The sequence below is a fragment of the Sapajus apella genome, unplaced genomic scaffold (genome assembly GCF_009761245.1).
Source record: "Sapajus apella isolate SASKATOON/1434 unplaced genomic scaffold, GSC_monkey_1.0 scaffold3, whole genome shotgun sequence".
Lineage (NCBI taxonomy): Eukaryota > Metazoa > Chordata > Mammalia > Primates > Cebidae > Sapajus > Sapajus apella.
In genome coordinates this window covers 14,724,505-14,782,302 of record NW_022436943.1, presented here as the reverse complement: position 1 = coordinate 14,782,302, position 57,798 = coordinate 14,724,505, and the positions used below count along the sequence as shown (strand labels likewise).

Below are 57,798 nucleotides of genomic sequence, written 5' to 3'. Positions count from 1 at the left end.
CTCTTGCCTCAGCCTCCTGAGTAGCTGGGATTACAGGCATGTGCCACCATGCCCAGCTAATTTTTTGTAGTTTTTAGTAGAGACGGGGTTTCACCATGTTGACTAGGATGGTCTCGATCTCTTGACCTCGTGATCCACCCGCCTCGGCCTCCCAAAGTGCTGGGATTACAGGCTTGAGCCACCGCACCCGGCCTTAATAAGTATTTTTTTAAGGAGCCAATTTAAACTATGTAAATATCCCGTTACTCATCAAACTTTTATATACTAGTTTTAGCACACATTGATGTTTCTTGGCTGAATTTTTACTACAATGATTGCCAATTTGTAATTTTTGTATTCCCATCTTTTCTGCAGTCATCAGTTGACATTTTGTTGCAAGTAAAATGTTTCTCCTCCACCTATGTATTTATTGAGATCAGTATGAGCTCATAGGTTGATATCTTATTCAACCGATTATAGTCTTTTTTTTTTTTTTTTTTTGAGACAGACTCTAGCTCTGTCACCCAGGCTGGAATGCAGTGGCTCAATCTCTGTTCACTGCAACCTCTGCCTCCCAGGCTCAAGCAATTCACCTGCCTCAGCCTTCTGAGTAGCTGGGATTACAGTCATATACCACTGTGCCTGCTAATTTTTGTATTTTTAGTAGAGACAGGGTTTCACCATATTGGCCAGGTTGGTCTCAAACTCCTGACCTCAAGTGGTCCACCCACCTCAGCCTCCCAAACTGCTGGGATTACAGAGGTGAGCCACCGTGCCCGGCCTCAGATTATATTCTTTTATTATCATAATTTATTTTGATTTTCACATTACCCAGATTTGGCCAGTGAGTGCTTCTTCACCTGCCACACTATTTTGATCCATCCCTACCCTACTTTGACCACTTCTTTACTTTCTGGGACAGCAAAGCATTCTAGGCTCATTTTGGACCTATGCTTTGCTAATCTTAGAATCAGTCATTTCTCCTCAGAGCTCCACAGATTTCTTTTAGGTGACAAATGATACTTAGAGACCAAGATCTGGGACCAGGCATGGTGGCTCACGCCTGTACTCCCAGCACTTTTTGGTAGGCCAAGGCAGGTGGATCACTTGAGGCCAGGAGTTCAAGACCAGCCTGGCCAACATAGCAAAATCCTAAAAATATGAAAATTAGCCAGGTGTGGTAGTGCACACCTGTGATCCCAGTTATTTGGGAGGCTGAGGCACGAGAGTCACTTGAACCTGGAAGGTGGAGGTTGCAGTGTGCTGAGATCATGCCACTGCACTCCAGCCTATGTGAGAGAATAAGACTCTGTCTAAAGAAAAGAAGAAAAGAAAAAGCAAGATCTGGGAAGCTGATGTTTGTGTGTCTTTTCAGTGAGCATGACTAGGAAATACATGCATATATGTACATACTATTTGTCTGTCCACCTATCTATCAATATTCACACAGCACACCAACTGTATTTATTTCTATATGTGCAAACCATGAGTTCATGCCCATATCTCTAATTCCGGTTGAATACCATGGGTTTTATTTTACTTTTCTGCCTTTCCATGTTTTTGTCATTTTTTCATGTCTCCCTTATTTGAAATATATGTACTTATTGGGTTCATCTTCCTGTATGTAACCAGTCTTCCTTTACTGTTGCCATCACTTCCCCTACCTCCACACAATGCTGGTGTCCTGGGCTGCATCATCTTCATGTGCTGCCCCATGCACCCCCAGACACCCCCATAGGCGCTCATGGGGGTGCATGGGGCAGCACATGAAGATGTGGGGCATCCCACGTGGGCTCCCATCATCCACCTGGGCTCCTGCCATCTTCATGTGCTGCCACCTGAATAGGTGGTTTCCACACCCTGTTCAGGCTCTGGTTTTTCCTGGGCTGATGCCGTCTCTCTCCTCCTTGTAAGACCTAATGTTAGCCAGGCATGGTGGCTCATGCCTGTAATCTCAGCACTTTGGGAGGCCAAGGTAGGCAGATCACCTGAGGTTGGGAGTTCGAGACCAGCCTGACCAACATGGAGAAATCCCGTCTCTATTAAAAATATAAAATTAGCTGGGTGGGCATGGTGGTGGATGCCTGTAATCCTAGCTACTCAGGATGCTGAGGCAGGAGAATCTCTTGAACTGAGGAGGCGGAGGTTGCAGTGAGCCAGATTGAGCCATTGCACTCCAACTGGGCAATAAAAGTGAAACTGCGTCTCAAAAACAAAAACGAAAACAAACAAAAACCCTAATGTCTTTTAGACTGAAGAGGGAAGGAGGGAAGGAGGGAAGGAGGGAAGGAGGGAAGGAAGGAAGGAAGGAAGGAAGGAAGGAAGGAACGAAGGAAGGAAGGAAAGGAGGGGGTAGAGGGGGGAAGGAGGCAGACAAGCAGATAGCAGAGTTTGAGATTTTATTCTATAGACAATGAAGGACTTGTCCTTCTCTTCACCCTGCCCTCCTGACACACATGAGATTGCTTATTGTAGAGAATAATTTTGTTAACTGCATGAAAGTAGCTTAAAAGAAAGAATGGTTACAGGCAGGGAAGCAGTGGTTCAGTAAATAAGTGATGAAGCCTAATGAGGAGGTAGAGATTCTTAGATGACTGTGCACCCACTGTGGCTCCTCTGAGTAGCCAATGCATATTTCTGTGTAGTTTCTTCACAGGTCAAATAAATATTAGAGCTACTTTCCAATGAAATTTTTATTTCTTGGCCAAGTGCAGTGGCTCATGCCTATAATCCCATCACTTTAGGAGGCCAAGGCAAGAGGATCACTTGGGCCCAGGAGTTTGAGACCAGCCTTGGCAACATATCAACATCTTGTTTCTACAAAAAATACAGATTAGTTGGACATGATGGTGTATACCTGTAGTCTCAGCTCCTCAGGAAGCTGAGGTAGGAGGAAGCTAAGCTTGGGAGGTTGAGGCAGCAGCAAGCCATGATTGTGTCACTGCACTCCAACCTGGGTGACAGAGCAAGACCCTGCCTCAAAATTGTGAAAGAGGCCGGGCGCGGTGGCTCAAGCCTGTAATCCCAGCACTTTGGGAGGCCGAGGCAGGTGGATCACGAGGTCAAGAGATCGAGACCATCCTGGTCAACACGGTGAAACCCCGTCTCTACTAAAACTACAAAAAATCAGCTGGGCCTGGTGGCGCGTGCCTGTAATCCCAGCTACTCAGGAGGCTGAGGCAGGAGAATTGCCTGAACCCAGGAGGCGGAGGTTGCGGTGAGCCGAGATCGCGCCATTGCACTCCAGCCTGGGTAACAAGAGCAAAACTCCGTCTCAAAAAAAAAAAAAAAAAAAAAAAAATTGTGAAAGAAATGGAAGGAAGGAAGGAAGGAAGGAAGGAAGGGAGGGAGGGAGGGAAGGAGGAAAGGAAGGAAAAGAAATCTACATTTCTCATGAGGAACCAATCAGATGAACATTTTCATGATTGATTGTGGAAATGGGAATCTTTTTTTAACCCTCCAGTGACGAAGCACTTATTTCTAGAGTATAAATGAAGCTTTATAACATTGCCTATATAAGAAAATGCAGCAGAATAATTTAGGTCAAATTCCTGGAAATATCTGGAGAAGGGAAACAGTTAATGAAAAAAGATGGTTAAGGCTTTGTAGTGAAGGAAAAGTGACTCAGTAGATTACTATGAAGCTGAAAGAGGTGAGTCACAGGCATTAGCTTTTCATGGTATGGTTTCTCTATTCAAATACCATGTTATTTTTATGCGTGTTTTTCTTTCGTGCTCATTTCAGGGCCCAGGAAAAGCACCTTGGATTTCCATTCATGAATATATATTTCCATGACATGGGAGGTGTGAAAGAAGCATTTGCTGAATGAAATAAAACTTCCTGAAATGTAAAAATCAGGCAAGGTTTGTAGCCATACACTAAAAATGATCATAAAGCACTATCACTGGTAGCACGGCCAAGATATACCTAGAAGAACACTTTTTTCTTCTTGTAGCACTGCTTCTTGGATGTGGTAGGTGCTCCACAAATATGCTATTAATTTAATTAAGCAAATTTTATTTAGCATAATCTGGCCAAATGCCTAGGGATCTTGAACCTGAATTAATTACAGTCACAAATGAGACCTTACGTTTGAAATATTTGAAGGTTATGAATGGTCAAATACGTGTCACAAAGACAATAAAAATATTCAAAGGACTGACTAGGCACGGTGGCTCACTCCTGTAATCCCAGCACTTTGGGAGGCCGAGGTGGGCAGATCACCTGAGGTCAGGAGCTTGAGACCAGCCTGACTAACATGGAGAAACCCTGTCTCTACTAATAATATAAAAATTAGCCAAGCGTGGTGGCACATGCCTGTAATCCCAGCTACTTGGGAGGCTGAGGCATGAGAATTGCTTGAACCTAGGAGGCGGAGGTTGCAGTGAGCCAAGATCGTGCCATTGCATTCCAACACTCCAGCCTGGGCAACAAGAGCGAAACTCCATCTCAAAAAAAAAAAAAAAAAAAAAAATATATATATATATATATATATACACACACACATATATTTAAAGGACATGTGTAGTCCTTTTTCACTTTTCTTAATGCTTGGTTAAAATGCAAGTAATGGTTAAAAATTAGAGAGGCTGTGAAATATTTAGCAGGTGCATATTTAAAACTCAGAAACTTGGCAAAGGCAAAGAAGGCAGTGTGCTATTAAATTTTAAAAAGTGAAAGGATGCAGTGCTTTGCAATTATCAAGTTTAATTGATAATATAAACTCTCAGCTATCTAAGTCTCAAGTATGATTTTGTGCTTCAGTTGAAACTGTTACTTTCAGAATTTACATAGACCAAGGCAGACAGTCAAAAACTGAGAGAATACCTGAAAGAGGTGAGAGAGTGGGTCTTACAGATATTTAGGGGGAGGGTGCCCAGATAGAAAGGCCAAGAGCAGGAGAGCACCTGGCATGACTGATGAACAGTCAGAAAACAGCAAGGCTGAAGGGGGTCACATCGGGTTCTGCAGGTCATTGCAAGTATTTTGCTTTCATTCATTCATCTTTTCTTTCTTGAATTATTATTAATTTTTGAGACACAGTCTCACTCTGTTGCCCTGGCTGGAGCACAGTGATGCCATCTCAACTCACTGTGACCTCCGCCTCCCAGGTTCAAGCGATTCTCCTGCTTCAGCCTCCTATGTAGCTGGGACTACAGGCATACACCATCATGTCCCACTAATTTTTGTATTTTTAGTAGAGACAGAGTTTCTTATGTTGGCCAGGCTGGTCTTGAACTCTGGACCTCAGGTGATCCACCTGCCTCAGTCTCCCAAAGTGCTGGGATTACAGGTGTGAGCCACTGTGCCCAACTTTTTTGATCTATTTCTTTACAATCTTTTTTTTTCTAGGCATATATGCTATATTTGCTTATTCAAATTAAATTTCTCTGTAGATACAATTTTGTGATCTATATATCTGTATATACACATTAATAAGTAGTTTGGAAATACAGTAACATCTTTCAAAAATTATATGATCTTGATATATATGTTATTTCAACCCTTATCATTATCACTTTTGTTGTTTCTAGATCTTTTTTCTGTTATAAATACACTGTGGAGTTTGTTTTGAGAGGGGCAGTGAGGTGGTCACTGGGTTGGGCTGGGGTTGTCAGCTTGCTAAGAGACTGCATACTCTGGATGTGCTGCTGGGCCAGAGTGCCGGGATGTCTCCAAACACAGCCACATGTGGGCTGCTGAGAGCAGCCCAGCAGGAACAAGAAGAAAACAAAAGATACAGCACTCAGGAACCAGGAAGAGAAGTTCCTTTCTCCAGCAATGACCTTCCACTGAAGAAAGCTTAACATCATGCATGCTGCAAAAAAGAAATGCTTAAAGCTTCATTATCACAGAGCTGGTAATATGTGAAAGATAATAAATTGGTAACTGAAACACTCATTAATTTTTTTATATTGACTAATGTTGAACTTGCAAGATGGGGGTTGCAGTAAGCTGAGATCTTGCCACTGCACTCCAGCATGGTGACAGAGCAAGACTCTGACTCAAAAAAAAAAAAAAGAATTGATAGAGAGTGTAGAGAGAAGAGAGATTCTACTAGAAAGCCCCAAACCCCCTAAATTTAAAGGTTGGTGTGATGGTCAATTGCATGTGTCAGTTTGGGCCAATAGGTGCTCAGCTATTTGGTAAAACAGTATTCTGAGTGTTTACATGAGGGTGTTTTTGGAGGATATTAACATTTCAACCAGTAGACAGACAAAGGCAGACTGCCTCCTTAAAGGGCTGGGCCTCATTTAATCAGTTGAAGGCCTGAATAGAGAAGAACAGCTGACCTCTTCCAAGTAAGAGAAAATTCCTTCTCCTTGATTGTCTTTGGGATAGGGCATTGGCTTTTTCCTACTCAGATTCTAACTGACACAATGGCTTTACCTGGGGTCTTGAGTCTGCTGGCCTCTGGACTGAAACTACACCATCAGCTCTCCTGGGTCTCCAGCCTCCAGCTCCCCTACTCACTCTGTAGATCTTGGGACTTGTCAGACTTCATAATGAAGTTTGCCATTTTTAATCATAAGTCTCACCTTCTCTCTCAATACATATACATGGTTTTGGAGAATGCTAACTAATACATAATGCAATTGAGTATAGAAAGAAGAATTCAAGGAATGCCAGAGAAGAAGGGCGGGTAGCAAATGGGAAATGTAAATTCAGGAAGAAATTTTCCTCCTAATGAGAAGAAACTCCATAACATGTTAGTATGCTGATGGCAATAATGAAGAAGAGTGAATGGAGTTGGCAATGGAGGCTATAAAGAATAAAATATGTTTGGCAAGAGTGCAAGGTTTTGCTAGGCACGTAGGGCTAGTGCAGCAAGCTTTCAGTAGTGAAATGATGGCATCCAGGTTAGAACTTCCTGGAATGAGGGTAAATCACACCTTCCTCACAGTGGTGGGACAGGGATATGGGTACTGCTCTTCATAGAACAAACTGTCAGGCTGGGCGTGGTGGCTCACGCCTGTAATCCCAGCATTTTGGGAGGCCAAGGCTGGCAGATCACCTGAGGTCAGTAGTTCAAGACCAGCCTGGCCAATGTGGTAAAACCCTGTCTCTACTAAAAATACAAAAATTAGCCGGGTGTGGTGGCGTGTGCCTTTAGTTCCAGCAACTTGGGAGGCTGAGACAGAAGAATTGCTTGAACCCAGGAGGCAGAGGTTGTGGTGAGCTGAGTTTTGTACTACAAAATTCTGTGCTACAGCCTGGGCAACAGAGTGAGACTCTGTTTCAAAAAATGTAGCAAAAAAAAAAGAACAAACTTTCCTTTTCTACAGGACAGAAAGGAATAAATAAACCTTACAAAAGCTGATGACAGAATGCCTGTTGTACCCCTAATATCTCTCTGTGGTTATATTTCAAAGAGTTGACAGCAATAGAGCAACATTGACTTACTTATTCTAGGCCAAGGAACTACTAAATTCTTTAGCAGATGAATTACTTTGGCATGAGTTGTCTGGACTTTTCGACACTGATCTGATGTTTATACCAAGTGTATTTTCTTTTTCTCTTTCACACTTTACCTACTTTTGTAATATGCTCAAATAAGATATGAAACACTACAAAATAGGGTGTGGATAAATTTTGCTTCGAAAACTGTATGAAATTAAACGAACAAAAATGTAGAAATTGGGTTTTAGTAATGTATTTTTATCTGACAATATAGGACAAAGAAATGTTTGGCTCTAGCTTCTGAAAGCTGTCATTGAGAGGTGACTTGAGAAGAGAGTTACTGAAGTTACCTTTTCAATTTTGGTCTAAGAATCCTCATTTTTGCTTGAAACTTAGGTCACCTGAGCAAGTCCTTTAATCCTTTTGGGTCTCAGATTCCTCTTTGGACGATTACATTATGCAAGCCTAACCTTAGGAATAAGAAAATAAAGAAATCGAAACCCCGTATAGTATCAGCTCCATAAAGTCAATAATCTTCACAAGATATCAAATGATAAGACATTCTCGTGGGTAATAAGTTCTGGTTGCACAAATCATGGGGCTTAATGAATAAAGGAAGCTGGGCACAGATTGGAGAGCACCTTGGACTTGGAACTTCGCAGACCGGGGCTATGTCCCAGACTGTGTGGCTTGCCTCTCTAGGTACTGGGGAAACTTGCTCATCTCAGTGTCATGCTTGGTAAAAATCAGATGATAATAGCTACTTTGGTTCACATTTAGAGTTTTTAAAATGAATACCTGGAAAAATTTGCATCTCAGGGATAGTCTGTATACATGCCCTAATAAAATGACATGAACTTATACTTTGATATTTCCTTAATAGACTACTGTTAATTAAATATTTTTATGGCTACATTTGTAACTTACAAGTGCTGCTTTATTATGACACACAGTGTCATTGAAGAGGAGAGTGGACTTAGGGATATTTTGTTGCTTAAGGAAGATTAAAACTGGATCTAACCAGTTCAAAAGTGTGAAAAAAAACACACCTCCACCCACCAAAAAAAAAGAGTGAGTGTGGAGATGAGGAGATGATGACCATATAGTAGGTCAGCATTTCTGGGTTATTTAGTTAGCATTGGTCTCTTTCTTTTTGTTTTTTGTTTGAGACAGGTTTTGCTCTGTCTTCCAGGCTGGAGTACAGTGGCATGATCACGGCTTACTGCAGCCTCCACCTCCCAGACTCAAGTGATTCTTCTACCTTAGCTTCCCAAGTAGCTGCGACAACAGGTGGGTACTACCACATTTGGCTAATTTTTGTTTGTTTGGTCTTTTGCAGAAAGGGGGTCGCACTATGATGCCCAGGCTGGTCTTAGGCCCCTGGGCTCAGGCAATCCTCCTGCCTAAGCCTCTGAAAGTGCTGGGATCATGGACCTGCCCAACTGGTGTTAGTCTACTTTTACTTGATTACACTTAATGGTTGTCAGCCTGAAGACAGAGGCTCTTTGTTAAGGAGAAACCACACAAGTAGATACGAAAGGTTATTTAGCAAGTTAATGGATTCATTGATTTGAAGAAGTAAAAGGTTTTTGTTTCCTCGGTTTTTTTTTTTTTTTTTTTTGAAAAAATTTCAAACCTACAGAAAAATGGTAAGAATAGTACCATGAGCTTCCAAATATCCTTCAGCTAGATTAATCAATTATTGACTTAGACATTTGGAAGTCAGTTTCAGACATCAAGATATTCAGTCTCAGCACTTTGGGAGGCAGAAGTGGGTGGATCGCCTAAAGTCAAGGGTTCAAGACCAGCCTGACCAATACGGTGAAACCTGTCTCTACTAAAAATACAAAATTTAGCTGGGCATGGTGGCATGTGCCTGTAGTTCCAGCTACTCGGGAGGCTGAGACAGGAGAATTGTTTGAACCCTGGAGGTGGAAGTTGTAGTGAGCCAAGATTGCACCACTGCACTCCAGCCTGGGCAACAGAGTGAGACTCCATCTCGGAAAGAAAAAAAAAGATACTTCAGCCCTATAGCTTTAGTGGTGAACTCTTAAATCATTCCCAGTACATTATCACACCTAAGAGAATTAGCATCAATTAATAATATCACAAAGATGCTGTCCATATTTAAATTTCTCCAAATGTCCCCCAAACATTGCTTACAGCTTTTATGGAACCTAGAATCTAATTAAATATCATACACTGCATTTGATTGTTACATATCTTTTGTCTCTTTTAATCCTAGATTGTGTGAATATCCTATTCCCCAATAACCTTTCATCCAGAAGTTTTAGTACCCATTACTGATCCTTGCCTGAACCAGAGATTATACAGAGATTATATAGGCCTTGTAAAAATGGTGGTTTTAAAATTTTATCATTTCATCTGTATTTACTAGCGGACATAAAGAAGATCTCTCATTCTCTCTCTCTCCTTCCCCCGCTCCCCCACATCACTATGTACTGATGGATATTTGGTGGGTGGGGAGTTATAATCTATTACTATCATTTTTTTTGTGTGTGGTGAAATTGTCCCAAATTTGTCAGCACGTCCTCCTTCAAGCTAGCTTATTTGTGTGTGTCTGTGTACGTGTGTGTGCATGTGTGTGTTTCTGTGTCTGTGTGTTTCAATGCTTTCTAGCTTTCTGGCATAAGAAATATGTTCTAGGATCATCTTGGTCTTTCTCTGCTCTAGACCTGAAACTGTTACATAGTTAGTCACACAGACAAAATCAGGGCAGGAGAACTCCTACTGCCCCCAACCAAGAATGTTAGCAAAACCATCAGGTGATAGTCAGGCAGTTATTGAATTGCCCCCCTAAAATAATAATTGGTTGCAACTGGCATCAGGGAAAAGCAGTCTCCCAATAGATAGAAACACTTCAAGTTGGTGATGAGCAGCTTCCCAGCAGGATCTCAGGAGTTGGATGCGTGGTCTCAAGCATGCACACTGAGAGGCAAATGGCAGAGTTTAACTGGTATATGACCTTCCTCTAGGAACACTTGACTGGTAGGGGAAAAACACCTCAAGTGAGCATATGCACAATTTTGGTAAACACACTGTACATGCAGCCCCTTTCAAGTGCTGGCGGGCCACTCTGCCTGCTGACAGCCCACCCCAATGAAGAATCAGGGAAGAAGAAATGCAAGACCCCAGAAGCATATCAATGCACAAAATCCCACCCAAGTCAAAAGTCAAACAGTGCACTTGAATCTCTCAAGTTGGCGGCTTGGCCCTCTTCCAGGTGTACTTCTTTTAGTTCCTCTCTACACTTTTTAGTAAACTTTCATTCCTGCTCTAAAACTTGCCTTCGTCTCTCATTCTGCCCTATGCCCCTTGGTCAAATTCTTTCTGAGGAGGCAAGAATTGAGGTTGCTATAGACTTCTACAGATTCACAGCTGTTAGTAAAACCGGTCACTTCTCCAGGTAGCTCTGGTTCCTTCCAATGGGGAATGGTATTTCGGAACCAAGATCTGGATGCTCGTGTTTAATGACCTTTGAAAAAATCATAATAGTAAGAATTATAACAGTGAAAGAGGTCTGACCTAACCAACTTCATCTTGCCTTTCACCTCCAAACTGCCCTTGATCATTTCTGGGTGTGAACCAAGTGAACTTTGGGAGAAATTTAGTTTATAATTTAAATGGTAATAACCCTTCCCAAAACTAAACCATCTTTATAAAGCAAATGAAAACCATTAGGTTATGAGGATAAGAGGATAAGCAAATAAGCCATTGTTCTGGAGCTCACAAGATTTGCAACTTCCCCAATTACTCCTATAGATAATATCACTATCATAGAACCTAAGATTGACCTTTTGAGATGTCTTTTCAGGCTTTTGCATTTATGATAACAAGATGGCCCTGACCAGATCAGCAACTCCTCTGTGGCCCCCACTCAGAAGTAGACTCAGCTCATGAGGATCATTTTCTATACCCCTATAATTGCATTTCCAACCAATCAGCATCACCCATTCCCTAGCCCCCTCCCTGCCAAACTCTCCTTGAAAAACTCTAACCTTGGAATTTGGTGGGAGCTTGATTTGAGTGAGATAAAACTTTGAGTAGGATGAGGTGGCTCACACCTGTAATTTTAGCACTTTGGAAGGAGGCTAGGGCAGGAGGATTGCTTGAGCCCAGGAGTTTGAAACCAGCCTGGGCAACACAGTGAGACCCTGTCTCTCCCCACAACCAAAAAAAATTAAGTTGCCCAGGCATGGTGGCACATGCCTGCAATCTCAGCTACTTGGGAGGGTGAGGCAGGAGGACTCTTGAGCCTGGGAGGTGGAGGCTGCAGTAAGCCATGATTGCACCACTGCACTCCAGCCTAGGTGACACAGTGAGACCCTGTCTCAAAAAAAAAACAACCAAACAAAAAAGCTGCAGTCTCCTATTTAGCTGGATCTATTGCAATTCCCCTGTCTTGATCAATAATTGGTTCTGCCTAGGAAGTGGGCAAGATGAACCCATTGGGCAGTTTCAGTGTCTGGTAGCAAGGGGTAGGTGCAGATTTATAGAGCTTGAGCTACTACAATTTGGGAACTTTTTTTTTTTAAAGAAAAGTAATGTAAAATTATAAATGCAAATTTAGAATATGGCTTTAGAAATGGTCCCTCAGTGAAGGGCTATAGATTTTAAGGTTTATGAGCTTCATTATTATTGGGATATTATTGTTTTTAGGATCTTTCAGTGAACATAATGTTCAAATACAACACCACAGGTTTATTTCTTAGCTTCTGTCATTTCATATTTTTGTATAAACCAGAATGAAAATCATGGTTCCAGAGATTATCAATATATTTGTTCATTTGTTCTATCTTAAAATTTATACAAAAATGGTTTCCAGCTGGGTGCAATGGTTCAGAATCACAGCACTTTAAGAGCCCGAGGTGGGTGGGTCACTTGTCAGGAGTTCCAGACCAGCCTGACCATCATGGTGAAACCCCGTCTACACTAAAAACACAAAATTACCTGGGCATGGTGGTGGGTGCCTGCAATCCCAGTTACTTGGTAGTCTGAGGCAGGAGAATCGCTTGAACCTGGCAGGTGGGGTTGCAGTGAGCTGAGATTGCACCACTGCACTCCAGCCTGGATGACAGAGAGAGATTCTGTCTCAAAAAACAAATACATAAACAAACAAACAAAAATGGTTTCAGAAGCATAACACCAATATCCTACCAAAAACAAACCTACTAGTAATGTTCAAGATTTTCTTGTATTTCTTCCTAATATGTAATATGTCCTGCTAAGGATATATATATAGCCAAAATACTATATTCAAATGCTTTTTAAATATTTAAAATACTATATTCAAATGCTTTTTCTTTATGGTTACATTATCAATTCAGTATACAAATAATTTTAATTGTTTCTGTTTGAATTCAATTTCAGGGTTTGCTTTTTATTCTTTTTGATTTAATTTTATTTTTAAAAAATGCAGAACAGTGTTAAAAGAAAACTCTTAGACAAGTTAAATTGAACAGAGTTTAACTGTGCAAAGAACAATTTGCAAATTGGGCAGTATCCCGAATCAGAATAGGTTCAGAGAGACTCTGGCCCTACCCTGTGGGTAGGTTGATGGACAGAGAAAGGAAAGTAACAGACAGAAAATGGAAGTCAGATACAGAAACAGCTGGTTTGGTTACAGCTCAAAGTTTGCCTTAGTTGAATAGGGTTTGAACAGTTGGCTGCCTTTGATTGGCCAACAGTGACTGGCACAAGAGTGGGCTACAGTTTATTTATACATCTAGTTAGGTTATAGTTCAGTATATACAGAGAAACCTTTAACCTGAACTTAAAATATGCAAGGAGGCAGCTTTAGGCTAAAGTTAATTTAAAGACATTATGATTAAAAGTCAAAAAGATACACTGAGAAGTTTCACTCATCCCTATCCCTCTGTTATTGAAAAGAGGTCCCAATCCAGATCCCAAGAGAGGGTTCTTGGATCTCATGCAATAAAGAATTTGGGGTGAGTCCACAGAGTAAAGTAAAGGCAATTTATTAGAAAAGTAAAGAAGCAAAAGATTGTCTACTCCATAAGACAGATCAGTCCCAAAGACTACTGGTTGGTTACTTTTATGGTTATTTCTTGATTATATGCTAAACAAGGGATGGATTATTCATGAGTTTTTCTGGGAAAAGGGTGGGAATTTCCTAGAACTGAGGGCTCCTTTCACTTTTAGACCATATAGGGTAATTTCCAGATGTTGCCATGGTATTTGTAAACTGTGAGGCTGGTGGGAGGGTCTTTTAGCATGTGAATGCATTATAATTAGCATATACTGAGCTGAGTGGATGACCAGAGATCACTTTCTAAGCCATCTTGGATTTGGTGGGTTTTGGCCAGCTTCTTTACTGCATCCTGTTTTATGTCTTTACTGCATCCATAAAGCAGAGTCTTTATGACCCGTCCCTTTGATATCCTTCCTGCCAACCTCCTATGTCATCCTGTGACTAAAAATGCCTAATCTCCTGGGAATGGAGCCCCCCGCAAAAGATCCCAGTCTTATGTTATCCAGCTTGAATTCAAGATGGAGTTGCTGTGGTTCCATTGGCTCTGACACTTCCACCCCATTCACACTCATTCTCAATAAGGAACCATTTTAATTAATTTATGGCTTATCCTTTACACCTCTTTGGTAAAAATCTGAAAACGTGTATACAGTTTCTTATTTCTCTTTTTTTCTTAAACATGTAGTCTATTATATACACTCTTTTGCACCTTTGCTTCTCCCGCCCCCTATCATCAGTACATCCCAGGACTCACTTTATATCTGATCTGCTCATGGAGCTCTTCATTCTTTTTATAACTGGACAGAAGTCCATCGAATGGCAGCTGGGCACGGTGGCTCACGTCTGTAATCCCAGCACTTTGAGAGGCTGAGGCAAGTGGATCACCTAAGGTGAGGAGTTCAAGACCAGTCTGACCAACATGGTAAAACCCCATCTTTACTAAAAATACAAAAATTAGCCAGGCATGGTGGCACATATCTGTAATCCCAGCTACTCCAGAGGCTGAGGCAGGAGAATCGCTTGAACCTGGGAGGCAGAGGTTGCAGTGAGCTGAGATCACACCATTGCACTCCAGCCTGGGCAACAAGAGCGAAACTCCATCTCAAAAAAAAAAAAAAAAAGTCCATTGAAGGATGGATGCTCTACAGATGATCTAACCCGTTTCTTATGAATGGTAATTTGATTGTTTCCAAGATTTAGATTGCTGGTTTAGAAAATTATATAGACTGCACTACGATTTTAAACAAGAGGGAACTGGAAACTGCTACTGCAAAATTATAACGGACAGTGAAAAGACCAGACCTAAGCAACTCCTTATTTCTAACTTCCAAGCTGTCCTTATTCATTCCTATGCATAGGCTGAACTAACTTTGAGGAGGAACATAGTTTATAGTTTAGAACAAAGATGATAACAGCCCTTGCCCAAAGCAAACCCTCTTCTTGCCTGGGGACTAGACTGCCTTTGTAGGACTAACAAATTGGCCAAAAGATTAGAAATTATGGTTTAGGAGTCATGCAGCTGGAGGCTACAAGATTCTGACCCTCCCCAAACCGCTGCAGGGAATAACATCACTATTGTAAAGCCCAAGATCAGAGCTTGAGATATTTTGCAGACCTGGCACTTGATGGATCAGCAGGCACCACCCAGATTGATAAACTGGCTCATCTGACCCTATGGCCCTACCCAAGAACTGACTTAGTGCAAGACAGGTTTGACTCCCTATGATTTCATCTCTGACCCAAACAATCAGCACTCCTGACTCATTAGCTGTCCCCCGTCCCACCAAATTGTCCTTAAAAACTTTGATTCCCAAATGCTGGGGGAGACTGGTTTGAGTAATAAAACTCCGGTCTCCTGCACAGCTGGCTCTACGTGAATTACTCTTTCTATATTGCAATTTCCCTGTCCTGATAAATAAGCTCTGTCTAGACAGCGGGCTAGGTGAACCCATTGGGTGGCTACAAATTGTGTACCCAAGCAACAAAAGTAACAATTTGGGAAGTATTTGAAGCTCACTGACCAGAATTTCTTTAACAATTTTGGTCTATTCATTTATTCATCCATTCATGTAACCACTATTATTGTGTATCAGTAACTGATATTTACTCAGAACGTTAAGAACATTATTCATCTTGACATGCTAAATCATCTGAGTTACTGAAAATGGGTATATTAGGTTTCTTACAAAGAAGTTGCTTGGATTTATAAAATATGAGGCAGTTGACCTGAGACAAGGAAGTAGAAAGTGGTTCATGTACACACTTTTCATTTTTCACTTTGAACCCAGAACACCTGCTACTCCAGGCCAGAAATTCAAGCTCTGCGCAGCTAGTTCTGCCTCCAGTCGTAGGGTAGCAAGCCCACCAAGCATCCAGGAAAGATGGTCTGAAAACCTTCTTTCTTGCGATTTCAGGAGGGCAGCAGAATTTGGGGACCAGATCTCAGCAAGCCTGCAGGGCGACAGGAAGAAACAAGGAAAGGATGAATGGGCAATGAAGCCAGCACAGGGCGGGGAGCTCGTCCTCTCCAACAGCGATTCCGCCGGCTTTAGCTGTGCGACCTGGGGTGGGGCGCTTCTTAAGCCTGACCTCCTAATTAGGGGGCACAAGTCTTTCTCGAGGGAATGCTGAGAGGCTCTTATGGGAAAACGTGGGTAAACGTTTTAACTTAGCTAAGAACCTGGCCCACGGTAAGCCTTTAATATGTAGTTATTTTTCAATGGTGGTGATTACCATCGCCATTAATGTTTTATATTTGTAATCACCACTGCCACGACCATCACCGACCTCTTTTACGCCTCCACGGGGTTCCCCACCTCTCAGCCTGGCAGCTCCGGGCTCTGGTGACTCATTCATTTCCTGGAAGCCCTCTAGGCAGCACTTTCCTCTCCAGAGTGACTCCTTCTCCGAAGGCAGGGATCCCCTCGGAAACCTTTCTCTCTCCGTCTCACTTTCTAACCAATCTCTTATTCCCGAGTCCAAACTAAGACACTCGCGCCTCAGACAGCCAGCGGCTCGGGCGCCTTACCCGCACGCCTCTGCCTCCTGGAGGACGCGGGCGGCAGCGCCCCTGGCGGGCCGCGTAAACCGGCTTCCACTCGGCGGCCCGCGCCCTGACAGGCCCCCCCCGCGCCCCGCCCAGCTCCCGCCGCGCTCTAGCTGCCCAGCCACATCTGCCTCTGCCTTCCACCCCGCGGGACCATGTCGAGGCTCAGCTGGGGATACGGCGAGCATAACGGTGAGCGCCTTTTCGATCCGAGGAGGACTTTGCGCGGGGTCGGCGGGGAGGGGGCAAGAGGTCTGGCGCCACGTCCCGGCGCCCGCCGACCACACACTCGGCTCGCGCTCTTAGAAACTTTTCGGTTCCTCTTTAAACTGAGCAGCACTCCCCGGAGCCCAAGGCAGGAAGCGGAGAACAGGCTTGTCAGGGTAGACGGGGTGTTGGTAGTGGATAGGAGCGTTGGTGTGTGTTGTCTCTGTCAGGATTGCCCAGATTCCCAAATATTCGTACAAGTTCGTTCACCTTCATCTGAAAAGCCAAGGACTTTGCCTAGTAACAGCCACTTATCAATTAAACGCTTGGAGATTAGAAGTCTGATGACACACTTTAATGAAATAAGGACAAGTTCGCTTTCAGTCTTGGAAGCTCACCATTATTCACTTAGGAGAAACAAATCATAGCAAATCTTTGAAAATATATTTAGGAAATCTTAACTTGCATTGTGACACTGAAGATTAAGTTGGCTTCTTGGCAAACAAAATACTGCATGTTTCCTAATAGCTGTTACTGTTAATATTCCCACAGCAATTTGCAGTTGGTTGACTACTGGCTGGGGACTTTAGTAAGGCTTCAGGTTCTTGCTGGGAAATGAAGTTATGTTGTGAGTTACTTCTCCACTCTTCCTCTCTTTCCACGCTTGTCAAATGATGAGCAAACGGTTACTAAAATAATAATTCTTTGATAGAAATGTATTAATAGGATGAACAATAATGAGACACACTTTTCTTCTTGTATATTTCACATTATCAAAAGTAAAACATTTTTCTTGTTTTTGCAAAGTTAAACTGAACTGATTGTTTTAAATGATAATTACTTGAAATAATTGCAGTAACACCAAAAAGTCTTATAATGAATAACTGTCAAAATTAAGGCTTGATTTAGCCATTCCTCATTGTGTATACATTTTGGAACATCATGTTGTACACATAAATATATACTTTTTTTGTCAATTTAAGAAGTAAATACATAATAATTGGAGAAAAATTAAGACTGTGAATAAAAATACTTTTCTTCTATTAGCATGTACATGATTGAACAGTATAGTATGGCCAAGTTTTATAGCAAGTTTTATTTCACAAAATAGAAAAGTTCCACTTCTAATTGTAACCTATTTCTAATTGTAGCCTCTTTTCTTTTTTTTTTTTCTTTTTTTTTTGAGATGGAGTTTCACTCATGTTACCCAGGCTGAAGTGCAGTGGCGCGATCTCGGCTCACCGCAACCTCCGCCTCCTGGGTTCAGGCAATTCTCCTGCTTCAGCCTCCTGAGTAGCTGGGATTACAGGCACGCACCACCATGCCCAGCTAATTTTTTGTATTTTTAGTAGAGACGGGGTTTCACCATGTTGACCAGGATGGTCTCGATCTCTCGACCTCGTGATCCACCCGCCTCGGCCCCCCAAAGTGCTGGGATTACAGGCTTGAGCCACCGCGCCCCGCCTTGTAGCCTCTTTTCAAACATGCTAGTTTAAAAATGGCAGCAGGCGAAATTTATAACTTTAATAATAAAAGGTATATAGGCGGATTTCTTCTTAAGGCCATAATTATAATCTTACATTTTGCTAATTTCCAGTGTATGTTTAGGGGGGAAAATGAAAAAACAAATCTCTTTTAATTTGCCTCTCTGCTGAAGTCGTTTTTATTATGGTTATTTAATAGTCATTGAATCCCAACTGTGCCCTTGTGATAGTTAGGAAGAAGAAGGGTATTTCAGTCAATGGATATTGATTACTCTTTAGTAGGTTAGAAATTATTGGCCAGAATGAAGCTTATCTTCAGGAATTTTAAAAATTTATCTTAGAAAAGCCATTAATAAGGGGCGATTTTGTATGTCTGTTAGGAATTGCAGAGCCATTCCCTTCTTTTAGATGCAATCTGTCTCTGAAGACCACATCCTTACTTAAAGATATGGTCTTCAGAGAAAGATTGGCAAAATCCTATTGGAAATGTATTATGTACTAACTAGGCAAGTTTTTATTTGTTTGTTTGTTTTTGAGATGAGTCTTGCTCTGTCGCCCAGGGTGGAATGCCATGATGCAATCTCTCAGCTCACCTCTGCTTCCCAGGTTCAAGTGATTCTCCTGCCTCAGTCTCCCAAGTAGCTGGGATTACAGGTGCATGCCACCACATCCGGCTAATTTTTTGTATTTTTAGTGGAGATGGGCTTTCACTGTGTTAGCCAGGAGGGTCTCTATCTCCTGACCTCGTGATCTGCACTCCTTGGCCTCCCAAAGTGCTGGGATTACAGGCATGATCCACCAAGCCAGGCTACTAGACAAGTTTTTTTTTTTTTTTTTTTTTCTCTCTGTTTAAACGTTGGTAAAGCCAGTGACTGAGCAGATAAAAAGAGACTTAAGCTGGGAATAGCGACACTGATAAAACGGAACATCAAGACCTGAAGCCCTGAAAGGGTATTATCTTCACAAATAACTTACAATGACTTCCTCTAACCTTTGACTACCTTATTAGTTTAGTTTAGGGAATGTGACATCACTGAAAAGTGTATGTCACTATGGATATTTAAAATTTCCTAAATCAATTGAGCAACCACCGTATGTCTATAATTAAGAATTATGTTGGCCGGGCGCGGTGGCTCATGCCTGTAATCCAGCACTTTGGAAGGCCGAGGTGGGCAGATCACCTGAGGTCGAGAGTTCGACCAGCCTGACCAACGTGGAGAAACCTAATTTCTACTAACAATACAAAATTAGCTGGGCGTGGTGTCGCGTGCTTTGTAATCCCAGCTACTCGGGAGGCGGAGGCAGGAGAACCCCTTAAACCCGGGAGGGAAGGTGAAGGTTGCCATGAGCCAAGATGGTGCCATTGTACAAGAATTATGTTTAGGCCAATTATGGTGGCTTGCACCTGTAATCCTAGCTACTCAAAAACTGAGATGGGAGGATTGCTTGAGGCCAGAAGTTCCAGACTAGCCTGAGAGGTTAACGGGGGTTAGGGAGGAGGAGGAGGAGGAGGAAATTTTTTTGGAAAAATTGATAAAGGGTGCCTTTTTAAGAGGCAGGGTACTGAACTGACTATGGTAGTTAATAGATAATATTGGAAATCTGATATGAAGTATTATTACTTTTATTTTATTTTGGTTGGACTCTTCTTTTAAAAATAGTTCTGATTATAAAGGACTGGAAATAGGAGAGCAAAGAAATTAGGAGAAGAAAGCAAGTCTTTATTAACTGGAAGACTGCCACCTGCATGTTGTGACACATGCATTGCATGTTTGAAATTTAATTTTCTTTAGATTAGCTCTTATTTGGTGGCAGCGAAATAGAAGACATTTTCAGAATTAAGGGGAAAAAAAGATCTAGGTTATGTATAGAAAGAGTACTGAGAAAGATAGTAAAAGTATTAAATAAACAAGGTTTTTTTCTGTAATAGGTTCTAAGTAAGGACTTTTGATGCTCAAGTGGCTTTGAAGTCCAGTTTGTCAGATGACACCTCTTAAGCTGAGTGTGTAGTTATATATTTACACTATGACTTTGTGTGCCTGAAGGATATATGAAAGAAAGAATGTATGTATGTGTGCACTCTCTTTTGCAAAAATGAGGCATAGTAGGCAGCATTAGATTTAGAGTTTGGGCCAGGCATGGTGGCTCATGCCTGTAATCCCAACACTTTGGGAAGCCGAGACGTGTGGATCACTTGAGCCCGTGAGTTTGAGACCAGCCTATATAAGTGATAGAGTGAGCAATATAGTGAGAATTTCTCTCTACAAAAAAAAAAGAAAGTTTTTTAAAAAATTAGCTGGGTGTGAGGATGCCCACCTGTACTCCTAGCTACTTGGGAGGCTGAGGGGGAAAAATCATTTGAGTTTGGGAAGTTGAGGTTGTAGTGAGCTGAGCTTCCACCTCTGCATTCCAGCCTGGATAACAGAGCAAGAGCCTGTCTCAAAAAAAAAAAAAAAAAAAAGATTTAGAGTTTGAAGCTGTTGATGATTGTGATATATTGCATTTATTTAAATATCACTCTAAATTTTATCATTTTAAAATGTTTTTTAGTTGTTGTTAGTAACATGCTTAATTAATTGTCATGCTGTGATGTTTTAATTAGCACTTGATTTTTAGTAAAAGATTGGTTAGCAAAGTAGGTGGGGAAACCTTAGTCAGTAGCCAGTTCTCTGCTCACCTGGTGATAGCCGTATAAATCTCACGAATAGTGGTGAGAAGAGAATAAGAACCTATAACCTACAAAGTGACTCACATCTGTAGAATGACATGGAGCTTACATGAAACTACAACTTTGCAGCTGATTTTGAGAGGCAAGACTTTATATAGAGTCTTCCAAAGAAATAAGAGGATTGAAAAGAGAACCGTCAGCTAATTGGCTCATTTCTCTTGTCTGATTTGTGAACTTGATGTGATTTTGACTTTTTGAATAGAGGACCAGAATGACACTTGTCTCTTGTGTTGAAATTCAAGTGTAACAGTGGCAAAATAACCATGGAAGAACCTTCTGAAATGAAGAAGGAGAAAAATAGATTACAACCTGACTCCACTGCAGATAATCAACAATAGTACATTTCCTGACATGGTGCAGCCATTTTATTTGGATTATCCTAGGTGAAAAATTTGTATGTTTTCTTGGTATGCCTGTTGCACAGCACAGGTAATTGAGTGGAGGCCTGAGTGACACCAGAAGGTAGCACTGAGTGATAGAAGGAAGAATAAAGGACTCCATCTTTAAGAATGACACCCTTCCTTTGTGTCATGGCTTTCTCAGCTTTTTTGACTCTCTCAATCTGCAAACTTGACCTCTGGAGCAACCACAGCTCATTCTTGGACCTGAGACTGAATGTCATTGTTTTCAATGATGAATTGTGTGATTGTTTTTAGTTTGGTAGAAGGTTACCTTTGGAGACTAGTCTATAAAATTTACAGGCTCTGCTGTCTATAAGGGTTATTTTAACTCTGAAAATGACTTAAGGCACACCAAGAGTTTCCTACCTCTGTAATAAAAACAACTAATCTTGTAAAAGATAAAAATTAGACTCAAAGTTCCTGAGGATGAGAATCTCATTTTATTAATCTTTGCATTTTCTTCAATTTCAAGTACAGTGCGTTATACTCAATGAATGTTTGTTGAAAGAAAAACTTATTTAATAGTTTTTTTTTGGTCCTATATATTTAAGGTCCTATTCATTGGAATGAATTTTTCCCTATTGCTGATGGTGATCGGCAATCTCCAATTGAGATTAAAACCAAAGAAGTGAAATATGATTCTTCCCTCCGACCACTTAGTATCAAGTATGACCCAAGCTCAGCTAAAATCATCAGCAACAGCGGCCATTCCTTCAACGTTGACTTTGATGACACAGAAGACAAATCAGGTTGGCTTTGTGTGTGTGGTCATGAGTGAAGCGTTTGGATGATTAGACGACACTCTCTTATCTTTCATGTTTTGTTTTTGCTAGACCTGGAATTTGTGAAACTGAAGTATATTTTTTCTTCATGTGAATTGAGGTATCTTGTTATATATTTCAGCCTTCAGATAATCTTACCTTAAAATAATAAAAAGGAGTATTTAGAAAAGGAGAATTTAGAAAAGTATTTAAAATAATAAAAAGGAGTATTTATAACTTCCCTTAGCATTTACCATTATAAAAATATTGAAGTTTAATAGTTTTTATAAATATTTCATGATTTGTTTCTGCAAAGTTTTAGCCATAATTATTTAGCATTATTTGCAAACCTATAATGCCATTTAGTACATGCTTGAATAGAAAAAGGTTAGTTTTTTTTTTAAAAAAATATTGTTTTCTTAATTGCAGAAGTAATATCCATATACAGTAAATAAAACAATATGGAAACATATGACAAATATTAATGTCTCTTTCTTCTCACAATCTCTCCTGAAGTAACTAATGTTATATTCTTTTTTTCTTTTTTTTTTCCTGAGGCAGAGTTTTGCTCTGTTGCCCAGGCTGGAGTGCAGTGGTACAATCTCAGCTCACTGTAACCTCTGCCTCCCAGGTTCAAGCGATTCTCCTGTCTCAGCCTCCTGAGTAGCTGGGATTACAGGCATCCACCACCACAACCAGCTAATTTTTTCTATTTTTAGTAGAGATGGAGTTTCGCCTTGTTGGCCAAGCTAGTCTCAAACTCCTAACTTCAGTTGATCTGCCTGTCTTGACCTCCCAAAATGCTGGGATTACTGATGTGAGCCTCTGCATCCAGCCTAATGTTATATTTGTCCATAATATTTTAGTGATTAGTTATGTATACATACATGTGTATCATCCTTGTTTTGCATTTTCTTATTAAAAATACATTTGGAATAATGCTATATAACTCTGAAATTTTTTCCCATTAAAAATATTTTATAGATATCTTTCCAGATTAAAATATATCTTGTTAAAAAGCTACACTGTAGCCAGGTGTGGTGGCTCACACATATAATTCCAGCACTTTTGGGAGGCTGAGGTGGAAGGATTGCTTATGTTCAGGAGTATGAGACCAGCGTGGGCAACATGGTGAGACCTCATTTCTACAAAAAATAAAAAATTAATTAGGCACAGTGCGCATGCCTGTAGTCCCAGCTACTGTGGCGGCTGAGGCAGGAGGATTGCTTGAGCTCAGGATGTCAAGGCTGCAATGAGCCATGATAGTGCCTCTGTACTCAACCTGGGCGACAGAGCAAGATCCTGTCTCAAAAAATAAAAGTAAAATAAAATAATTTAAAAAGTTGAATTGTATTAGCTATGCTTATGTCATAATTTATGTACCATTTTCCTAATAATGGACATTAAAGGGAGGGAAAGTAGAAGTTAAAAAATTCAACTTTTTAAATTTTTTTATTTAGAGGGTTTTTCGCCCTTTTTACCCAGGCTGGAGTGCAATGGCGCGATCGCGGCTCCCCGCAACCTCCGTCTCCTGGGTTCAGGCAATTCTCCTGCCTCAGCCTGCTGAGTAGCTGGGATTACAGGCACGCGCCACCATGCCCAGCTAAAAAAATTTTTTAAAAAATAAATATTTGAAACACTTTTTTTTTTAGTGCATATTCCCTATTAGTACTGTTTTCTAGAAAACATGGTAAAAGTTTCATTTAATGATGAGTTGTTGGGATAGTGTCTTTCACACTGTGTAAATAATGGACCCACAAATTGTTCATTGATTTATTACGTAAGTGATGAGAAAAGCATTCTTGAAAAGAATGTTTAATGTCTTTTCAGGCATATCTACTGCCCAAGCATAGATTCTGTCTAAGGTATCAAGTTTAAATGTAAGATGAGATAAAAAATTAGAGAGAATTATATATGGAAACACTTTTTAGGGCTTCTGACAGATTGATTTTATTTTTAGTCTAAGATTAGGATGATGGTGTATTTGTTTTATTAATGAAAATATATAGTTAAATTTTAAAAATCCCCAATTGAAGTTTTTACTTATCAATTGGGCCCAGATTTAGGTTAGTTGTAGTATCTTGTATTTATGTAAAGCTTTATTATCAAAAATTATAAGCCCACACACACTTCATCCTCATATTTGTCAAATTCATAAAAGTGGTAAGGTTTTTTTTTTTTTTTTTTTTTTTTTTTTTTTTTTTTTTAAGATAAGATCTCGCTCTGTTGCCTAGGCTGGAGTGCAATGGTACGATCATGGCTCACTTAGCCTAGACTTTCTGGGCTCAAGCAATCCTCCTGCCTCAGCCTCTTGAGTAGCTGGGACCGCAGGCATGTGCTAATTTTTGCACTTTTTGTAGAGACAAGGTTTTACCATGTTGCCTAGGCTAATCTCGAACTCCTGGGCTCAAGGGATCTGCCTGCCTCAGTCTCCCAAAGTGCTGGGAGCCACCACACTGGCCTAAGTAGTATGTTTTCATCAAAGCATTCTAGAAAATGCATAAAGAAAAATTAGTACATGGCATTTTCAACTTTTTGGAGGAAGTGCAAGTAAGGAGGAACCTGGCCTTTTATATAAATATGTTCAACTATATTTCCTTCAAACCCTCAGTTTTGTAAATCTATGTTAACGAAAGTGGTTAGACCAGGCATGGTGTCACACGTTGGTAGACCCACCTACTGGGGAAGGAGGATGATTAGTTAGGCCCAGGAATTTGAGGGCAGCCTGGGCAATAGTGAGATCCCATCTCTTGTGGTTAATATGATATATATAGTAAAATTGTCCAGGTGTTCTAAATATATAGTTTAAACCACCCATAATTGTAGTTTGATATTGTTTATGTAAAACATTTAAAAAGTGAAACTGTCTCAAAAATAAACATAAATAAATAAATAAGGCCAAACATAGTGGCTCACACCTGCAATCCCTGCACTTTGGGAGACTGAGGTGGGCGGATCACCTGAGGCCAAGAGCTTGAGACCAGCCTGGTCAACATGGTAAAATGCCATCTCTACTAAAATACAAAAATTAGCCAGGTGTGGTGACACATCCCTGTTATCCCAGCTACTCAGAAGGCTGAGGCAGGAGAATGGCTTGAACCTGGGAGGCGCAGGCTGCAGCAAGCTGAGATCATGCCACTGCGCTCCAGCCTGGGCAACAGAGCGAGACTCCATCTCAAAACAAAACAAAAAAAAGTGAAGCTACTCATTCCTCAGTTTAGAATGAAAAATGATTACATTTTACTTCATCTAAAACTTCAAGACTTTTCTTTATAAACGTAAACATTCATAGTGTAAACATTTTCTACTCTGATTTGCTCTATGAGAACCCAGGTTTCTCTCTCTCTCTTCTTTTTTTCTTTTCCTCTCATTTTCCCTGTACTTCGGGTTAATCAGTGAAATCAATTTATGTTTCCGGATTTGACACTTTGTCATCAGTAGTATGTGCTCTTTCTTTTAAATGAAGATCCTTTTCCTATCTAGTTCACAATAAAATTACCAGGATTAATTGAAAATATCCATAAAGTACTTTGTACTCATCTGAGACAGAAGCTATGTAAATATGGGTCATGATTCTTACTCTTTTTTTCTCAAGATAAACCAAAAGAGATTGTTTCATGATGATTCAGGGGATTAAATCAGTTAAAAAGAAGAAACCACAATAGTTAAACAAAATAAGTTTTTGCTGTTTTTTTGATTTTTGGCAAACTATTAAAATCACAAAGATACTTTCTGTAGCAAACCACATTAATTTGAGTAAAACAGTTTCCATTTTTCTAAGAAGTCATTCTTGACCAAGATTAACCCTGAATCCCAACTCAGGCATGTCAATAAACCACAGGCATGAAATCCTCCTCATAGTCCTTGGAGGGTGTGTTTGGGTGAACATATCCATGCTCCATAGTTAAACTTGAGAGAACTACTCAGAGATTTCATAGTCCTTTAAAAAGGGAGCAGAAGAGAGCAGATGGCTGTTACTTTTTTTTCTTTCTTGTTTTTTTTTAAACTTTAAACAAAAAATTTTTTAAGAGAGGGACACTTGCTTTGTCCCCAGCTGGAGTGCAGTGGCCCAGCCATAGCTCACTGTAACCCTGAACTCCTGGGCTCAAGTGATTCTCCCGCCTCAGTCACACACTACCCACACCTGGCTAATGATTTTTTTTTTTAAGATAGGGTCTCACTCTGTCAGTCTGTAGTGCAGTGATACAATCTCAGCTTACTGCGACCTCTGCCTCCCAGGTTCAAGTGATTCTCCCATCTCAGCCTCCTGAATAGCTGGGATTACAGGTGCATGTCACCATGCCTGGCTAATTTTTTGTATTTTTAGTAGAAATGGGGTCTCACTATGTTGGTCAAGCTGGTCTCGAACTCCTGGCCTCAAGTATCCACTCGCCTTGGCCTCCCAAAGTGCTGTGATTACAGGCATGTGCCACCGTGCTATTCCTGGCTCATGAAATTCTTTAAGAAGACTTCCTATTGGCTGTAATATACAGGTGAAATAGTAATCTGATGAAGAAAGACAAGGCTGTTCTTACCTCAGCTCCTGGTCTTTCTGAACTCAAACAGGATCTCGCTTCTTTGGGAACCTCACCTGAGGCCCTACCATCCTAACTGTAGCTCCCAGGGCATCCTGGGATTTTCGTAATGCAGAACTCTCCACACTATCTTGTAACTGCTAATTGGCTTCTCTGTCTTTCCATTGAGCTAAAACTCTCTATGAGTAACAACTATGCCTTACTTACCTACCTAGCATGGTACCTGGCACATGGTAGGCACTCAATACATGTGTGTTTAAGTTACAAAAAATATTTTTGTGTGTGTGATGGAAGGACATGGAAAATACTACGACATAGCATTAGGGTACACTAGCATACATAGATTAACTCCCAATAAAATTACAAACCACAAGAAATCAATTAATATTTACCATTTAACACTTAAATAGTTAAACATTATTTATTGTTGGAACCTTTATTTTTTAAAAATATATGGTACTAATTTTTGTATTTTATAAATGAAATAGTTCTTGGATTATAGTAAGCACTCAATAAGTGTTAGTAACTACTACTAACAATAATGGTATTTCTTCTTTTTGTAGATAAAATATGTGCGCCAAAATTTTAAACAGCTGTTCAAAGGAAAGTTGTCTTCTGATTAAGAAAGTCCTGCTAGGAAGAGCAGTAACTTGATGAATTCAGTGATGGTTCTTTAATTTCATCTCTAGAAAATATAATTTCTCAGTTATGCTTCCATTATCTAGTTCTAGGTAACTGCCTGCAGTCAAACAAATTATTCACAAGATCTTACACTATGTATTCCTTAAAACATACACAACAAACAGAAAAAGATTAATAGGTGCACATGCCATAGGTGTGTAATCCCGAGGAGCTAAGATAGCTAGGAAAATGAATTGGTAACCTATGACAATGTGACAATTATATAAAGCTCTATTATGATTATCTGTTTCTTCACTACTAAATTTCTTGAGAATAAGGACAACTTTTGCTTATCATTGCGTATTTGGTATTGAATAGTTGCTAGCCCATAGTCAGCTCTTAATAATTGTTGAATGAGAGAGTAGCTTGGTGTGTATATGCTCTGAATAAAATAAGCCAGATTTAATGAAGGTTCTTCTGGCTTCCTAAATAATATAAGGTCCTACTGAGTGGGAACATCTATGTCCTTTGGTCTCTCTGTTTTTCTCTCGGTATAATCCTGGCAACTCTATGCTCTTGGCTCTTGTTTCTCTAGATTCCAAGCAAATTGCAGATGTGCTGTTCTTGTAGCTTTACCATAAAGCAAGTTTACCATAAAGTGATTATTTTCAGGTTCACTAGTCCTAAGAACTTAGTTTTTAGTGATTCCCAGATAACTTCAGTAGCATCCTTACAAACTAGTTTGTGGAGGAGTACTTTAACAGGTGAGGCCTCTTACCTTGGTAATGTTAATTGATTCAAGTACTTTCTGGGCACTGGAGATACAGAGGACCAAAATAGTTTCTGCCTTAAAGGAATTTGTATCCTAATTGTCAGACAGTAAATGCGTGAGCAAACAGATCCTGTTGCCAGGTTGCTTCTTATTCAAGACAGCTGACTACAGTGTAGTTTAAGAAAATGCCTAGGGTTAGCAAATTACCAACAATTTTTAAAAAGTCAAATTCAAGGCTGGTACGGTGGCTCACACCTGTAATCCCAGCACTTTGCGAGGCTGAGGCAGGAGGATCACTTGAGCTCTGGAGTTTCAGACCAGCCTGAGCAATATGGTGAAACCCTATCACTACAAAAAATACAACTAGCTGGGTATAGCCAGGTGTGCCTGTAGTGCCTGTAGTCCTAGCCACTAGGGATGCTGATGTGGGAGGATTGACTGAGGCTGGGAGTTTGAGCCCCACTGCACTCCAGCCTGCGCAACAGAGAGACACCTTGTCTCCAAAAAAAAAAACAAAAAACAAAAAAACCCAAAACACTGCCACCTCTACTTCCTGGGTTCAAGCGAGCACTTCTGGCTAATTTCTTGTTCGTTTGTTTTGTTTTTGTAGAGACATTGGCCAGGTTGGTCTCGAACTCCTGACCTCAAGTGCCACCTGCCTCAGCCTCCTAAAGTGCTAGGATTACAGGTGTGAACCACCACACCCAGCCAAAAAATATATATTTACTATCTGTGTATACACAGATAGTAAATATGAAAATATATAAAAATTTATTTATATTAAATATATACATATTGAATTTACATAAATATAAATATATATTTAAATAATAAGATGGGGGTCTCGCTATGTTGCCCAGGCTGGTCCTCCTGGGCTCAAGTGATCCTCACTTCTTGGCTTCCCAAAGTACTGGGATTACTGGTGTGAGCCACCATACCAGGCCTGTTAATAGAAATTTAATAATACTTATGGTATATTTAGCATCCAATGCTTCCTGATTCTCCCATGTGCTTTAAACATGCCCACTAAAGATTAATTAGCATGAGACAATTTAGGACTATGTTTTCTATTAAGAAGCTTTTCCATATACTTGATATGATTTATTGTCATAGTTTTAGAGATCATATTTATTGAGTAAAAGTACTCAAATGTACTTTGTCAAAGTGATAAAGATATGACAGATTTTTGAAAAATTATTTTTGTCCTATATTTCACATTTCCCCAAGAATATAGAATTTAAGTACAAAAAGTGTGCTTGCTTTGCCTATTTTTACAGTAAAAAACTGTGTTGATTGTGTTGACTGTGTGTCAGGTAGTGATAAGTGCTTTGTGTCTAATTTTTCTTCTGTTTTAATGATAGTATTAGGAGGAGGTTCCATTACTATCTTGTTTTTACATGTGGAAGATAAAACTTAGATGTTAAGGTCTGTGGCCAGGTATGGTAGCTCATGCCCATAATCCTAGCACTTTAGGAGGCTTATCTGGGAAGATAGTTTGAGGCCGGGAGTTTGAGACCAGCCTGGCCAGGTGTGGTAGCTCATGCCTGTAATCCTAACACTTTGGGAGGTTTAGGTGGGAGGATCACTTGAGGCCAGGAGTTTGAGACCAGCCTAGTGAAACCCTGCCTCTACCAAAAAAAAAAAAAAAAAAAAAAAAAAAAGAAAAATTAGCTAGGTGTAGTGGTGCACTCCTGCACTTCTAGCTACTCGGGAGGCTGAGGTGGGAGGTTGACTTGAGCCCAGTAGTTAGAGGTTGCAGTGAGCCATGATTGTGCCAGCTTGGGCAACAGGGAGAGACTTTGTTGTCTTGAGAGAAAAAAGAAAAAGTTAGAGTTTGTTCGAGATCACATAATTAGGAAAATATAGCATGAGTGCAGGCCTTCTAATTGCTGAAGCCTGTGCCCTAACCACAATGCTGCCCTGCTCTACCAAGCTCAAACTGGATCTCTGTCTCTGCATGTCACATCCTTATTCGGAGAGGCTGACTTTTCCTCAGTTAAACACAACAATTCCTTACCTTTCAGAATTCCTCATTTCTATACTTTTCTAACCAGTATGTCTGTTATGATTTCCCAGGTGTTCCATACAAATCTGTATTGCGGACTCTTTAGGCCTTTAAAAATGTTCTATTTTCACTCTACACATATTTAAAAGTGGTATTCTTGATGGCAAAGCAAATGACACATTTGTAAAAAATTTCTTGGAGAACATGGATATATGGAGTAGTTCAGGGAGATGTTGTGGGTTGGGCAGCTTATGTACATACTTTTTTCTTGCTAACAATATAAAACATGTTGGTGTTTAGCTCTACATGGTGGTCCACTCACTGGAAGCTACAGGTTACGGCAGTTTCACCTTCACTGGGGATCCGCTGATGACCACGGCTCTGAGCACGTAGTAGATGGCGTAAGATATGCTGCGGAGGTAAGGCATCAGGCACACCTTTTTGATACATGGTTTTCCTACATAGTGGGATTTAAGGGGTACAGGGACAACTTTATTGACTCCAAATAGGCCCTGAGCCAATTAGGTATCTTAGTGTCTGAAATTACTTTATTCGTTCAATATAAGAGTTTATCAGTATGAGAGCTTCAAATATTGCCCTCCTAAGCCTTAAACCAACACTGAGAGCTTGGAGTTATATGTTCCCACTTGAGAAATGAATAAACTGGTTGCTGGAGAGATTAAGTAATTTATCCAGCTAGGCAGCATTGAGACGTGTTTAAACCTAGATCTGTCTGATACCAAATTACAAATTGTTTCTAGCCACTGAAAGCCCAGTGAGAAGAGAGAGAAAGAAACATTTTTTTGTCTTAGGTCCAAAAGTGGTCATTCTTTATCCAGATACCAATATCCACTAACATGTAAGACCACATTAAATAGGTGATATTTAAATAGGTAAATGGCAAAGTTTCACTTAGAAAAAAAAAAAAAAGACAAACTCTTCTAAACTCTATATTTACAGGCATAAAATAAAAATCTCTGTTAATTATTCAGCTTATTGGTAAATCATAACACAACAAAGCATTCATTGACTTGTTTTTACTTCCTTTTCCTTATAATTATATTCACTAAAAATACTCTTTGTGCATGATCTGGATTAAACAAATATTCTACTTTTTTTAATCCTCTGGTTAAAGAACAAAGCAAAATAAGCTTCAAGTTTAATATGATTAAATATTACTAACACCCAACATTGCCATGAGATGAAAGTGAATTAGATGACTCAACCGATACTATTCAAGTGAAAATAATTTGGCTTCTGAGTCGCCTAGGCAAGACAGAGCAATGTTATCAGGAAAGCACAATTTTTCATCATGTTCTCATGGTTACTGAGCTGTAGAGTTTAGATGCCCCAAATAGCCCTACTGTTCAGAGAAATCCAACAATCAGAACTTTTTTTCCACTTTCACTCTTCCATTGACATGTATCTCTGCCCTTTGAGGCTATGGTCCAAAACGTTTGCTTTGCAACTAAATCACTTGTGTTTGAAGCCAAATAGCTTTAGGGTATGGAACCTGCTCTGTCCTCAGGGTAGAGAAAGAAAATATACATATGAAGTGTTTTATGATGGTGGACAAAGTATGTCAAGAAGGTAGAAAATGGGACTCCTGAATATGTATGATGTCTCAGTTTGGATAATTTACTGAATAGTTGCTTTCTGAAGTTTTATGTTCTGAATATAACATTTTGTTCTAAATCTCCAAAGCACCCTCAGGACTAATTGCTGGTTGCTTTGGATCACTGGTCTCTCATTTTCCTTAGCAACTCTGGAAAGTTAGTCAAAATGCTTTGTGTGGCTGCACCTTATACTTTAATAAACTTGAAAGTACTGCATACTCTCAGACAGGCTTAGGTTTAGTGCCAGCTGGCAAGTAGTTTCCTGAAAAGGGTCCTCCTGACACATGTCAGAGGCTCAGAGTCCTGCCCTGCAGATCAAGGCGCAGTTTTGTAGATGAAGATTTGTTGTTGTTGTTGTTCTGGAATACATCATTATTATTTATTTATTTAGCAAACCAGTGAAGGGAAGGACAAAAACCTTTGGTTTGCTTATGTATTTATGAATGGAAAAAATTATAATGCAAATTTCACTTATTAAAAAACCTAGGTACAAATTACAGTGTTACAGATAAATCTTTTGTTGTCCTTCTTTTGTTTCACACGGAGACCTCAGAGACTCAATTCATGTTAAGTCTCCCAAGTACGAGTCCTCCAGGTAAATATTACACAAATTGGAAGCATCTTGGAATGTTTATGTATATTTTAAGACATACATTTTTATGCATGCTTTAAACAAACAATATTTTTATTTATTTATTTTTTTAAGACAGCGTTTCGCTCTTGTTGCCCAGGCTATAGTGCAATGGTTCAATTTCGGCTCACCGCAACCTCTGCCTCCCGAGTTTAAGTGATTCTTCTGCCTCAGCCTCCTGAGTAGCTGAGATTACATGCGCCCACCACCATGCCCGGCTAATTTTGCATTTTTAGTAGAGATGGGGTTTCTCCATGTTGGTTAGGCTGGTCTCGAACTCCTGACCTCGGGTGATCTGCCCACCTTGGCCTCCCAAAGAGTTGGGATTACAGGCGTGAGCCACTGCATGTGATTGATATTATTTTTATTTTTTAAATAAGAGAATCTAACAAAAAAACTATGACCAGCACCAGAATTTAAAGATAAAGCTTTGTGGATAAAGCTTTGAATGGATTTTTCTTTTTATCTTTCTCTTTGAGATAGGCTCTCGATCTGTTGCCCAGGCTAGAGTGCCATGGTACAAACATGACTTACTGTAGCTTTGACCTTCTGGGTTCAAGGGATCCTCCCACCTTAGCCTCCAGAGCAACTGGGACCACAGGTGGGCACCTTAAAACCTGATGGATGAAGGGGTTTTAAGTTAAACCTGGCTTAACTTAAAACCTGATAGATGAAGAGGAGGGACCAGGTCAAGTGGGAGACAGCAGTGGTTTTGCATAAAGTCACATTTGAGGATTTAGGTTGAGAAGAGAGCTTACACACGTGAAAAACAGTATGGCCTTCAACAGTGTAGTTAGAGCATGGAGAATAAAGGGGAGAGTTGTAAGAGGCAGAGTTGGAGAGGCTGGGAAGGGCCTAATCTTACTGAGGTTAAGTCCTGGTAAGGATTATGAACATGATTCCAAGTGCAATGGGAAGCCACTGAATGGCTTTGAATTGGGAAGTTGTGTTACTGCATTTCAGAAATAATTCAACTACTGTTTGAGAACAGATTGCATGGAAGCAGGAGCGGCTAAGGGGAGCTTTGAAGGACAGTTTTGGGGAAAGTTCCAGGCAATAAATGAGAGTGCAGGTGGAGGCTGGCTGGCTGGAAGAGGCATCTTTAGTGGGATTTGTCGACTGGTGGGTTGGAGAGTGAGGGAGGGCAGGATCTATGTTTTTAGGTCAAGATAGAAAATGCAGATAGAGAAAGTCTGGGTCAAACTTCAGGGTTGATGGGGTGGAAGAGGTAGACAATAAACAAATAAATAAATGGTGCGTGGTAAGTTCTTTGATGGGAATAATACCATGTGATCTGGTAGAGTGGCTGAGGGCTTAGGAAAAACCTCTTTGAGGTGATATATAAATTGGGACTGAATGATAAGAAGAAAGCACTATGAGAAAAATCTAGAGGGAGTTTTCCAGGAAGTGGGAGCAGCAAGCACGAGTGATCTAAGGCAGGAGTAAGGCTGGCATGTTCAAGAGGAGAAAGTCATTGGCCTATAGGATTGAAATTAATGAGAAAGGAAAAGTTATGTGCTCCATCCCAGAGAGACAGGCAGGGACCATGGCACATCCAGGGCTGTTGGGCATGGTAAGCAGTCTGAAGTTTGTCTATGATGCAGTGGGAAGAAGACAATGGAAAGTTTTGATCAGGGGAATTACATGTTCTCCTTTGTATTTTATAAAATATAACTAGCTGCTGTGTGGAGAGGAGGCTGTTGTCAGGCAAAAGATCGTAACATCCTTATCAGTCCTTCCCTAACAGTGACAGTGAATTAGAAGGTTATGGAAGTCACTCAAGTGAGCAGTGACAGTAATTTGGACTATGGGGGTGGTAGAGATGAAGACAGCTGGACAAATCTATAATGTTTGGGAGATAAAGTCAATAGGGTTTGCTGATGAAAAGGATGTTGTGATTGAAGGAAGGAAAAAGAGGAGTTTAGAAATATTCTCAAGGTTTTGATGTGAGCATATTGGAGGCTGGTAGTACCATTTATTGAGATGTGCAAGTCTGGGAAGGAGTAGGTTGCGGAGAGGAAATTACTCTGTTTTAGACAGGTTATGTTTGAGATGCCTGTTAGACATTCTAGGCTCATGTTCAAGTAAGCTGTTGGATAAAAACTTCGTTTAAGAAGAGGTCAAGGCTGGAGATGGGGCACTTGGGAGTCCTTGCATTTGGTTTCACGTTCAAAAGAACCACTTTGTGCTCAGTTCTATGATTCCAAAGGAGTTGATTAGTTTTTCCAGCTACTTTTGTACTGAGTTTATGACTATCATCATGTTATGTTCCCTTGTGAGTAAAAAGAAGTAAAAAAGTAAAATAAAATAAAATAAAAAACATTTAAAGTTGCAACATATACAACTTTAATTTTAGGTCTAATAGGAGGGTTTGTGATATTACAGAGGGATTAAAGTGATCTAAATCAAGAAACATTTTATCCCAAAGTTAGGCATCTACAAAACTAGGCTAATTGTCCATTTTGTGTTTAGAACTTTATCTAATGACAGTTTAGACAGAATATATAATAAGCATTTTAAATATGTAGCTAATAGTGAAACTATGATTTCAACATTCATCATGGATTTTTGGCATAGTATTTGGCAGTATGTTTTGCATATCACTAACAAGCCGTTTGAAACTATTTAATTTTAATATTATTACTTAGAAACTAGTTGCCAGTAGGGAAGAATCTAATTTTCATTTTTGTAACGGCTACAACAATTTCTTGTCATTCAGCTCAGATCACTACTCTTGTCATTGTTAGGAAATGTGAGTTTGCTATTTTGTTTTTCTATGCTTTAATTCAAACATAATGCTAATAGAAATGGTATCAGTTCCTCTGTGAAAGTACTGCTGCCAGTCAAGCAAGGTGTGTAGGAGAGGAAAAAAAAAAAAGATTTTCTTGGCCTAGTTTCCCATCATATTTTAAGCAATTGTATTTTTAACTAGCAAAAGAACGGTTATATATAGGATATATATATGTGTATGTGTGTGTGTGTATATATATATATATGTTCATTCATCTCTCTTTAGTTACGCATTTATTTTTTAATCAGTTCTTGGTGTGACCCTAAAGAAGTCATTTTCTATCTTTCTGTCCAGTGTCATCTCTTACTAAGAGATCTGGTACACTGGCACGGAGCCACTTGAAACAATCTTAACATCCTTATCAGCCCTTCCCTGACAGTGAATGTCATTTGTCTCATGTGAGCCAAATGAATTATGTTTCATCAGCCAGTGTTTTCAGATTCTTTCCTCCCCCAACTATCTCACACCAACTTGGAACATGGCATTACAGGGATCCACATTTATATTACTTGCCTGATACCGCACAGTCTTCCTTGATTGTGAATGGTGCACTGTTTTATAGTTTTATAGTTGACTGTTTATGATAATTGTCATCTATCCAGAAATTATCTCCTATAAATTGCCTGTAAGACATAGAGTTATATTTAAAGGATGAGATAAACATATGTTTGAATATGCTAAATTATCTCTGTAACATTCACCTAGAAAGATGATTTGGGCATGAAGGCCCACATAAGTATTTCCTCTCTGATAAACAAAAGGGATTCATTAGAAGAGATATTGTCTGAAGTCAGTCCCTTATATTGGGTCCTTGGACACCATGTCCTGATCACCATTTATTATTGTAGCTAAATCTTTGGGCGTGTCACATTACCCTTTGGCTTCTGTCTCAGTTTGTCCTTCGCTTAACCAGGGCTGAAGACTCCTCAAAAGTGGTTTTCTCCTTTGTCGTTATTCTGAAATCTTTCACGAATCTGGGTGTGTTTGAGATACTGTATTGCTTGCAATGATAGAACATTTAGGATACCTTTAGGTGTTGCATAAGCCTGCTTGCGTATGGGTAGAGTTATGAGGTGGGTTTTCCAGAGCTCCAGGCCCCTCTACCTCCTTGGCTTCCCGTTTGTCTACTTATCCTTCACCTTAGTACCACCAGCTACTCTCCCATTTTCTTCCTCTGATTCCTAGACTACTGAAGCTTCTTTTTCCCCCATTGAAACTTGCTCTCAGCAAAGTATCTACACATATTCATAGAAGGTGATAAATATATCAAAATGATAAGCATTTTTATGTGTAAGATGATGAATATGTTAACTAGCTTGATTTAATCATTCCATATTTAAACGTATATTAAAACATTACATTGTGCCCTATAAATGTATACAATTATGATTTGCCAATTAAAAATCATCTTAATAATAAAAAAGTTTGAATGCTGCTTAACATGATTACTCATAAGGAGACTTTGTATTTTCAAGCCATAAAAAGTCTTAAAACAACAGGTAGTAAACATTTAACTGGGCAGTTTTAGAAACAGCCTCACTGTCCTTGGTAGCGGGATTGTCCTTGAACACCTACTGGGTAGGAGATTGATTTCACCCATCTGTGAGCTCAGGCCCCTTCCTTGGACTTTACTTTCAGCTGGGATTTGATCTGAGGCTACTCCATTGCAGTCTCATCTGTGCAAGACATGGAGGAGCCTCCAGTTACTTAGGAGCAATAGCTGGAGTTTGTTAGGGATACAGGGGCTGTTCACAGGCTTTTTTTTTCGCTATTCACAGGCATTTTCTTGTTCACAGGCATTCTTTTCCTAACACAGGCATTTGTTAGGGATACAGGGGCTTGTTCAAGGCATTTTTTTTCCTTTAATTTCGAGATGAAGTCTTGCTCTGTCAGTCAGGCTGGAGTGCTGGAGTGCAGTGGCGCGATCTCAGCTCACTGTAACTTCCACCTCCTGGGTTCAAGCAATTCTCCTGCCTCAGCCTCCCAAGTAGCTGGGACTACAGGCATGCACCACCATGTCCGGCTGGGATGCTTAAGGCATTCGATATAGTCTTTAATATAGCGCACCACAGGCTAGTTAAATGACCATGATCCTTCACTGCATGAATTTTCACTTTTGGACAAAAGTAAATGAGAGGATTCTGTCCAAGATTCTTATGATAAATACATTATACATATGAGTGTACCAACACTGGAAAATCTGTAAATGTTTTATTTGCATTTATCTTTTTCAGGATGTCTAACAAAACATTCCAACCATGTTGTCTATCTCCCTTTCAGCTCCATGTTGTTCATTGGAATTCAGACAAATACCCCAGCTTTGTTGAGGCAGCTCATGAACCAGATGGACTGGCTGTCTTGGGAGTGTTTTTACAGGTGAGAATCCATTGATTTCATTTTCAATGATCAGCCTTGTTGAAGAGAGAGCTTCAGTCATGAAGCAGACATTCAATCATCTTGTAATAGTAAACTCCTTTTAGGTATAGCATTTTTCTTTTGAAATGAATATTAAAAATTATATATTCATTTAGGCGCATTGTCTTATAAGTCTTCTTATTGTCCATTGATCATTTTTATGTGAATAACATCAAGAATAACATCAACAACAAGAATAGCAGCAGAAATAACAACTGAGATACTGGAAGAAAACATTTATTCTGGGCTCTTCCTACTTGCATACTATTTAGGACAGATAAAGTTCAAGCTCCTGATTCTTGAAACACTGGTCTCACTACAATGACATATTGTCCCAATATACTCACTGGTTTAAAAAATTTTTTTGTTGTGTTTCCTTTAATATTCACATGTGGTTAGACAACTATTGTCATCATACCTGGGAACAGGTTGGGCCTTTCACCTCCCACTGCCTCCACATTCTTGTAGGCGTACACCTTTGTCACACCCCATACTCTCTATGTGTTGTAACTCACAAGCGGAGATTGTCATAGATGGCAACAATCTCTTGCCTTTAAGGATACCAAAAAGGGGTGATTGCAGCAGGATCCAGGTGCTTTAAAACCTTCAGGTAGATTCAGAACACCTGCAGTGATGAAAAGAGGATCATTTATGTATCTACAATTTATGATGAGTTTGCTTATGATGATATATTCCCTTTGGGATCTCAAATCATTTTAGGCTGCAAGTGTGAGATGTTTGCATAGTCTAGTATTTTGATGCCACCATTGTCTGTTTGAATTTAGCGTCTGACTGTCACATCTAGCTTAGTAGTGCCGGTTATTTGTTAGACTATCTTAAGCAAAGTTTCTCTCAAGTTAACCTACATCTTAAACATTGACAAAACTTAGCAAATATTAAGCTGTTACTATTAGTTTCGCAACTGAACCGAAAGTTCAGTACAGGAACCCTGTAATATTATCTTGTTGTTCAGATTCTTCTGGCATGATAAGGCCGGCAGGTAAAAGAGAAACTTTGTTACAGAACAACCATTGTATATTCTGCTGGCTAAGGTTTTTTAAAAAATAATTTTAAACTAGTGGCTGAAATTGAGTGATTCAGATTTGATCTGCTACAGTAACCATTTCTTTTGAAATTTTGTGTTTTTAGATTGGTGAACCTAATTCCCACCTGCAAAAGATTATTGACATTTTGGATTCCATTAAAGAAAAGGTAAAATGAATTACTATCTGTTAATAATTAACATATTTCTTGTTCTGTCCTACATTCTCTTATCTTCCTTTAAAGACTTAGACCTTAGACATATACCGCCTGCTTTGAAGCAAGTTTGAAACATACTTGATGAAAAAAGCAGAAGTAACCTATTACCACTTATATTTTGAATGGAAGGGTCTTACATTACCTAAAATGAACATGAATAAATATATGTATGCATAATTAGTCTCTGGTATTATATTACAGAGTAAGCCCTTAATTGTAGCGCATTAAGGGACCACTTATATTAAAACAAAACTTGTGCTTTTTAAATAAATCTATATGATATGTTACTTTATCTAAAAATTTTAAGATGAAGATAGATGCTTTTTTAAAGACACTAAAGGAAGATAATAGATAATTCTAGATACAGATATTCTATATTATTTATGGAATTATAATGGATGTACACAGAGGTTTGTTTTTTGAGGTCTATGTAAAGCTATCCCATTCTAATATGTGGGAATTCTTTTCGTTCCTCCAGGGTAAACAAACTCGATTCACAAATTTTGACCCATTATCTCTACTTCCACCATCCTGGGACTACTGGACATATCCTGGTTCTCTTACAGTTCCACCTCTTCTTGAGAGTGTCACATGGATTATTTTAAAGCAACCTATAAACATCAGCTCTCAACAGGTACACAATCTCTTCCAGGTTGATACTGATTCCCTCAGAGGAAACTGGGCTTCCTTTTTAAAATCATGCCCTTGATTTCTGCTGCGTTTCCAAGTCTGTGCTTTCTCTTTATTAATCAGATGGGTGATTGGGCTAGATGAGATCTATGATCCTTTCTTATTTGACCTTCTATGATTAGGCGATTTCTTTGCCACTTCTTAGAAATGTACCTAGCGACACTGATGAAAGTGAAGCATTATTTTGAGCACTACAATTGTTTGCTTTTGTTTTGTTGCTGTTTGTTTGATATCTTTGTTTGATACAGGCTGAGATACAAACAAAATTCAGAGAGAGGCTACTTAGAGAAGGTGACATTTTTCTTTCTGATCTTAGTCTCCACACCTGCTTCTACAAATTTCCAAGTGAAACGAGGACAGTGATTGGTGCACTGCCCTAAGAAATGTGTGCCTGCTAAGTGTAAGAAGTTGTTACTTTGTACACTTAAAAACTTGTAAAGTGGGTAGGCTGCGCACAGTGGATCCTGCCTGTAATTTCAGCACTTTGGGAGGCTGAGCTGGGTGGATCGCTTGAGCCCTGGAGTTCAAGACCAGCCTGGGCAACATGGGAAAACCCTGTCTCTACAAAAATACAAAAATTAGCCGGGCATGGTGGTGTGTGCCTGTAGTCCCAGCTACTCAAGTGGCTGAGGTAGGAGAATCGCTTGAACCCGAGGGGTTGATACTGTAGTGAGCCAGGATTGTGCCATTGCATTCCAGCCTGGGCAACAGAGAAAGACCCTGTCTAAAAAAATTTTTGTTAAGATGGTAGATCTCATTTAAGTGTTCTTACTACAATTATGAGAAGAGGAAGGAGAGTGAAAGAGGAGGGGAGTGATATGGAGAGGAGGAGTTGTTGATCTTTTGGCATTTGTTGGCAAAACTTTTGTTGAGCTGTCTGAGGGTCTTAATGCTTAAGCATTTGCTGAGAGGCTATGGGATAGCTCTTTTTGTGTAGATATCTACTCACTCATTCTTATGTTAAATGCTTATTCAGTTTCCCCTATAGGCCAAGAGTCTGTTAGACTCAGGATATCTAGTCTGTCACCCAGGCTGGTGTGGAGTCGGTGCAATTATAGCTCACCCTAGCCTTGAACTCCTGGGCTCAAGCCATTGGTCTTTCTGCCTCGGCCTCTCAGATAGTTGGAACTGCAGGTGTATGCTACCATGCCTGGCTTACTTTTAAAAAAATTTGTGTAAACAGGGTCTTGCATTATTGCCCTGGCTGGTCTTGAAGTGATCCACTTCTGGCCTCAAATGATCCTCCTGCCTTGGCCTTCCAAGGATTACAGTGCTAGGATCATGTTCAGTGTATTCAGCTTGGAGCTTGAAGCACTGAGCCATGGGGCTGACCAATCTGGCAGGTGGATGCTGTGTTTTTGGATGCTGTGCTTCTTCGTTGGTTTTGTTTTTGTTGTTCTTTTTGAATTAGGTGCAATATCTTAGCATGAACTTAGTCTAGTAATTTTTGCAGCTAATAAAGTACACATGCACTGGGCTTGCCCACCTGCCTAGCTGTTTGTTTTTTCTTCTAATAATACCAGAGCTGTCCCACCTTTACCAAGATCATTTCAGGCAGCATTTCCCCTAGGGGCATTGAACACATCCTTCTTTCTGTTGGGTATTTGTTCTTGTTGACCTTGTCTTTAGTATCAAAGACAAATAATAACCTGGTGTATAGTTTTTAAAACATTTTACAAAAGTCTGTGTAGAAATCCAGAGCTTGACTGACATGAAAACTCCTGTGAATTTTTTCTGTCATTGTGTCTAGAGGAAAATGACCTGTAACTGATTCAGAGTCCTTATTAAGGGAATTCATTTTCTCCTCGTCACATGCTAAATGGTTTACTTTTATATTTCTTTATTAAATTTGAACTGAATAATATTAAGAATGAATAAACTGTAACATCAAGGTAGTTAATAAGGGGGTAATGTTTTCCCTCATATTTCAAGGGCATTGTTATTTCTTAAAGCCGCTTGGAAAATAACTTTTTGTTTAGTTTTGTTTTTTTGTTTTCAATCCACCAGTGATTTGGAAGAGAATATATCAAAATATATAGTTTACTTCCTTAAAAATAATAAAGTTAACCTTATTAAAAATATCTTCCTGCAAGTTTAGGAGTTATGACTCCCTAACTGTGGATTCACTACTTTTTCTTATTTGAGGCTTAATGATTACTATGATTAATGTAGTTTTTATGCAGAGCAATATATAAAAGAATAGCTGCATTTTAGAGCTCTGAAGTGATTGTGAATTCACTTTGGAGCATTCACGTAAATATGTTATAGTAGGAACACTTTCACTTATTTTAGTTTTTAACCAAATTGAGAAAGTTATTTGAGTAACAATTCAATATATTTAAATATGATATTATGGTGGTTTTAAAAGTTAAAGAATAAAGCAAAAGAAAAAAAAATTCGGTCCCAGTCAAACCATGAAAAAATATCAGGCAAAACCCAATTAGGGGACATTCTATAAAATACTCAGTCAGTACTCTCAAGGTCATTAAAACTGTCAAGGTCATAAAAAAATGGTGAGTCTGAGACACTGTCACATTTGAGAAATGCCTAAGGAAATATGAATACTAAATATAGTGTTTCCTGGATGGGATCCTGGAAAAGACATTAGGTAAAAACAAGAACATCTAAATAAAGGAAGGACTTTAGTTAATTCTAACATTTTAATATTGATTCATTAATCATGGGAAATATTCCATACTAACATGGTATTGATAATAGGAGAAACAGAGTTTGGGGTATATGAGAAATATTTGTAGTATCTTTGCAATAATTCTATAAATTGAAAACTGTACCAAAATAAAAAGTTTACTTAAAAAATCAAAAACAAGCTGGGTGCGGTGGCTCATGCCTGTAATCTCAGCACTTTGGGAGGCTGAGGCTGGCGGATCACAGCTCACTGCAACCTCTACCTTCTGGATTCCAGCGATTCTAATAATAATAATAATAAAATAGCCGGGCATCATGGCGGGTGCCTGTAGTCCCAGCTACTTGGGAGGCTGAGGCAGAAGAATCGCTGGAATCCAGAAGGTAGAGGTTGCAGTGAGCCAAGATTGCACTACTGCACTCCAGTCTGGGTGACAGAGCAAGGATCCATCTCAAAAGAAAAAAAAACCAAAAAACAAAAAAAAATTGAAAACATAGCTAGGCACGGTGGTTCACCTCTGTAATCCCAGCATTCTGGCCAAGGCGGGAGGATCACATGAGGTCAAGAGTTCTAGACCAGTAAAGCCAACATAGCAAAACTCTGTCTTTACTAAAAATATAAAAATTAGTTGGGTGTGGTGGCATGCACCTGTAGTCCCAGCTGCTGTGGAGGCTGAGGCAGGAGAATCACTTGAACCTGGGAGGTGGAGGTTGCAGTGAGCAGAGATCAGGCCACTGCACTCCAGCCTGGGTGACAGAGCAAGATTCCATCTCAAAAAAAAAAAAAAAAAAAAAAATCTAAAACATAAACTGGTCTTATAGAATTAACCCATCACTTAACTCTTTTATGTAAAATAAAATGAATGTCTTGTCTATATATCACTGACTTAAAGACCTTCCTTCCTTTCTTTCTTCTTTTTCTCTCTCCTCCCTCCCTCCCTCCCTCCCTTCCTTCCTTCCTTCCTCTCTCTCTCTCTTTCTCTCTTTCTTTCTTCAGGATCTTACTCTGTCATCCAGCTCAGAGTGCAGTGGCACGATCTCGGCTCACTACAACCACCACCTCCTGAGTTCAAGCTATTCTCTTGCCTCAGGCTCCTGAGTAACTGGGATTACAGGCGCCTACCACCAGGCATGGCTAGTTTTGGTACTTTTAGTAGAGATGGGGTTTCACCATTTTGGCCAGACTGGTCTTGAACTCCTGACCTCAGGTGATCCACCTGCCTTGGCCTCCCAAAGTGCTGCATCATTACAGGTGTGAGCCACACCGCCCAGCCAGGAGTTACTTTTCAAAAGATAAATTTTTATCTCAATTTTGGACGGTCTTTATTTTTTTTAGATCAATGAAAAATACTGTTTATATTCATTTTCCAGTTCCATCATATAATGTCACTGGCTGTAAAGTCTAAATCCTCTTTTTTTCAGTGAGTTGGCACCAGATTATTTTCTCAGAGTTTCTCCACAATTTCGTGCCAAGTCATAGTTTGACCTAAGGGGCAAATCAGATGTTTTTCATTTTTTTTTTTAAATTTAAATTCATTTTTCTCTCTCTCAGAGTCACTCATCAAGGACTAAATTCTTAACTGCCATGCCAGTGAGCAGATAAATGTACTATCTTCCGATCCTTTTGAAGACAAATCTGTCATTTTCTCTGGAGGGCCAACTTTTCTTGCCAAGCCTCTTTGGGTTATCTTAAATCATGAACATTAGGTTACTGAGCTGAAATTCAATGTGCAAAATACTTGGCTTAGTTTCTACTCTCCTTAAACAAACAAACAAACAAACAAACAAACACCTCTTTTTGTTTATTATATTATTTGCATGCAATAAAACTCATGAATTTTAAGTGTGTGGTTGCTGATTATGGTAACTGTATATAGGCATGCTACAACTACTATAATTACGATATAGATCTCAACCAGTGCATTGGCTCACACCTCTAATCCCAGCACTTTGGGAGATCAAGGCAGGTGGATCATCTAAGGTCTGGAGTTTGAGACCAGCCTGGTCAACATGGTAAAACACAGTCTCTACTAAAAACATAAAAATTAGCCACATGTGCTGGTACGCGCCTGTAGTCCCAGCTACTCAGGAGGCTGAGGCAGGAGAATTGTTTGAACCTGGGAAGTGAGGTTTCAGTGAGCCCAGATCATGCCACCGTACTCCAGCCTGGGTGACAGAGTGAGACTTCATCTCAAAATAAATAAGTAAACAAAGCTGTAGATCTCAGCCAGAAATTTTCTGGTGCTCTTTGTCAGTCCTTCACCCTCTCCGCCATAGTCCTAGGGAACAACTGGTGTGCTGTCACTAGAATTTTACTTTTCCTCTAATTTTATTTAAATGAGTCATACACTAGATTTTTGTGTTTGAGTTCTTTTACTGGTATAATCTTTTTAAGATTCACCCATTTCATTATTTATTTGTTTTTTTCCCTGAGACAGAGTCTAGCTCTGTTGCCCAGACTGGAGTGGAGTGGTATGATCTTGGCTCCCTGCAACCTCTGCCTCCCAGGTGCAAGCAATTCTCCTGCCTCAGCCTCCTGAGTAGCTGGAACTACAGGCACCCACCACCATGCCCAGCCAATTTTTGTATTTTTAGTAGAGAAGGTGTTACACTATGTTGGCCAGGCTGGTCTTGAACTCCTGGCCGTGATCCACCCATCTTGGCCTCCCAAAATCCTGAGATTGCAAGTGTGATTCACCGTACCTGACCCATTTCATTAATTTTTATTACTGTGTAATATTCCATGGTATGGATATATTATATTTTAAAAAATATATTTCACAATTGATAGATATTTGGCTTGCTTTTAATTTTTGGCCATTATGAATAATAGCGATCCATATTTGGATGTTAGGAGTAATTCGCATACACACTTTTGTGTGTATATATTTTTATATGTCTTGTGTCAATACCTAGAACTGGAATTACGAGGTCGTGTTTGTTTAATTTTGCAAAGTGCTCTTATATTGTTTTCTTTTTTTTTTTGTTTTTTTTTTGAGACGGAGTTTCACTCATGTTACCCAGGCTGGAGTGCAATGGCGCGATCTCAGCTCACCGCAACCTCCGCCTCCTGGGTTCAGGCAATTCTCCTGCCTCAGCCTCCTGAGTAGCTGGGATTACGGGCATGCACCACCATGCCCAGCTAATTTTTTGTATTTTTAGTAGAGACGGGGTTTCACCATGTTGACCAGGATGGTCTCGATCTCTTGACCTCGTGATCCACCCGCCTCAGCCTCCCAAAGTTCTGGGATTACAGGCTTGAGCCACCGCGCCCGGCCTATTGTTTTCTTTCTTCTTTTTTTTTTTTATCCTGAGGAGTCTCACTCACTGCAACCTCCAACTCCTGGGTTCAAGCGATTTTCCTGCCTCAGCCTCTCAAGTAGCTGGGATTACAGGTGTTCGCCACCATGCCCAGCTACTTTTTGTATTTTTAGTAAAGACGAGGCTTCGCCATGTTGGCCAGGTTGGTCTCAAATTCCTGACCTCAAGTGATTTGCTTGCCTCAGCCTCCAAAAGCGCTGGGATTACAGGCATGAGCCACTGCATCCGGCTAAGTACTACTATATTGTTTTCTAAAGTGGCTGTGTCATCTTACATTCCCATCAGCAATGTATAAGATTTCTAGTTGCTTCATACCCCTGCATGTATTTGGCATTGTCAGTTTTTCTCACTTTAGATGTTCTAGTGGTTATGTGTGTATGTGTGATTTTAATTTGCATTTATCTAATGACCAATGATTTTGAACTTTTTTTATATGCTTATTGGCGATGATTGTATCTCCTTTTGTTAAGTATCTGTTCAGATCATCTGTCCATTTTTACATTGGGTTGTTTGCAAGAGTTCTTTATATAGTCTAGATAACAGCTCTTCCTCAGACGGCGCAGTGGCTCACTCCTGTAAACCCAGCACTTTGAAAGGCTGAGGCAGGCAGACCACTTGAGGCCAGGAGTTGAAGACCAGCCTGGCCAACATGGTAAAACCCTGTCTCCACTAATTAAAAAAAAAAAATTAATTGGGCATGGTGGCACCTGCCTATAACCTTAGCTACACTGAAGGCTGAGGCATGAGAATCGCTTCAACCCAGGAGGTGGAGGTTGCAGTGAGTTGAGATTGTGCCACTGTAATCCAGCTTGGGTAACAGAACGAGACTATCTCAAAAAACAACAACAAAAAAGTGAATCCTTGGGACTTAGAAATTCTGATTCACAAGTTTGGGGTAGGGTCCAGGAATCTGAATTTTTAAGAATTAACTCAAAGTATTTTCATTCAGATGCTTTGGGATCATCCCTCCCAAAACTGGCTTAGAGTGAGACATCCGTAATAGATCAATCTCAGAAGGTTAGTTAGAACTGGATGGTCAAGGAGCTTGGAAGCCACACTGACACATTTGTTTTGGGTACTTATAAAAATGTTAGACATGTAATGTATTACAGGGATGTATTTGGAGATGTTTAAAATGATATGATGTTTGGTATTTGCTTAAAAATAGCCTAGTGTGGGTAGCATGGCCAATGGAAAGAGAGCTTAGTGGCTACATGTTGATGATTGTTGAAGCTGGGTCATGGATTCCTAGTGATTTATGATGTTGCTTTTTCTATCTTTGTGTACTTTTGAACATTTCTGTAATAAAAAGTAAATTAAAAGGATAGGGAAAAATGTGAAAACAAAACAAGTTAAAGACAGTGTATAGTCTGTGGTTAGTGCGTGGCTTGTCAAGAAGGATTATTTATTGAAACTTCTCAGCTACCCCTCAAGTTTCTCATCTGTTAAATGGGATAATTATACATTATTGATCGGGGCATTTTAGGGATTAACTGAAGTAATGTAAAGCACTTATAGTGCCTAGACCATCATGTTTCATAACAGAAATTATTTTTATTATTACTTAATTTTGGCAGGCAGTGGAGTGCTATTAAAGAGATTTGAAGGCTGGGTGTGGTGGCTTACACCTGTAATCCTAGCACTTTGAGAGGCTGAGGCGGGAGGATCACTTGAGGTCAGCAGTTCAAAACTGGCCTGGCCAACATGATGAAACCCCTTCTCTATTAAAAAAAAAGGTTTGAGCATGAGAGTGACATAAAGCTGTTTACAGAACCATAGAAGAAGTGTATTTCAGCTTATCAGAGTTGCTACACAATGAAATTAAAATTTCAGTATTAGAGTCAAGGAAAACCACAAAACAGGTCATACCTGCTTCAGCCTCAAAGCTGAACTGGGGACATTCCTACTGGGAACCTGTAGGTGCTGAGTCAGCCTTAGTGACAGAGGGGCAGATTTGCTGCCTGAATAAAACCTGGAACCACATAAGGGGATGAGACTGGTGAAGAATCCGTCAGGGATGTGCATTTTAAGGCCAGGGCAGTGGTGGAGGACACCAGAGCTAATCTGAGTGGAGACTGGCATATACTGGGTTGATCTAGCTGGGCCTAATGATTGTGAGACCCAGAGTTATAAGGGAAAGTGATTTGGCGAGACATCAGAACAGGTCTAGGGACTCTTTCCAAAATGCACAGGTTGGTCAGAGAAAGAACTGAAGTCAGATCCAGTTCTAGACTGGTGAGCTGAACGTGCTGCCGGGGCAGGGAGCCATGACAACTTCCAGAGAAGTTGAAGAGGGGCAGGAACTGGGGCTCTGGGAGGAAAATCAAGACAATGTCTTCAGAGGAATCAGCAGTATCACTGTGGAGGCAGGTTGCTTGATGAGGCCTGTGGACCCGTGCTTTGATTCTGGACTCAGAATTCCTGCACAGACACTCAGAATGGCCACTGCAGACAGACATGGATTGTCATGATCTGCAGAAGGCTAGGTGTCTTTCCTATGGTCCCAGAGGTTACATTTTATTAGCCTCTGCTACTTGACCAGAGATTCTCTTAAGTCTCATGTGGTTATAACTACAATGATCTGGTCTAATGAAACATGAGTAATAGTACATTGTAAACATTTGTCTCCTTCCTATATCTGTACTTTAAAAAAATAACCTCAAAATATCACATGTGGAAAACATGGTTGCTTGTATATATGATGGTTTATCCTATCTGCCATAGGGCATGGTTATAAACTGTTGCCTGTTTCTTATAAAGGACTTCTCTCCCCTCTGCCCCCATGTGGTTAGTACTATACAAGAAACATTTTAGGCAGGTATTTGATAAAAACCTAAAGGATGTGTCCTAGTCTAAATTTGCTTGACTCTGAGATTAGGTGGTTAACAAAGTTTAGAGAACAGAGGTTCTCATTCCTAATAATTTGTCTTCATCAAAATAAAACAAAATAACAAACACCAAGGATTTGCTTTTATTAATTGACAATATAATTTTGATGCATATTTTTGAGAAGATAAAATGTCTTTAATTTTTTCAGCTTCATTTTAGACTTGTACTAAATATTAACAAATAATATTAAATCACCAAGGGATTGTTAAAAATTTATAAGACATATTTATAATAGAATAGTTTTCAGCAATAAACAATAATGATGTAGGTTGATATTTATTGGTATGCAAAGATGGCTAGGATATAAACTAAGTGAAAAAATTAGGCTTCAAAACAGCATGTATAGTTGAGTTCATTTTGTCATAAAACATATGTGTGTGTGTTTATAGGTTGAAAAACACTCTCTGATTTCTAAATATTTACTCTGTAAACCACACTCCAGATGTTTCCTCTTGTTACTTTGATCATCAAATTAAAAATGCTTATATATTTAATTTTGGAACCTGCAGGTATTTGTACAGTGATGAGAATTCAGCAGAAGAGTTGCTTTATTATATATATGACATATAACAGAAAATTTTCATTGCAAACTTTTTTTGTTCCTGGTTATAAGCATATCTTAATTCTTTATGCAGGGTAATTCATTAATATTGGTGGGGATTTCTATGCTGAAGCTAACTCCTTTCTTCGTCTACAGCTGGCCAAATTCCGCAGTCTCCTGTGCACAGCGGAGGGTGAAGCAGCAGCTTTTCTGTTGAGCAATTACCGCCCACCACAGCCTCTGAAGGGCCGCAAAGTGAGAGCCTCTTTCCGTTAAAAGTTGTCACCAGTGAACTCCCCAAAATATGGCTGTGGAGAGGCAATGAAGCAAAACAAAACACAAAAGTCTCTGCCAACAGCTTCTTTGTAGAATTCTAATTTATGGGAACCATTTTACTGTCAGCTTCAGTGTCACAAAGAAACACAAAGTAAACCAGATCTCTCTCTCCTTTTCTGTTTTTTCAGTGATAGGGTCTCACTCTCTCACTCAGACTGGAGTGCAGTGGTACGATCTTGGCTAACTGCAGCCTCCAGCTCCTGGACTCAAGTGATCTTCACACCTCAGCATCCAGAGTAGGCAGAACCACAGGCATGCACCAGCACACCTGGCTAATTTTTTAATTTTTTTTTTTTTTTTTTTTTTTAGAAATGGGGTCTTGCTATGTTGCCCAGGCTGGTCTCAAGCTCCTGGCCTCAAGTGAGCCTCCTGCCTTGGCCTCTCAAAGTGCTGGGATTTCAAGTATGGGCCATCATGCCCAGCTGACCTAGATCTCTTTGCTAACTTGTCTGTCTCATATTTGCATTAATGGATATTCACAGTTAAGAATTGTTTGACATATACTAAAACCCATGAAATATGTCTACTTCAACCTGCATGAAAATGTGGTCAACATTGCAAACTTCAGACTGTATTAAAAATTTTATCTTACCATAGAGACTGAATTAGTCACAGCTCTCAGTGATGTTAGGTGGAAATTTAAATTTATATCTCAGATGATAGGACTGTGATGCTTTTTTCAAAACAAGTGATTCTGCTTGTTTTGTAATATTTTGTAATTCCAATTCATAAAAAGTAGATTATGTCTTCTTATAAGGTGAATTTTTGCAGTGATTATGTTGCTAACTCTCATTGCATGATACCTTTAATAAAATGAACAATGTAAGAGTTAAGGGCAATGGGACAAGGCTACTTAATGTGTCTCCTCCACTGATCAAAAATATTCCATATAGTCTTGGTGAGGAATTCCTCAGGATATAAATGCCTATTTTTACACTGTAATGAATTATACCATATATAATATTCACTCAGTAATGTTAATAATGAACTGGCTAGTAATTGACAAGATACAATGCCTGCCAGTTTATGACATTAACATGGTTTGAAAATAACATATTACATAGTACCAGTGGAGTCAGAGCTGCTCTCAGGCATGATGAACATGTTGCCCGTTTTTGCCTGGTGTTTTGGCAGCAAAGCAGGAAGCAATCTTGTGTGGGTCATTGTTCTGTCAATTTCTGGAAAAAATTACTTGAGTCTCATATAAATATACAATGGGTCCATGAATCCTTCAACCCATTTCCATGGCAAAACTCACTTTTCCTTTTATACATGTCCCTCAGTCTCTTAATTTTGTCAGGTGGAGCTTGATCTTAATTTTTAACCTGTGATTTTTAATTTTTGTTTGTTTTTGTCGAAGGAGGATAAGAGTGGTGTTTCTTTTGTCCTTTCTGGTACAAATGGAGGGACTTAATAACCACATTTAAGACTTGAACACATATAACACTTTTGTCATCTTCTAACATAAGTTTGCCTGCATTTCCTTGATTTTGATGATTTGTTTCATATAACTCTCTTCCTCTGGATGTAGATTTTTTTTTCTTTTAGACAGAATCTAACTCTGTCACTGAGGCTAGAGTGCAGTAGCATAATCTTGGCTCACTGCAACCTCCACCTCCCAGGATGATTCTCCTGCCTCAGTCTCTTAAGTGACTGGGATTACAGGCACATACCTCCACACCTGGCTAATTTTTGTATTTTTAGTAGAGATGGGGTTTTGCTATATTGGCCAGGCTGGTCTCAAACTCCTGACCTCAAGTGATCTGCCCATCCCAGCATCTCAAGTTGCTGGGATTACAGGCATGAGCCACCATGCCTGGCCTGAATGTAAATTTTAATAATTGAACTTATTCTTCAATGTTCTTCTTGATAGAATAACTGAATATCAGTATATTGTGTAACGATGATGTATTCTGTTACATAAGGTGAGCTCCTGAAGAGTGAAGCTGATATTTTAGTCAATATTCTTTTCCCCTCAGTGTCTAGTTTGAGGCCTTTTACAAGATTGATTTGAAGCAATTATTTAATGAATTAAATATTTAAAAATTTTTTATTTGCTATCTTTGGCAATTCTCTCTCTGTTTGAAATAAAATGCACTACAAGTTAATATAACAAGTAAAATACATCATCTTTTGAAAATAGTTTCTTTTTAAAGGAATACTCATTAATTGTAACTTACAAAACCAAAAGTTTTAGAACAATGGTTTTCAAAAACCAGCGTTGAGTGGAAAATTGTTTCTTTGGTTTGGTAAGACCTGTGGAGCATCCTAGTCAGGGAAAGAGCCTGTTTTCTCAAAGAATGTAAGTTGCTGTATCTGGAGGATCAAGGGTTCTAATTACTGTCTGTGAGAGTTATTACTTTGTAACTTACGGTTTCTGCTGCAGTATTGTGTCAGTTCCGTACTGTAAATTGCACCTTAATAGACCAAAAATATCTATACAGCACTGATTTCCTTGAATATTGTCTGATAATATATCTCCTAGAGGCAGAAGGTTTAAATGTGTGTTAAAATTGTTAATTGTCTCCTTTTTAAGAGTCGTAAATACTAGTGTAGCACTCTTTTGTTTCCTGCAGCAAATATTGACTGTATGATTGTCAAGCATTTTGTATTTTAATTTAAATTGGATTCAACCACAATGAAGAAAATGAGACAAGCTTTCAACTGTATCAGGGCCATGTACATGCAAGACATAGAATGAGATTGCATTTTACATTTCTTCTTTACTTTTCCTTTTGAGATAGAGTTTCCCTCTGTCACTCAGGCTGGAATGCACTGGTATGATCTCAGCTCACTGCAGCCTTGATCTCCTAGGCTCAAGCAATCCTCCCAACTGAGCCTCCTGAGTTGCTGGGACTATAGGTGTGAGCCACCACGCCTGGCTAATTTTTATATTTTTTTGTAGAGACAATGTCTCTCACTATGTTGCTCAGGCTGCCATTGAACTTCTGAGCTCAAGTGATTCTCCTGCTCCAGCCTCCCAAAATGTGGGAAGACAGGTGTAAGCCACCACACCTGGCCACATTTTACACTTTTAATTTAGAAAATAATTTCATACCCAGAGAAAAAATACACAGTGCAAAAAGACTGTTTCCTCCCTGAAATGTTTGAAAGTAATTTGCCAGTCTGATTCTTCATCATTCACAAACTTTAGTGTGAATTTCCTACAAGCTGGGACATTGTCCTATATAATCATAATACAACTAAATACAACTAAAACAACTGTAGGATTAGCATGGCTTTATTATTAACCACCCAATCCATTCAAGAAATAACTTGTCCATTTGGTTTTTATGTTTCCTTCAGTTAGGACCTGTTTCCCAGTCTTTCCTTGGTTTTTGTGAGCTTGACATTTTTGAAGGTTATAGGTCAGCTATTTTATAGAATGTTTCCATTTGAGTTTGTTCAGTGTTTTGTGATAGATTCAGATTATGTGTTGCTGGCAGGAATATCACAAAAGTGATGCAGTGCTCTTCTCCTTGCATCCAATCAGGCACCCAACTTTGATTTGGCTCTTATACAGTATGTTCATTTCATCACTTGATTAAGATGGTGCATTAGTCTGTTTTCACACTTCTGATGAAGACATATCTGAGACTGGGTAATTTATAAAGAAAAAGAGGTTTATTGTACTTACAGTTCTACGTGGCTGGAGAGGCCTAACAATCATGGCAGAAAGCAAAAGGCACACCTTACGTGGTGGTAGGCAAGAGAGAGAATGAAAAATCAAGTGAAAGGGGTTTCCCTTTATAAAACTATCAGATCTAATGAGACTTATTCACTACTGTGAGAACAGTTTGGGGGAACCACCCTCGTGATTCAGTTACCTCCCACTGAGTCCTTTCCATAACACATGGGAATTATGGGAGTTACAATTCAAGATGAGATTTGGGTAGAGACACAGCCAAACTATATCAGATGGTGTCTGCTAGATGTCTTTGTTGCAAAGTTATTTTGTTCTTTGTAAATATTTGTTGGGAAGGGATTATTTTAAGAGCATGTAAATATTCTGTTCCTCATTAAACCTGTAATTTATTCATTTATTTCCAGCATAGATTTAAAGATACCTGTTTTATTTAACAGGCTGTAATCTGTTATTATCATTATGTATTCTGATGCTTAATTCTTTTGTTGATTTGCCCAGCAGGAGCACCTTCAAGCTGACTTGTATGTCCTTTTGACATGTCCCCATGTCCTTACTTTTGAGCAGCTATCCTGTGTTCCTGGCTCATCTTACACTTTTCTTCCCTCAGCCCTAGAAACAAAAAGTCCTGGTTTTCTATTAGTAAAAAATAGTATTAAGGAAACCAAGATCTGGGTGAGCTCACTGCTCAGTTGGAACGCTGCTACTCTGAGGCCCTCCTGATAAACAGTTGTTGACAATGTATACACACATATGTGACACACATGCATGCACACATATAAATATCTACATGTCTATACTTATCTATATTAAAGCATCATTTCACACTCAAGTCTCCAGTTCTAATCCAGCACTACAGTGTTCATTCTAGTTTTCTCCATTTCTTTATTTGTAATTTCCTTCTTCAATGGTGAGAAACCTGGCTTCCATTATCCCCAATGTAGTTTCTGATATGGCTCATTCTTCTGTGTGTAGTGAATACCCCATTCCTACCTCACCTCTCACCCTCACACTGCACAGATCCCTGTGCCACTCAGCTTGGGTTCTGGTGTCCTGGGCCTGGTTGCCTCGTCTCTCCTGTCATCATGCAGTGTCTACCTTGCCTGGCTCTATCTAATAGACATTGGACTAAATTTTCAAAAAGGGAAGAGATAGGGGAAGGAGAAGGGAAAGTTGGGGTAAGAGTCAGATTATGCTTTGAAATATTTGCTGAGCTGTTCATAGGGAAGTCCTTTTTTGTTTTTTTAACGTAAGTTTACTGAGAATGTAGCTTTACTTACATACATTCTATCAAAAATGGTATTGGTATGGGATATTTTGTAAAAGGGTTTCAGTGCCTTCTGGGTGGGGTTGCAGAAAGTGTAGGGCAAGAAATAGTGGTCTTATTTCAGAGACTGAGAAAGCATCCTGGTCCTCAGATTACTCCCTCACCAAGGTCTTTCACATTTTACTGAAGAAGACTAAATCCTTTATGTTAAGGTTTCAATACTCATTGAAATGTAAACTCCACTCACGATAATTTTACAAGTTACTAGCAGTGATTTTCACTTTAATGTTACTGATCTTCATATGTCAAGTTTTGGTGGGACTGAAGACGCTGACAGAAGAAAAGTTAACATGATATAAGAGTGAATGATCTGAGTGTTTGGATTACCAAGGTGAACATGAACCACTTCACAATTTAGCCTATGTGCGTACTGTAGCCTAATGCCCTGCACCATGACTGATCTATAGTAAAGACTCAATTTTGGTGAATACAAATCACTCTTTATTGAGTCAAATTAATCGGCGATTTCTCTGGTATTGCTGGAAACCTGCCTTTCCCTTCCTAAAGAGAAATTAAAACAACCAAGGACCTCCATCTCTATCATCGGCTGGTAGCAGTCTTCCTGCCTAAAGATCATCAACATTTTCTTGCTTCACCACTCCTGCCAGAATAAGTTACCCAGCGGAAGAAAGTGGGTACATTAAACTTCCTTGTTTCAAATGAGATTGCTTCCAATATAGCTCTTCTGGGTGAAGAGAATGGTCAGTTTTTCTTAGCTGTGCTCAGAGAGTGAAAGTTGCAGAAACTTCGTGGGTTTGTGTCTCAGTGAGGTCAAATGAACCATAACTCAGCTCTAAGTTATTTATGGAAGGTATGACTTACGAAAAATATGTTACACAAAGATTTTGTATTTTAACAAGGACTCCTGGAAATAACTGCGTCATAGAGGTCATTGTAGGCATCTATAATTGGCTGACGATGGAGGGAGTTGCGGTATAGGGCGTCTTTCTAAATGCTCCAGACACAAACACATAAGTAAATGCTCTTGGCATTAAAAAAAAAAAAAAAAAATAGATGGCAATGTATCAGTCAGGCTCCAACAGGAAGACAGAAATGACTCAGTATTCCAAACAGAGGGTGTAAATACTTGGGATTAATTATACAAGTGATGAAAGATGCTGAGAAGCCAGAGGACAGTGAGGCAACCAAGGGATTAGCAAGAGCAGGCGGCTCGCACCTTCCATAGGAGGAGGCAGTGCTCCTGGAGACCAGGAGCTGTGGAACAGCTAAGTGGAAATGAAAGTATGCCTGTGTAGTAGGATTTGGTGATTTTTTTTTTAAAGACACAGTTATTATCTAAGATCTTACTTGAGGCAGACAGAAGGGGAGAAACACTTTGGGTTTCTCCTGATAAACAGAAGGGAGCTTCTGTTTATCAGGAGAAACTGTATCAGAAACAGGATAAACTGTTGATCAGAAGGGAGCTTCATTGTATCCGCTAAATTCCCACTAGTGCCTGTGGATGGACCCTCACCAGAAGCCAGACACATGAAAAGCCATCCCCTTTGTGACACAGAACAGATTAGTGGAACAGTCTAGGACTGAATCTAAGAACATATGGGCTTAAACAGCCAAGACACCATGGCTGGGAACCTCCATTACTAGGTCAGACAAAATCTATAATGTGGGGGTATAAGTCTCCAGAGAGAGAGAAAACCATTGTTACACTTCTCTCCCACTCTGTAAATTTAATTTGACTACCATTTATTGGACATGTCAGTTGCTAAATGTAATGCTAGGGGATAGAGATATAAAGACGATTAAGATGTTATGTCTGCTCTTAAACAGCTCAAAACTTCCAAGGCAAGTATAAAAACAAATGCCTCCATACAAAATATTAATTTTCTTAGTTTTATGCATCTATAGAGTGCTGTGGGAACATGGAGAAAATGAAGAAACTATCAGTCCTGGAAAAATTAACAAAGGCATGAAGATTTCCAAGTGTGGTATATTTGGAAATTGAATTCTTTGGTTCCATGTACCTAGTGTCTGAAGACAGGGAGATGTGTCACTGAGGACTCTTGTTTGATAATAATAGGAACTCAGCTCAAAATAGCTAAAGCAAATAATATAATTCATTTATTTACTCATTTAGAGACAGGCTGTCTTTCTCTGTCACCAGGCTGGAGCGCAGTGACTCAAAGATGGCTCCCTGCAGCCTCAAATTCTTGGGCTCAAGTGATCCTCCCACTCAGCCTCTTAAGTAGCTGGAACTACAGGCATGTACCCCATGACTGGCTAATTTTTTTCTGATAGAGATGGGTTCTTGCTATGTTATCCAGACTGCTCCTGAACTCCTGGCCTCAAGCAAGCCTTCTGAATTGGCCAAATGCTGAGGTTACAGGCATGAGCCACCACGCCCGACCAATAATGGAATTTACTGATTTACACAATTGAAAAATCCAGAGGTAAAGCTGGCTTTCATCATGGCAAAGCCAGGGCCTAAGATCAGAGTCTCTCTACTGCTTGGCTGCCCCCTACTTCCGTGGGCTCGATTAGCAGTGAGACTTTCCCCTCATGTTGGCAGATAGATGCCTGCACCTCTGTACCTATATCACCTTCTATAAGCCACACCAGTGGTAAAGGAGAGCTTTTATGTTTGAAGACTTCAAAAAATGTCTGGCTTGAATTCTCACTGGCCTGGATGGAGTCACACGTCCATTGTCCCTCCTTCATTAAGTCGTCATGGCCAATGGAGAGAACATTGTCTCAGGGCAGCAGGGGGAGTCAGATTATTTCAAAACAGAGCAGGCTACATATACACCATGGAATACTATGCAACCACAAAAAAGGATGAGTTGGTGTCCTTCTTAGGGACATGGATGAATCTGGAAACCATCATTCTCAGCAAACTAACACAAGAACAGGAAACCAAACACCACATGTTCTCACTCATAGGTGGGAGTTGAACAATGCAAACTCATGGACAAAGGAAGGGGAACATCACACACCGGGGCCTGTCAGGGGGTGGGGGACTAGGGGAGGGATAGCATTAGGAGAAATATGTAATGTAGATGATGGGTTGCTGCGTATGGCAAACCACCATGGCACATATATATCTGTGTAACAAACCTGCATGTTCTGCACATGTACTGCAGAACTTAAAGTATAATAATAATAAAAAAAATAATAAAACACCTCCTTGAAAACAAACAAACAAAAACTGAGCAGGCTAAGAGTGTTGGGGTTGAGAGGGACACTGCAGCGAAAGAAAATGAGGGTTAGGACCTAAAGATTGAGAAAATATCCTGCACAGCAAAAGCAACAAATATCTATTTAGGCCTGAAAAAGTGGCTTGAAATAAGCTAGAAAATAATAAAATTCGTAATTCAGAGTTTCCAGGAAATAACCATTATTCAATTAAGAAAATGATGTTTCTCAAGCCAAAAGTAGAGTCGGTATTTCAATAAGGCCTAAGATTTAAATTTTTTTTTTCTGTGAATGCTTTCATATAGTGATTAACTGGCATGCGGAAGAATAGGGATGGTCAGATCTCAACCTGGAATTGGCAAACCTGGCATTTCAGCAGGACAGAGCTACTGGATGACCCAGTCCTGTTGCTGACCCATGTGGGATTCACATGTAGACACTGGGTTCTGAGCATTGTGGCCTGTCTCTTGCTGGCTTCTCTCAAGTTCCAAGAAGGCAGAGACATGTCTGTTAGATTTCATCCTCATCTCTCTTAGCCTTCTTTGAACTTGCCTAGCAGCCAGCATAGAATGATCATGGCTCCTGTTCACAG

General features: G+C 39.7%; 1 protein-coding gene across 2 annotated transcripts; it reads left to right on the top strand.

The window, feature by feature from the left end:
• Positions 1–15,127: 15,127 nt before the first annotated feature.
• CA13 (carbonic anhydrase 13) lies at positions 15,128–51,364 on the top strand. 2 transcript variants are annotated; one of them, XM_032250093.1, is made up of 7 exons: positions 15,128–16,631; positions 21,811–22,008; positions 30,254–30,372; positions 37,272–37,367; positions 38,556–38,618; positions 39,145–39,300; positions 48,907–51,364. In XM_032250093.1, exons 1-7 carry the CDS (start codon positions 16,595–16,597, stop codon positions 49,024–49,026), a joined length of 789 nt encoding a protein of 262 aa, XP_032105984.1. In that variant the 5' UTR covers positions 15,128–16,594; the 3' UTR covers positions 49,027–51,364. The 2 variants fall into 2 exon arrangements, with proteins under 2 accessions (XP_032105984.1, XP_032105992.1); XM_032250101.1 differs by lacking the exon at positions 38,556–38,618 and having other exon boundaries at positions 16,532–16,631; positions 48,907–49,261.
• The last annotated feature ends 6,434 nt before the right edge of the window (positions 51,365–57,798 follow it).

Bases quoted from the DNA above. Each gene is read 5' to 3' on its own strand.
- CA13 (XM_032250093.1), top strand. From the start codon at position 16,595: ATGTCGAGGCTCAGCTGGGGATACGGCGAGCATAACG. The intron at 22,009-30,253 runs GTTGGCTTTGTG...GTTGGTGTTTAG, and splicing joins TGACACAGAAGACAAATCAG to CTCTACATGGTGGTCCACTC. The intron at 37,368-38,555 runs GTGAGAATCCAT...TTGTGTTTTTAG, and splicing joins TCTTGGGAGTGTTTTTACAG to ATTGGTGAACCTAATTCCCA.